Source organism: Eurosta solidaginis, chromosome 1 (assembly GCF_040869045.1).
Source record: "Eurosta solidaginis isolate ZX-2024a chromosome 1, ASM4086904v1, whole genome shotgun sequence".
Taxonomy (NCBI): Eukaryota; Metazoa; Arthropoda; class Insecta; order Diptera; family Tephritidae; genus Eurosta; species Eurosta solidaginis.
This window is the reverse complement of record NC_090319.1, coordinates 205,180,518-205,252,606: the sequence shown is the minus strand read 5'-3', so window position 1 is coordinate 205,252,606 and position 72,089 is coordinate 205,180,518. Positions and strand designations below refer to the sequence as shown.

The 72,089-nt window shown below is 39.9% G+C and overlaps 3 pseudogenes; all 3 read left to right on the top strand.

Annotated features, from left to right (window-relative positions):
* The first annotated feature begins 18,934 nt into the window (after window positions 1-18,934).
* LOC137236989 (uncharacterized) lies at window positions 18,935-20,035 on the top strand (annotated as a pseudogene).
* Window positions 20,036-40,588: 20,553 nt separating this feature from the next.
* Window positions 40,589-41,676, top strand: LOC137239524 (uncharacterized; annotated as a pseudogene).
* A 9,165-nt stretch (window positions 41,677-50,841) lies between these two features.
* LOC137239518 (uncharacterized) lies at window positions 50,842-51,644 on the top strand (annotated as a pseudogene).
* Window positions 51,645-72,089: the final 20,445 nt, after the last annotated feature.

The following is a 72,089-nucleotide window of genomic DNA, read 5'->3' as shown; positions in this document are numbered from 1 at the left end:
TATAGAAGTGGTTAAATGTAACACCTACATACGATTAGATGAATCAAACGCAACTGATTAAATAAAAAAAATAATAATAAACATCGTGACTCATCTAGTAGATGTGGGGTCTGTCCACCCTAATGTCGTCCGTTGATGTCTGGCCCCCCCTAAAGTGACTCTGTCAACCCCTTTCTCGGCTGCTAGCACAATCAGATGGCTTCTAAATGACCAACTGAGATACCTAATCAGCTCACCCCAAACCAATTAAAATCCCGCCCCGAACACTTGCGTCTACTACTTCTCGATTGGCAAAACGAGCTGCCCGGAATGGGACTCCTGGTGAGTGGTATTTGTCCTCTGACACTATTGCCCAGTACCTACAACGCCCAAGACAAGCTGCCCAATAACAGAACACCATTCATCATACCCCCCGACATTGGCACTATTGACCGGCTATACCCAAGTCTGATCAAGATCCCAATGCATCGCATTATAAAAAAAATCTAAATTGAACCAATTGTAGTTATTAATTCCCCCAAAATATACCTGAAATCCTGGGGCGAAACCCATTCAAATCCCTCGGGCAAACCTGTATACCCCCAGAGTGTGTCCGACAAAAAAAACTCTATTTAAAGCCCACAAGGCTGTGGGCCCCACGTTGGGCGCCGATTTCTGTTACGTGCGGTATTTTTGCCAGGCGGACGCATGCTCTCCCGATTGCCTCACCATCATGTTGCATGCCCCAGTCGTCGCGCAGGTATGCCTGCTTTTAGCTTGAGCTAGCTCGCCGGACTACGGGGTGGTTCTTGCGACTCTGAGCCATACCAACCGCACCATACAAGGAAAAAAAATACATACCTGATACTCTCCATGTTCACTCTAGGGATACCACGCTGCCCGGGACAACCCCTCTTGGCCAGAGATGGCGATTGGCCAGCCATTCACAACCCACCCTTCCATGGTCGGCAATGGCTAATGATATTGCTGCCGACCCCATTATGAATGCCCGTATCTGCCCCCTTAAAATTTACCCCCCGTACTGTCCACATGTCCGTCCGTCTCCCCCACATCTAAAAGAATATCGTCACCAAATCTGCAAAATTAACAATTCATGTTTATTATATTAATATGTTATATAAATACGTATGCAATCATATGTAGCCATGATTGCGAGACAAAAATTCACAACTCATTAACCTTAAAAATTATGTACCTAAATATCCCATCCCTTGCCCATTACCATGCATGCGTGCATATATATATATACTTGGGGTATGTATGGTGTGGGATCTATGGCAATACTAGCCGCTCTTTACACGAGTCTTGATACGCACCTTAACTGGTGCAACCGACACCTATTCCCCACGCCCTCCACCTTATACATATGTCATGCACTTGGGTGCCTTACCATCAGGCACCACCTCTATTTCGTCGGAATCTTACGTTCTACAATATAAATTTAATCTGAGGTCTAATTCAGTTCAGTCTGTTGTTATATTCTATGAGCTACTCGGCTTATATAAATCTTCGACCGGTTCAACCGGGTTTAGCTTAGGTGTACATAAATGCTTAACATATCAACTACTTTGACCTAAGAGTATATAAACGTTTGATTCCTAGCTCCTGTACTTATTCTCGATTGTTTATATTTGATTCAATTCAATTTTCATTTCTGGTTATATGGGTTATCCACAAACTTACAAACGTATATATGTGATACCAACATTTGGCGTTATCGGGATCTTATGCTGAGTGCAGTCACTGCTATATCCACACATTGTCAGGAATACATGCGAACGTCGGTTCGCCCTCCCCAAGAAAAAAAAACGCAACGCAAAAGAAACCGGAACGGGTTAGGTTCCTCTAGGAGAACATCCGACGAATAGATCAAATTCCCACCCAGTCCTACAAGACGTCTTGTATCAGGGAATACTCTCAGGGTAATTGGATAACCCCGCGGTGGCGAATTATTACTCTCTCTCGGACCCCTTCCTATAATGGTTATTCACTCAGACTTGAATTATGAATGGGTATTTCGAGGACAAACCTACGTTATTTGCGATGCTACCAAACACTCCCCGAAATTCACCACCAAATATATGGCTGTGTACAAACGTATATGTGTTTCTACCCGTTACTAAATATATGCTTAAACTAGGAAAACCTGTAACCCGTCCGACCAGAGTACTGCTTAATTAATTGGATGTAGTCCTGCATCTATACTGTGCTCAGACGAATGCTACTGAGGCTTCCTTAAGTGGTTGTGCCGCTTTTGGGTATGGCCCTAGATGCCCGGTGGTGTTACGCTCTTATATCGGTCCGGATAGGCGACACTTTGCCTCCCGCCTTTTCGCCCAACAATGTACTCGTAGGTGCCGTGGTTGATTCACCAACCGCGTGGCCCGATCGTCCTGGCGACACGGCGGCTGTTTCGCGCGGCTGGGACAGACTGCAGCTATGGGGACAAGATATTAATTCACTACCCCCGTATTAGTTACACTACCTTACCCCTTTCCAACGCCGCTGACGAATGTCGCACACTCTACAAAAATGTAAGTGTTGATGCAGGATGGCACAAAAAAAATTGCAGTGCCGACACGTATAGGCCGTGCTGAAAACGGTGGATTCTGCCCCCAAGCAATTGCCAAACTCAGTGGCCAGTCGGGCGATGTGATACTTATTTTGCGATCACTAGGTCGCTTCCAAACCGTAAGTGGTGACCCGATAAACTTTGGTGGGAAGAAATTTTCCTGTTTTTGTTCGTTCTTTTATTGGGCGTGTGTTGCCTCCGCTGCTGTCGATTAAAAGGGAAGTTGGCCGCGGAAATTGCGCCGATAAGCGTGCAACTGACGTTTGTCATTTGCTGAAATGACACGGACATGAGGTTGCCAGACTTATGTCCCGATCCGTCGCACAGGGTGACCGCAACAAATGAAAATAGTTCGGGTTAATTCCGGTCCGCCAGCTGGATACCACCGCCTCCATGGTGGCCGTTTGTGTATGCTTTTCAACAAAAGATATCTACCTTGAGCTGTGCTCAGACCTAACCGCTAACGCTTTTCTCGCAGCGTTTGCTCGCTTCCTCGGACGCCGCGGATATCCAGCGAAAATGATAAGCGACAATGGCAATACGTTTATAGGAGCTAAAAGGGCCACAGAAAAGGAATATGCCGATTTCTTAGAAATTGCCCCACAAGAAGTCATACAGAAATATTCCCCTCAAGGTATTAATTGCCAGTTTATTCGTCCCGGTGCTCCCCATATGGGTGGTCTGCGGGAGGCCGCAGTAAAAAGTTTCAAATTCCATTTTAAAAGGACTGCAGGAACTCATAACTGTACTTTTGAGGAATACACTACCCTCTTAGTCAGGATAGAAGCCGCCTTAAACTCTCGACCGATTTCGCCTCTATCTCAACACCCCTCTGACTTCACTGCTCTAACCCCCGGCTACTTCCTCAGAGGCTGTCCTCTCCTGGCCATCTCGGAAGTGGGTCATGCAGATTTGTCCCTTATGAACCGTTGGGAAAGGTAAAAAGCATCCATCATCAGTTTAGCAAAAGATGGAAATAAGATTACCTAAAAGATCTGCAGAAAAGGAAAATGTTGAAAAAAGGGGGGGGGGGGCGGTGCACCAGCTTTGCCCTTGCCGGTTCGGTGGTTGCGAGTAGAAACTGGGCCCGAAGGCACCACGCTACGCAGCTGCCGAACCGTGTCGGTCGGAGCCTTAGCTGAGAGGAAGGGGAGGGGTAGTCCTAAGGCGGCGGGCCCCCCCCCCCCCCCTGGTACACGGGCGGGAAAACCACAAAGGCGACAACCCGTTGTCCCCGCAAGCAAGGGGTGACCAGTGCCGAGGCCGCACCCCTTCCACTCAGCTAGTCAGAGGAGTGACTGGGTTGCTTAATAAAGCAACCACTTCCTCTGACTAACCTGCGAGGAATGAAATGACAACAGCCAATTCCTCCTCTTTTATACTGCTGTGAGTTGGCGTGCCGTGTGCAAATTATTGGTATCGCCAAATGCTATTCGCATGCGTTGGTATGTGGCTGCTGATGTTGGCGTGCCGTGTGAAAATTATTGTTATCGCCCAATGTTATTCGCATGCATTGGTATGTAACTGCTGATATTGGCTACCTGTTAATGTGCTATGTATGTATACTTTCAGGCGTAGGTGAAAAAGGGTTAGAGTGGGGGTCTCAGGTGTAGGAGAAAGGGTTTCAGTGGGGGTCGTACTATTGTAACGCTACGTTACAAACTAATCGAGATAGGTATATACTTCTATATATCAAAACGATCTGGGCGAAAAAAGAAATTCATTTAGCCATGCCCGTCCGTCCGTCTGTCTGTAAACACGATAACTTGAGTAAAGTTTGAGGATCTTAATGAAATTTGGTATGTAAGTTCCTGGGCACTCATCTCAGATCGCTATTTAAAATGAACGAATTCGGACTGTAACCACTATAAAATTTCGAAAAACCGAAAAAGTGCGATAATTCATGACCAAAGGCGGACAAAGCTATGAAACTTGGCAGGTGAGTTAACTCTATGGCGCAGAATAGAAAATTAATAAAATTTTGGACAATGGGCGTGGTACCGCCCATATTTAAAATAAGGTAATTCAAAAGATTTGCAAGCTGTAATTTGGTAGTTGAGTATGTAATATTCGGTTACACCGCAACTTAGCCTTCCTTACTTGTTTTATCTTACTTGGTTGCGCAAATTAAGTGTAATTTTGAAGTTATAAAGACTGAACGAAATTAAACAATAACGCAATGAAACGAGTGCTTAAAATAATATAGAACAAAAAAGTGAAATTATTAAGAATAGAACTGGGTAAGAAAAAAAATTCGTAGTGAATAAAATGGAAGATTTTTCAAAGTACAATGTAGCACAACTACGGGGTTGGCTACGTAGTCCTGAGTTATCATCGAGTAGTCATAAAAGCGCACTTAATATACGTTCTGATGATTTAACTGCAGAAGAACGCGCCAAATGTCCGTCGGAAGATTTGGGCGATAATACAGGCTATTCGTTTGGTGAGGAAGCAGAAGTACAGCCACGCGAAGAAGATGAGACAGTTCCAGAACCCCTACAACAACAACAGAAATTTCCAGAGTATGAACAACGTTTGGGAATTTGAAATGCTTAAAAGAGAAGCAGATTTGCTGTGAAAAGTACCTTTTACTACGGAATTATAAACTGGTCACTGGTGCACCGGCGGCGCAGCTGAAAATTTCTTTGGACATCATAAAATATCGTTTACAAGATTACGAGGGTGGACCCAATTTTAGTGTATGGCGTGTGCTATTGTTAACAAAACTAAAAGACAAAACACAAAACTGGCTACAAGGCAAACTAAATTTTGTCACAGCAGACATTAATACGTTGCTCGAGGAAATTAAAGAAGTCTTCAATACACAAGAAAACTGTATAATGCTACGCCCGCGGTTAGGAAACGGAAACCTGGTAATAAATTTGTTCATTATTTTAACGACAAACTAATGCTGGCAAATATGTTGCAACTTGAAGGGGAAGAGATTATTGAATATACAAAATAATGTATAAGCTTACACAGGCATATTTGCAATGCCACACAACCAAGGTACAGCTGATATAGGCATTCGCCAAAGTTGAAATTAAGGCGACAACAATAACAGCCACAGCAGCAGCCGAGCAGAAACGGGTGTAAGGTGCTACAATTGCAATGTGCCTGGTCATCTTGGGCCGGAATGTAGAAAGCTTAGGAGAGAGTTACGTGTGTGGCAGCGATTTGTGACAATAAAAAGGGTGTCCTTTTGGTGGAAGACTAAGTAGGTGGAGTATGTAAACACGTTTCATATTATTATTAAAAATTCTACAAATATGTCGTTATCTTTAGAATGTTTGATTGATACTGGTAGGTCAATCAGGTTTATTAGGCTGTCCTGTGTCAGTGGTAAAGTAGACGGAGATCAAATATCAAACTTAAATAATTCATATTTTGGCTCAAATAACGAAATAATTGTTACTTATGGAAAGTTTATATGTTACATTGAAATAAAATGTTAAATGTTTGCGTTTTAATTCTGTAATGGAAAGGAATTTTTTACAGGTTTTGTGAGGACCAAATAAATCCTCATTAATTTGGCCCACACAAAACGACCCCATAACATATTTGACACGACATTAACACAACAAGGGGCCACAAAAGGCTCTAGCAACACGATCAACCAACAAGTCTCAGCAACACAAAGAGCGGTCGCAACATTTAACAGCAACGCGGCCAACCAACAAATCTCAGCAACACAACGAGCGCAAGCAACCATTTGAGCTAGCAACACCAAACACAACAGCCATAAAAGGAGCGATACAGCAGCACAGCAGTCAGTCAGCACGGAGCTGTGGTCGTGACCAGAGCTACTAGCGAAGTATATCCCTATTGCAGTTGACCTTCTCTATGCAATAGGAATCCACTTCATAGGAGCGAGTCGTGGAATGGTGATTGCGGTTGATCTTCTCTACGCATCACCCCCAGAGACCAAAGGCCACGCCACAGTAACGCGGAACCGCGACAGGTGACACCCGCTCACCTCCGTCAGTAGAAGTACGCCGGCAGAGGCCGCAACAGAGCGGCAACGCACGTAAACCAGCGCGGCAGCAAAGCGCAGCAGAGGTCCGCCGACGTACAACGTAACCAGGGTAAGCCAGCGCGAACCGCGGCAGCATAGGTACGCCGACAGAGGCCACGTCAACGCGGCGACGCATAGCGCAGCCAGGTTAAGCCAGCGCCAAGTGCGGCGACAGACCATCGCCTCAGCAATACAAGTAGACGCCGACGAAAGGCGCGACAGAGCACCGCAGCAGAGAGAGACGCCGTCATAAGGCGCGTCAAGGCACCGACGCCACATACTAACGGGATCCGTCTAACGGAACACGGCGACAGAGCATCGCCTTAGCAATACAAGTATACGCCGACGTAAGGCGCGACAGAGCACCGCAGCAAGCACCGACTTCACATACTAACGGGACCCAGCTAACGGAATACGGCCGGACCGCTAAGGCCCGCCACCGCAATCAAGGATACCGCAAGATAATCCAAGTGAAATTGAAAATGAAGTATACAAATACGTTTTATTTTATATTATAGAATTTAAAACCAATAAAGAGAGTGAAGTTTTTTATATTAAATCGATTTGCAAGGTGCCCCTTTAATACAAATTTATTGTAAACAAACCCTGGGCACGGCGAATATACCCCAGCAAATATCAAAGAAGCAACGGGGCACGGAAAAGCTTCGTTACAATTGGCGCCCGAGCAGGAACCCTGCAAATCGTTAGCGCGTCAGAAGGAACATTCCTGACGAGAAACCTAACCACAAAATGGTCGACCAGATCGATACCACGTGGTTAGACACAATTTCAAAGGAGCAGCTGATATCCATCACATAGGAATTGGGTATTGAGCAGACAGGTACCACCCGAGAAATCCGAAAGCGTATAGCAGCACTGGCCTCAAAGGCAAATACCGACTCGGAAATCCACGAAAAATGTTTATCCCTACAAGCCACCTACAAGGAAACTACGCACATGAGCGACGTAAATGAGGTTAAGACACCGACTCCGTCGAACGGAGGAGGCACACCGAAGGTCGCCGTTACAACAGTAGAACAAACTCAATTCGCGTTTCCTCCCAGGAGTACAGTACCCACACAACAGTACTTACCATCAGGAATAGCGGTACCACCCAACGGTACATCTCTGGCACCTCCCAGGAGTACAGTACCCACACAACAGTACTTACCATCAGGAATAGCGGTACCACACAACGGTACATCTCAGGCACCTCCCAGGAGTACAGTACCCACACAACAGCACGTACCATCAGAAATTACGGCATCATCAACCGGCACATCTCAACCCACGCAACCGTACTTACCAGCGGGAATGACCAGCCATGAAATATACATGCCAGGTAACTCAAGCACCGACCGTGGTGTTCGCGCCCATCGTCGACCGGGTAAGAAAGTGGTCCGTAAAGTATGAAGGTGGACGGGACTGTTAGCGTTCATCGAACGGTCAGAGGAGCTAACCGAAGTATACGCGCTAAACGTGGACCTCCTGCCAAAAGCCATGCCCGAGCTACTACACTGGGGAGAGTGGACAAGCTTCAAAAGGAATTTTTTACGTTTCTTCCTACCAGTCAGGTACTTCGAGCGGCTCGACGACGACATACGCCAGCGAAGGCAGCACAACAAGGAGAGGTATAAGGACTACGTACTAGGAATCCAGAGCTTGATGAGACACGCAGGGTACACCAGCGAACAGCGGCTGGAACGAATCTTCCGTAACAGCCACCCCGATTACCAACTTTACATCCGTCGGAGGGACTTCACTAATCTCGCAGAGCTCCTGACACTTGCCGAAGAATACGAGAACATACGCGAGGACTATCGAAGATCATCAGGCGGACATCACCGCGAAGTTACGCGACACATCGCCAGTGACACAACCCGGGTGTCACCATCAAAACCTGCAACACAACCATCACCACCACCGGATCTAACGAACCGCACGCCTCCAGGCAATCAGAGATACGACCCCAACGGCGTATGCAGGAGATGCGGCGAACGAGGACATGACACAAATAGGTCCCGAAACCCACAGAAAATTTTTTGCTGGGAATATGGCCGCAACGATATACGAACCATCGACTGCTGCCGCCGACGTCAGGGAAACGACAGAGGGCTCCACGAAGAAGAAGGCGCCGTGAGCCCGAGGGACCCAGCGCCGAAACGGCAGTAACGATACCCAAGGAACCCAGCGCTGAAACGGCAGTAACAATGTACCAAGAGCATGGTCGCCTCTACGCCGTAGCCAAGCTCGGCGCGGAATCAGCCGAGGCGGTCATCGACACAGGGGCATCAAGAAGTTTCGTCTCGAGCAGCTTAGCAGAACGTGTGGTGAACTCGGGAAGCGGAGAAATGGTGAGAGTGGCCATCAAAATAACGATGGCAAACGGGACTAGCACTACCATCTTCGACGCCATAAGGACTGCGGTACGCCTCGGAGAAGCGTCACTCCACACAGTTTTACACGTCATGCCCGGAGCGATCGACGACATCATACTGGGCCTAGATACGCTAGGAAGCATGGGAGCCACCATATCATGTAGAGAAAGCCACCTCGTGCTAACCAGACCCCTTGCCCAGCACACACCGAATCCTGGAGCCGAGTCAGAAACTATTCAGAGAACAACACCAGCAAGAACGAATATCGCCAGGTACGACATCCCTGGGACTATTCCAAGTTCAAAATCATCAAGAAAGGATATCGCCAGGTACGACAGCCCTGGGACTATTCAAAATTCAACATCATCAAGAACGGATATCGCCAGGTACGACAGCCCTGGGACTATTCAAAATTCAACATCATCAAGAACGGATATCGCCAGGTACGACAGCCCTGGGACTATTCAAAATTCAACATCATCAAGAACGGATATCGCCAGGTACGACAGCCCTGGGACTATTCAAAGTACACCATCAGCCAGAACGGATATCGCCAGGTACGACAGCCCTGGGACTATTCAAAATTCAACATCATCAAGAACGGATATCGCCAGGTACGACAGCCCTGGGACTATTCAAAATTCAACATCATCAAGAAGGGATATCGCCAGGTACGACAGCCCTGGGACTATTCAAAGTACACCATCAGCCAGAACGGATATCGCCAGGTACGACAGCCCTGGGACTATTCAAAATTCAACATCATCAAGAACGGATATCGCCTGGTACGACAGCCCTGGGACTATTCAAAGTACACCATCAGCCAGAACGGATATCGCCAGGTACGACAGCCCTGGGACTATTCAAAATTCAACATCATCAAGAAGGGATATCGCCAGGTACGACAGCCCTGGGACTATTCAAAGTACACCATCAGCCAGAACGGATATCGCCAGGTACGACAGCCCTGGGAATATTCAAAATTCAACATCATCAAGCACGGATATCGCCAGGTACGACAGCCCTGGGACTATTCAAAGTACACCATCAGCCAGAACGGATATCGCCAGGTACGACAGCCCTGGGACTATTCAAAATTCAACATCATCAAGAACGGATATCGCCTGGTACGACAGCCCTGGGACTATTCAAAGTACACCATCAGCCAGTACGGATATCGCCAGGTACGACAGCCCTGGGACTATTCAAAATTCAACATCATCAAGAACGGATATCGCCAGGTACGACAGCCCTGGGACTATTCAAAATTCAACATCATCAAGAACGGATATCGCCAGGTACGACAGCCCTGGGACTATTCAAAGTACACCATCAGCCAGAACGGATATCGCCAGGTACGACAGCCCTGGGACTATTCAAAGTACACCATCAGCCAGAACGGATATCGCCAGGTACGATAGCCCTGGGATTATTCAAAATTCAACATCATCAAGAACGGATATCGCCTGGTACGACAGCCCTGGGACTATTCAAAGTACACCATCAGCCAGAACGGATATCGCCAGGTACGACAGCCCTGGGACTATTCAAAATTCAACATCATCAAGAACGGATATCGCCAGGTACGACAGCCCTGGGACTATTCAAAGTACACCATCAGCCAGAACGGATATCGCCAGGTACGACAGCCCTGGGACTATTCAAAATTCAACATCATCAAGAAGGGATACCGCCAGGTACGACAGCCCTGGGACTATTCAAAGTACACCATCAGCCAGAACGGATATCGCCAGGTACGACAGCCCTGGGACTATTCAAAATTCAACATCATCAAGAACGGATATCGCCAGGTACGACAGCCCTGGGACTATTCAAAATTCAACATCATCAAGAAGGGATATCGCCAGGTACGACAGCCCTGGGACTATTCAAAGTACACCATCAGCCAGAACGGATATCGCCAGGTACGACAGCCCTGGGAATATTCAAAATTCAACATCATCAAGCACGGATATCGCCAGGTACGACAGCCCTGGGACTATTCAAAGTACACCATCAGCCAGAATGGATATCGCCAGGTACTACAGCCCTGGGACTATTCAAAATTCAACATCATCAAGAACGGATATCGCCAGGTACGACAGCCCTGGGACTATTCAAAGTACACCATCAGCCAGAACGGATATCGCCAGGTACGACAGCCCAGGGACTATTCAAAATTCAATATCATCAAGAACGGATATCGCCAGGTACGACAGCCCTGGGACTATTCAAAATACACCATCAGCCAGAACGGATATCACCAGGTACGACAGCCCTGGGCCTATTCAAAATTCAACATCATCAAGAACGGGTATCGCCAGGTACGACACTCCGGGGACTAATCAGAGTATAACACGAGCGAGAAAGGGTAACGCCGGGTACGACACCCCTGGAGCCTAATCTGGAACCATTCAGAGTATAACAGCACCGAGCAGCAGTAACTTCAAGCACGACGGCACTATGCAAAACAACGACGACGGCATACAAGAAGAAGCGGAACGAGTGCGCGGTTTTCTAGCAAAGGAACTCCGAAAATTCGAGAGCATTAGTGGAGTGACGACAATAGCCGAGCACAGGATTATCCTGACGGACGACCGCCCTATCGAGCAACGTTACTTCCCACGCAACCCAGCTATGCAGACCATCATCAACAACGAAATTGACGAATTACTTCAGAAAGGATGCATCGAGCCATCCTGTAGCCCACACAGCGCACCAATCGTACTAGCCAAGAAGAAAAACGGGAAGTGGAGGTTATGCGTGGACTATCGGCAACTTAACGCCCGATCCGTACCCGACGCGTACCCCTTACCCAGAATACAACATATTGGACAAGCTACGACGGGCGAAGTATATCAGCAGTTTGGATTTGAAAAATGGCTACTGGCAAATACCACTGGAGCCCCAGAGCCATCCCTACACAGCTTTCACGGTACCGGGACGCGGGTTATTCCAGTGGCGGGTTATGCCGTTCGGCGTATACTCCGCACCTGCAACGTTTCAAAGAGCACTAGATCAGGTTATTGGACCGGAGATGGAACCCTACGCTTTCGCTTACCTCGATCACATTCGCAACCTGAAAGAAGTGATGCTACGACTACAGCGCGCCAACCTCAGAATAAATCCGGAGAAATGCGAGTTTTTCAAGAAAGAAATTCGATACCTAGGACACGTAGTAAGCGACAGGGGATTCACACCGACCCCGAGAAAGTTGCAGCCATCAAAGATCTGAAGCCGCCAACGAACGCGAAAGAGGTGCAATATCTCGGTATATCCTCTTGGTACCGACGATTCGTGCCCGACTTCGCGACGATCAGCCAGACACTCACAACCCTGCTGAAAAAGGGCAAACACTGGAAGTGGGGAGCCGAACAACAGGAAGCCTTCGAGGTCTTAAAGCAAAAACTAAGGGAAGCACCGTTACTTGCCTGTCCGGACTTCACCAAGACCTTCACCTTGCAAACGGACGCAAGTAATTTCGGGCTAGGCGCCGTATTGACACAGGATTTGGAAGGCGGGGAACGCGTGATCGCCTACGCCAGCAGGAAACTCAACAAGGCGGAAACCAACTACTCGCCTACCGAGAAGGAATGCCTCGCGATCGTCTGGGGATTACGCAAGATGAGGCCATACTTGGAAGGGTACCGATTCAGGGTAATCACGGACCATATGTCTCTAAAGTGGCTGAACTCCATCGAGAGCCCCTCCGGCCGTATAGCACGAAGGGCCTTGGAACTTCAGCAGCACACCTTCGACATAGAGTGCAGGAAAGGAAAGCTGAACCTGGTAGCGGATGCACTATCACGACAGCCACTGGAGAACCTACGACTGGCAACGACAACAGAGCGACCATGCAAGTGGTGGCACAAGCGCCACCAAGAGGTGATAATCGAGGCCCACGACGCGGATGGAACAACGCTAAACCAATTCCCGAAAATTGCAGAAAGCGTGCGAGACATTTTCCGACGCATTGCCGAAGGCAAAGGACGCTCCCGCGCAAAATTTCGCACACGAGAATACACCGTCAAGGCGGTAAAAGGCAGGGCCGCATACGAATACTGGGCATCGAGGGCTAAATTTCTGAAGTTGGGGGGGGGGGGGGGGGGGGAGTGTGAGGATCAAATAAATCCTCATTAATTTGGCCCACACAAAACGACCCCACAACATATTTGACACGACATTAACACAACAAGGGGCCACAAAAGGCTCTAGCAACACGATCAACCAACAAGTCTCAGCAACACAACGAGCGGTCGCAACATTTAACAGCAACGCGGCCAACCAACAAATCTCAGCAACACAACGAGCGCAGGCAACCATTTGAGCTAGCAACACCAAACACAACAGCCATAAAAGGAGCGATACAGCAGCACAGCCGTCAGTCAGCACGGAGCTGTGGTCGTGACCAGAGCTACTAGCGAAGTATATCCCTATTGCAGTTGACCTTCTCTATGCAATAGGAATCCACTTCATAGGAGCGAGTCGTGGAATGGTGATTGCGGTTGATCTTCTCTACGCATCACCCCCAGAGACCAGAGGCCCCGCCACAGTAACGCGCAACCGCGACAGGTGACACCCGCTCACCTCCGTCAGTAGAAGTACGCCGGCAGAGGCCGCAACTGAGCGGCGACGCACGTAAACCAGCGCAGAGAGCGGCAGCAAAGTCAGTCAGCACGGAGCTGTGGTCGTGACCATAGCTACTAGCGAAGTATATCCCTATTGCAGTTGACCTTCTGTATGCAATAGGAATCCACTTCATAGGAGCGAGTCGTGGAATGGTGATTGCGGTTGATCTTCTCTACGCATCACCCCCAGAGACCAAAGGCCCCGCCACAGTAACGCGCAACCGCGACAGGTGACACCCGCTTACCTCTGTCAGTAGAAGTACGCCGGCAGAGGCCGCAACAGAGCGGCAACGCACGTAAACCAGCGCAGAGCGCGGCAGCAGAGGTCCGCCGACGTTCAACGTAACCAGGGTAAGCCAACGCGAACCGCGGCAGCATAGGTACGCCGACAGAGGCCACGTCAACGCGGCGACGCATAGCGCAGCCAGGCTAAGCCGGCGCCAAGTGCGGCGACAGAGCATCGCCTCAGCAACACAAGTAGACGCCGACGTAAGGCGCGACAGAGCACCGCAGCAGAGAGAGACGCCGTCGTAAGGCGCGTCAAGGCACCGACGCCACATACTAACGGGATCCGTCTAACGGAACACGGCGACAGAGCATCGCCTCAGCAATACAAGTAGACGCCGACGTAAGGCGCGACAGAGCACCGCAGCAGGGAGAGACGCCGTCATAAGGCGCGTCAAGGCACCGACGCCACATACTAACGGGACCCAGCTAACGGAATACGGCCGGACCGCTAAGGCCCGCCACCGCAATCAAGGATACCGCAAGATAATCCAAGTGAAATTGAAAATGAAGTATACAAACACGTTTTATTTTATATTATAGAATTTAAAACCAATAAAGGGAGTGAAGTTTTTTATATTAAATCGATTTGCAAGGTGCCCCTTTAATACAAATGTATTGTAAACGAACCCTGGGCACGGCGAGTATACCACAACAAATATCAAAGAAGCAACGGGGCACGAAAAAGCTTCGTTACAGTTTGTAAATTTAAGCCTTTCAGTTGTTCCCGTAGATGTTTGTCATACGCTGAAAAAATTGAACTACAAAAATGGCTGCTTGTTACTTGGAAAGGGTCGTAATAAGGTAGCAGACACACTATAGCAAGCAACAATATTATATATTAAATAATTTGTACCTCATTTATTGGCAAGTTATTACCGTATGGTTCCGAGAAAAGTGAGCGTCTGCTAGCTTAAGACTCAACCCAGCAGACACATCGTGAAAACACGACGTACAGCTTCCGAATGACTTGAATAGTTTATATTACATTTATTGGCAATTTACTACCACAAAAAAAAATGTATATCTGCGTCCGGTTCCGCGAAAAGTGAGTGTCTACAAGCTTAAGACTCAAGCCAGCAGCCACTTCGTGAAAACACGACGTACATCTTCGGAAAGACTTGAATAGTTTATATTACATTTATTGGCAATTTATTACCACAAAAAAATGTATAGCTGCGTTCGGTTCCGAGAAAAGTGGGTGACTGCTAGCTTAAGACTCAAGCCAGCAGACACTTCGTGAAAACACGACGTACAGCCTTCGAACGACTTTAATAGTTTATATTACATTTATTGGCAATTTATTACCACAAAAAAAGTTTATAGCTGCGTCCGGTTCCGAGAAAAGTGAGTGCTGCTAGCTTAAGACTCAAGCCAGCAGACACTTCGTGAAAACACGACGTACGGCTTCCGAACGACTTGAATAGTTTATATTACTTTTATTGGCAATTTATTACCACAAGAAAAATTTATAGCTACGTCCGGTTCCGAGATAAGTGAGTGTCTGCTAGCTTAAGACCCAAGCCAGCAAGCACTTCGTGACAACACGACTTACAGCTTCCGAACGACTTGAATAGTTTTTAGTATGACCCCAAAGGAGTCCCAAAAAGATCCCGGAATAACCCCCAATTGGCCCCGAGGGAGTCCACAAAAATATCCTGGAATGACCCCCAATCGGCCCCAGAGGATTCCACAAAAAGATCCCGAAACGACCCATAAATGACCCCGGGAGGACTCCGAGGGAGTGTCAAAACCATTCCGGAATGATCCCAAAATTACCCCGAGGGAGTTCCATAAAAATCCCGGAATGACCCCCAAATCACCGCGAAGGAGTCCCCAAAAAGATCCGGGAATGACCACGAAATGACCCCGGGGGAGTCCCAAAAATACCCCGGAACGACTCCTAAATAACCCCGGAAGGACCCCGAGGGAGTCGCCAAAAACCATCCCGGAATGACGCCCAAATGACCCTAGGGAGTCCCCAAAGTGGATCACTTTCAATACGAGAATAACTGAGTACTCAGCTACAAAAATAGATTTACTGTTTAGTAATAACGCCCAAATACTAACTGAAAATTTGAGTGATCATAGAATTTCAGATCACGAGACAATACATTTCAAGATACCAACAACAAAATTTGTCAAAATGAGGAAATTCGACACCTTAACTAGTTGGGAGTTCTATAGTGCAGAGAATCTGATAAGTCTGCTGCGAGCAAGCGATTTAAACTATTTGCTCTTTGTATAATACTGGACTAGAATATACAGTTATACAACTGAACTGTATCCTAGCTGAAGCCATGCAGGCATTGACGTATGAGAAGAGAATAAAAATACAGCTAAGAAATGACCGCGAGCTGCTAACATTGCACAAAATAAAACTCGACTCCTATAATGTTGCTAAAAACACAGGATACTGGGATGATTATAATACAGCTAAAAGAGCATATAAAAAAAACTATCAAGTATAAAAAGAAGAAATATATGGAAGATAGGGTGCATGATAATCAGGGAGACATGAAACGAATGTGGAAGAATAATAATTAATGATGAATGCATTGAGAAGGAATTTAATATAGCCAATGCCCTGAACAATTTCTATATTAAGAGCATAGTCGAAATTAATTAAAGTATTGAAATAAATCCTTATACTGGCGAAATAAGCGTAAATAACCAAATTGAAGCGTTTGATTTCACAGACATAGTATTAGATGATATAATAAATATCACTAAGAAATTTAAAAACAAATATGGCGGGAAAAGGCTTTTGTCGGAAGGTGTAGTTAAAGATGCAATGAAATACACTGCTCACTTTTACAAAGATGTCATAAACGATTCATTAAATAACAGCATTGTTCCTAATTTCTGGAAAATATCTTCAATAGTACCTGTGGAAAAAGTTAAAAATACAGTAACAGGAACTACGTCCAATAAATACGTCACTTGTAGATGAAAAAATAATGGAAACAGTGGTTAAAAATCAACTAGTAGCATACTTAGAAAAACACGATGAAATTATACCTGAGCAATCTGGGTTTATGAAAATTCATTCTTGTGAAATAGCACTGAATATGGTAATTGCAGAATGGAAAGAGGATATCAGTGACAAAAAAGTTGTGTTATCGGTCTTCCTAGACTTAAAGCGAGCTTTCGAAACAATTGATAGAAATATTCTCTTGGATGGCATGTTTAAAATTGGTATAAGGGGAAAAGAGTTGGAATGGTTCCGAAGTTACTTGAGTAAGCAAAGAACGATAATTTAAAATTCAATTTCATCGGTTGTTGATGTAAACATTGGCCTACCGCAAGGCTCAGTACTGGCACCAATATTGTTTACAATATACATTAACGATATTAATTCATGTATAAAATATTACCAAATTCGTTTATTTGCGGATGATGCATTGATTATCATCGGTGAAAGAAATGCGGATTGTGTTATGTCAAAGATGCAAGAGGATTTGGAAACCTTATACATATGGCTGTGCCTAAGAAAGTTGAAAGTAAATGTGGATAAACCCAAGTTTATGGTATTTTCGAAAAACCTGAATACCACTGTTATCAATTATCCAAACAATGTTGTCTTGACAGTGAACAGTGAAATTCAAAGATTCGACAAAATGAAGTATTTAGGAGTCTTGTTTGATATGAACTTGAGCTTTGGAGAAGATATAAGTAATTTAGAAACTAAAATTGCAAAGAGTATAGGCTTCATGTACCGAACATGTAAACATATTAACCAACGTCATAAAATATTAGTATACAGATCGACCATTTAACCACATTTTATCTACTGTCCTACACAGAGGCAAAAAGTTCACATAAAATCAAAGAGATCGACGTCTATAAAAGCCTCTTGGCCGAGGAGAGCGAGCGTTTAGCTTAATTTTCTTCTCAAATTTATTGAAATGGAAATCGGCTGGAAAAAAAGAGATAACTTCTTGTTTATTAATTTTTTAAGTCATTTTCTCAGAACAATTCAATTTTTATAAGAAATCTGCTTGTTTTTATGAGAAAATTTTTAAGAAGTAAATCAATAAAGTCATCTTCTTATTTATACTTGAAACTTATTGAATTTATTAAGAAGGAAAACTTCTTATTTTTGGCGACAGTGACATCCTTTTTCTCCCGTTACTTTCATGTGAAGCAAAATACGTGCAAATGCATGGTTTTAAGCGGAATTGATGTTAAGCTAATGGGCCTGTAGACTATACATCTGGCATGCTCGGTCTTTGCCAGTTTAAACATTTACCTGTCTTCTAAGAAGACGTAGCTCATTGCTCCACCATGGCGGCTATGCTTTTTCTCTGAATATTTTTAGAGGTCAAGCTCTGTTATACGCAGTCATAAGCGTCTTTGTTAGGAAATCATTGGACTCCTCCAGTTTCTCCACATGGGCAACATCTTTGGGTTGTCCCAGTTTTGTTTCTACATTTTTCTGGAGCTTCGTCCAGTCGTTGACCTAGTGAGATAGCTCAAAAATCTGAAATTTCGAACCTATAAGTACTCTGCACTTCCCAATTCAATACATACCAAGTGTACCGAAAAATCGAATACTCCAGTTCATCGTAACTGTACTCTAAAATATAGAAATATGACACAGAATTTTGGCAATAAGTGTTAGTAAGTATCAAAGTAAATTCCGCTGGACAGAAAATGCTTAAAAAACTTGATTATAAAACCTGTTTTAAAAAAGATTACCCATAAGTGGCTACTGTACCAATTTGGGTACACTTCTTTAAAATGCCAAAAAACATTTTTTGTTTCCACTACTTTTATTTTTATCAATTAAAATACATACATTCAAATTAATTTTTCTAGTTTTGCCTTAACCATTCATTAACCCATTGGTTAAAATAAAAGTTTGAAGCTATTTTTGTTGTCATAACATCTTTTAGTCTTAAAATAAAAAGCGGAAGCCCTAATATACATAGCTACACATGCTGAACAAATTAATACCAACTGAATTTGTGTGTATGTTGAGACTAAGGTACAAGAAAGATAAAAATAACTGCAAAGCTCACAACTATGTAGTCATCTGACTAAAGTACAAGAAATAAATTATAGTTTACCCAAAGCCAGCGAGCAATATGATTCTGCCTTCACGTGCCATATTTTAATTGCTCTTATATTAATAGATTAATTAATAATAAAATATAGTGCGGTGATTAATTTCGTTTTAATTTTGATGGTGCAATACATGTGTATCTTTTCTTGTTCCTTTTTAGTGACTTTGTGAGATATGTATGGAGAAAGCGATATTTTTGTTTCATCTCAACCAAGCCAAGGCAATCATGAAATATTACAATTGTTTAAATCTTGGAGATTGTCAAATGAGATTGTAACAATTCTAATTGAGCGCGGAATTAATTCCCTTTTAGTTCTTGAGAAAAGTGAAATTGAAGATGTTGAAGCTTTTTTGATCGATTGGATACAAAATATTTCGAACAGCGCATCAAATTTAAGGCGGGTTTGAGAGAATGGCGAAAGCAAAAGGTAAGTGATTTGTTTTATTGTTAAATAATATACTGATTTCTTTTTTTAAGGCAATTCCATTTATTTGTGACCAAGAGACTTCAGCGACAAACAACAAAATTCTGGATTTGCTCGAAAAAATTTCTGAGGATTTGTCCTCCGCTAAATCAAGAGAATCCAGTGGGCCACCTTCTTCTTCTGAAAATTCCAGCTGTTTGAACCTTGTGGAGTTGTTAAAAAAAGAGTAAAAGGTCAACTTGTTTTAACTTTCCACGAAAAAAACGGTTACCTGGATAGTAGAAACCAGAAGAATTTGACTCATTGCATAGTGGATAATTAAACTGCCTTGGGGCGTAAAATGCAATATTCAGATATGAGGAAGTGGGCCAATGAAATTGTTGCGGTATTTCCAAAAGAAAACAAGGTAATTGCATGAGTTCGATGATAACTATCAAAAATTTACAAACATCCTTTGTTATTCTTATATTTTAAGAGTTTTACTTTTTGGAAAGGAAAAATGGGAAAAAGAATCCGAGTGGGAAATTGTTCTCCCGTTGGGCCAATGCCATAAAATTGGAAAAGCTAGTCACTTCTGATACGCAAGATGCTCATGAAATAATTTGGATGGTATACAATACTTACTAATACTTTTTTAAGAATTTGTTCTTTAAACAATATTTAACTTTTTATATTGCAGATAATGTTTTGGAAAAACAATGTTGGCTAGGGAAAAAGTAAAACAGTTGTGAAGTCAGTCGTTGCGAGCAAGCCAAGCATAGCGGTCGTATTTTGAAGTCGATGGCAGTCGTGCCTACGTTTACATATATTTCTATAGTTTTTACTATTATCAGCAACTTATCTTACTCTTCTTTTAAATAATTATTATTCAATAAATCCTGAAATGATCAATTATATTAAACTTTAAATCATATTCGAGTTTCATCTTGACAAGTCAAAAGTGAGATTCACTGACGCCTACACGAAATCCATAAAAAGGGAAAAAATTTGCATCATCTACAAATACAAACGCATGACGACCGCGCAGAGCTAAATCGAAACATGAAGAAGAAGCATTAAAAATCAAATCAATGGAAAACAATTTGGTTTACTCTTTGGTGAACCAAAACCACGGAAAAAAAATCCTCTGCAACGAGCATTCTGTATGTGAATACATAAAACGACAACTGCAAAGCAGAGAATTCTCAGCGAACAACGGCAGCGCGTCAGCGAAACGTACAATCGCAAAGACACTGCAAATAAAAAAAATAAATACAACATACGGCAAACGAAAATAACTCAGCCACGCACAGGCAACATTGACTGAAACGCAAGCAGAGTAGCAACGAGCAAGGGCGCCAACAGCTAAACGGACATCAAAACGAAACAAAAAGACAATTTTGCAAAGCATCGGATAGAAAAAAGTAAAACGATCAACTCCAGAAAAGTTTTGTTAACGGGGCAACAAAAATAAAGCGACGTCGGCGAGGCGACAAAGCAAGACGCAAATTAAAAACAAACGACGCTGGCAGAGAAAACATCGAGAACAAAGTAGAAGGGCATTTTTTTGGACGTGTACAGCAACAAGGGGAGTTCAATTTTAGCGTTCGAGGAATAAGCATTGCATTTTGTGGCGACTTACAAAAGGGAAGCTTATTTGGCATAATAATAATTGAATTATTAAATGCACCATGATTAAATTAAATTCTTTAAAGGTGAACCAGCTGAATCACCTTCTGCAGACCAACAATGCATCGATGACCGGCACGAAAGCCCATAAGGTTGTAAAACTGCAGGAAATTTTGGGCAGCGACGAAATTGATCCATCTGAACTGGAAGATATGGACAATGACTTGCAAGCACAAATAAAGGGATTGAAAGAGGTCATGTTGACGTTGGCTAACACAATAAGTACATTGAATTCTGCACATTCACGGGACAGTGGCAATACTCAAAGCCACTCCAATAACGAAAACGCATCGCAAATTTTGCAAATACCAACTGTAGGTGGAAACCATCAAACGACAGGGCGTGCAACAATGACGATACAAGATATGGTAGGCGTGATGCCCGATTTTGATCCAAGTAAGGATCTTACAGCAGTGCCACAGTTTATTACACGCGTCGAACAATTACGTCAGGCATACCGCTGGCAAGACAATTTGGTTCTTGTGGCAATTCAACACACATTTAAAGGTATAGTCAAGCGGTGGTTGGATTCCCAAGCTGTTTTCAGCACTTGGGAGCAATTTGTTAATGCATTTGAAAGGGATTTTCCTGCCAAATGCAATGCAGCAGAAACGCACAAAGCCTTAATGAAACGAAAACCTAAAACTGGAGAGGATTACGTTGAATATTTTTATACAATGTTAACGATGGGACACCAGGGTAGACTCGACGATCAGTCAATAATCTCGCACGTTATCAGCAGTCTGAATGATGCTGCGTGGACACGAAATTTAGAAACAATGAATTTCCACACATGTAGCGAGTTACTGGCGGCACTAAAGAATTTGGTTGCTATCACGGCGACCACGGTAACAACACCAATGTATAATCAGCAAGCTATTAAAACCGAAGGTAAAGAAAGCAATAAGCCAACGGGGCCGAAATGTTATAACTGCAATGACTATGGGCATATCTCAAAGAAATGTCCACGACCTCAAAGAAAGCAACGTTGCACAGTATGCTCAAAGGTGGGGCATGATGCAAAAACCTGCAGTAGTAAGCCGACGGTGGCAAAAATAACTGACCTAGTCGAAAATGTTGAAGCACCACCGGTACTTAAAACAGTGGTGCTGAACGGCAAAACCTTGAAGCATTTGTTGATACACGCTAGCTCACTCATTAGGTCAAAGGCGGCTGAAGGTATAAATAGTCTCGAAACATACAAACGCTTTATTGGCTTTGGAGGGTCTGAGGTTGAAGTTACGCGCAAAATAGAGGTAAATGCGAGTGTAGATGACAAGATTCTTCCTGTAACGTTATACGTGGTTAACGATAATATGATACCCAGATGACTATCGAAGTAACCACAACGAACCCTATCCTAGGAAAGCGGTACCAGGTACCATTCTCTCAGCGACCGATTTTATCTGAAATTTTAAAGAAATTGTTAGACAACAATATAATAAGACCAAGTAATTCTCCCCATGCCGCATCAGTACTATTGGTAAAAAAGTCAAATGGGGAGAATCGGATGTGCATTGACTATCGTGCGTTGAACGAGGTCACCATAAAGAAAAACTATATAATGCCTATAGTTGAAGAACAACTGTCGCGGTTGGCAGGCAATCGATATTTCTCAACATTGGATATGACGTCTGGCTACTACCAGATTCCAATAGAAGATAAATCTAAAGCATAAACGGCATTCCTAATGCATGAAGGATTATTTGAACACAATGAGATGCCATTCGGGGTCGTCAATGTCCCCATGTTTTTTCAGGAAACCATTGTGAACATCATTAAGCGGCTCCCGAATAGGAGTAAAATCATTAATTACGTTGATGAAGTAATCATCGCAACGAGAGACGAACCAGAAGGACGAGCGGTATTACAGGAGTTCCTAGAAGAGATTAAACATTCTAATCTGACACTAAAACCATCAAAATGCACGTTTCTGGCGAAGACGGTAAACTTCCTGGGCCATACGATTGACGGCGACGGTATACGACCAGTGCCAGAGAAGACGAAGTGTATCAGAGAGTTTCCAACGCCTAATTCTCCAACAATGGTTCGTCAATTTCTGGGCCTTACGGGGTTTTTCCGCAAGTTTGTCCCCAGTTACAGGGTGATTTCTATCCCTCTTTCGGCACTATTGAAAAAGCAAGCAACGTTTGTGTGGGGAGCTTCGCAAGAAACAGCTTTCCAGCGACTAAAAGATATTGTATCTACGAAACCGTTGTTAACGTTGTTTGATCCGGGCGGGATCACGAGGTTCATACGGATGCGAGTTCAATGGGTTTATCAGCAGTGATGCTACAAAATGAAACAGACGGATACAAGCCAGTATTTTACTTCAGCAGAAAAAGTAGCGAAGCCGAACAGAAGTACGCTAGCCATGAGTTGGAAGTGCTAGCAATTGTGGAGGCTTTGCAACGCTTCCGCAACTATCTGCTGGGGCGAACATTCAAGGTAGTAACCGATTGCGATGCAATTGTAAGAACGAAATCTACGACACCATTGACACCTCGTATAGCTAGATGGTGGTTGAAACTCCAAGAGTTCGATTTCACGTGTCAACATAGACCGGGGTCAAAGATGTCACATGTTGATGGGATGAGCCGAGCCCCAGTGCTGCCACCAAGTACAAAGAAACAGTAGCTGATCTTGTTTTACAGGTATGCGAAATTGGCGATGACTGGGTGGGTTCAATGCAGTGGCAAGACGAACGACTAAGAGAAATAATTACCGGGTTACGAAGTGATGAGAAGAAAAAGCTATACGAGTTCAAACATTACACGTTGCAGAAAGGACGGTTGTACCGAGACGTTGATGGCCATAAGCAACTGGTGGTACCAAAGGCGATAAGGTGGCGTATAACCAAGTCATACCACGACGACGCAGGGCACTTCGCTCTGGAAAAAACAATCCAACGGCTGCAACAGCATTTCTGGTTTCCACGGATAAGAAGATATGTGAAGTCCTATATCGACGCATGTCCAGAACGTTGCCTCAATAAAGCAAAAGGCGGCAAACCAGAGGGCCAACTTCATGTAACCGATGAGATAACACCGATTCCATTTCGGTCTCTGCACATCGATCATCTGGGACCCTTTCCCAAAAGCAAAAAAGGTAATTTGCATATCCTTGTGGTAGTATGCGCATTCAGCAAGTACTGCATCGTGAAGGCGGTGCGCAATACGAAGACGACTCCAGTAGTTAATACTTTAAAAGAAATATTCCTAAGATATGGGCAACCTAAAAGAGTGACCACGGATCGAGGTACGGCGTTCACGTCAGCTGAGTTCAACCGTTTCATGACGGAGAACGGTATTCAGAATTTAAAGGTGTGTTACGTGGCTGACTGTTTGGGTGGTGAGGAGCGGCAGCAAGCAGGTATGCTTGCGGGCCCAGGCTAGCTCGTCGTCTTGGGCGGGGTATTGCACCACCGACCTCACCCGCAGCCACATGAACAAAAAGAGGGTTCATACCTGCATGTGTATAGAAAGGAGAGAAAAAGCTGAAAAAGATAGAAATAAACGTGAGGGGCAGAGTTAAGAGGGGAAAAGATGGAGGCCTGTCCTGTCAGGTGGAGTCTACCCTCCCTCTGCAGTGCAACTTGCACTGCACCGTGGGCACTGTGCTGACTCCTGTTTACCTTACAGTGCCCCCAAACCTGACAGGACAGGCCTCCATCTTTTTCCCCTCTTAACTCTGCCCCTCACGTTTATTTCTATCTTTTTCAGCTTTTTTTCTCCTTTCTATACACATGCAGGTATGAACCCTCTTTTTGTTCATGTGGCTGCGGGTGAGGTCGGTGGTGCAATACCCCGCCCAAGACGACGAGCTAGCCTGGGCCCGCAAGCATACCTGCTTGCCGCCGCTCCTCACCACCCAAACAGTCAGCCACGTAACAATGGCGCCCAACGGTAATAGCCCGGTAATCTTTTTAGTTTTTTTGTTGTCTTTCCATTTAGTTAATTTCTTTCAGTTTTATTTTGATCTACATAAATCCGCCTTAATTCCTTTTAGTTCCAAAAATTTTCTTTCAGTTCTTAGCTTTTGTATTCTCAACGTTCATAGCCCGATCAATTTTTCATTTCCACGCTAATTGACTACCTCTTACTTTAAATTTCCCAATATTTTTTTTTATTTTAATCCGTACTTTTAATTTTTGAATTTCTTAATCTATTTTTTTTTCTACCTTTCCTTCCTTAAATTTCCCAAATTTTGTTCTTCAGACCTTCTTACCCTTCCAAGCCCCTCCCTCTTTCCGTCTTCCGACTTAGGACAGGGACAGTCATGATGGCAACGCCGAGTGGGTTCACCTGACCGACAAGTGTCATCATGACCAGAGGATAGGGATTAGCTGAGTGTCCATGTCAGGGTTCCTTTGTTGAACTTTAACAGCTCGACAAAGTGGTAACTGGTATGGCACTTAGCTAGCGATGGACTTAGGTTGGAGATCGTGGCGAGCTGTTCAAGCTACCTTACCGGGAGTCCAGCACTGCCGGTAAGTGAGGTTTACAGTCGTCGCCACGATATTTAGGAGTAGGAGGTGTGGCATCCACACATAGGTATAAGTTCTTGAACGTGAAGTGCCACATTTCCACGGACAGCACGATTGACCAGACTTCAAATACATAGAGACGGACTAACCACCTTCGCTGAACCTTCGCCAAGGCAGCACCACAGCCACCAATACTAATACATTAAATTTCATTTGGTAACTTTTGATTTCAAATTCAAAATTTGATATTCGTGAAGTTTCGAGATTATTCAAAATTTTTTTTTACTGAATATTTCTTAGGAGGATTATTTCCAAACATCTTGCTTGAATTGGGTTTTTTTTTTTTTTTTGAAAATTTACATTTACCTAGCTCACCCACACAAACAGAGTGTTCGAGATTGGTTTTAGTTTTAGTTTAATTTTGTTTTCAGTTCTATCCCTGAGGTTTTTTTTTTTGATTCTGGGTCAGACCCTTAAATCGTGAAACCTAGATCCCTAGGTTTGTCTTGCGACGCATACACACGCAAGCCAACATATAATTTGAATTCTCCCGTTTGCAAGTCCTAAGTTTCTATGTTTCGATTAGCATATACATAATACTTTACACCTAAACAAACCTTGTTTTAATTCTCACACACACACACGCACATAGCCCCTGAATTTAACTTCAGTTTTAATATATTTTTTTTTTTATATACTTAAGCATTTTTGTTTTTGATACTAGCGTATAAGTTTTTTTTTCTCATACGCACAAACCCACAAATCACTTGAATTACCATAGACATACATACATACACACAAACCTATCACTTAATAATTGAATTGAATTTTTATATACATACATATATTGTAATTTTTATATCCGTTATTTAATATCCTTTATTTATATATATTTTTTTTTTTTATTGGGTTTTGGGTGAATTTGGACCTATTATCTTATATTATTTATTGGATCTGAAAATACAAACAGATTGTTGTTACCGGAATATTTTCCTTGCATCTCATGGTTTTTTTCTTTTTCGCATAATTTTTTTTTTGTTTTTCCATTTGGGTTGCGGTCGGGATAGCGTTTCTTTGGAGGTATTATATATATTTAGTCGATTGTTCCTGCGTTTTTTTTTTTGGGTTTTTGGATTAAAAGTTTTGGCCGCTGCAGACAGTGAATGTCTGACCAAGACCGGGAAAAATATACGGAGGAAAGACCTTTTGGGGGATTGGGAAATTTAGATTCCAATAGGCGTGTTACAAGGAGTCGTGCCAGGGCTCTGGAAAATCAGATTGCTGGCTCACTTTTCACGCAAATTGACACAGGGATACCGAGGCCCATAGACTTTGTGCCTACGGATTATTTCAATAGGTGTGCTTCGCGGATTTTCGGTTCGTTTGACCCTGAACGCCCGATTAGGATCTCTGTCGCGAACGGGGTGTCAGTCAGTGAGGCCGAAAATTCATTGAACTTTTCCCAGAAGATCGATTTGGTGTGCCAAATGTCGGATAGCGGAGATGAGGGTGCCCGAGGGGGCGATGTTCCGGTGATGGGCGCACCAGCAGGGGGTCCCAGAGGTCTTAATGCCCCTCTTCCTGACGCCACCCGCCAAGACACCAATGTCGAACAGCTGAGCTGAATGATGGCTATGATGGCGCAACAGCAAGACTTGGTTGTGCAAATGGCAGGGGAGGTCGGGAGCATTAAGACCAATGTTGATATCCTTGGTGGTCGCGTAGCGGATATGGAGGCTTCCGCGCAACCTTCGGGACATCGGTCCGCCGTGGCATCAACGCCACAACCTCAAAACCAGAGGGGGGAAACTACTGCTCGTGACGGTACGCCGAATACCAATCGGACTGCCGAGCGGGACGGTGGTAACCCTCCAAGGTGGAAAAAATTAGATTTGGACAAGTGGCACATCAAATTCGATGGGACAAACAAGGGAATGAGCATCGAAAGCTTCGTATTCCGGGTGGAGAGAATGCGGGAACAACACAACATCTCCTACTACCAGTTATTCACGGACTTTCATTGTCTGCTTTCCGGCGGTGCCTTGAAGTGGTATTGAAAGGTGCTCGAAGACCATTCCGATGATCCCGATTTTGGGTATTTTGGTCTGAAAGCAGAACTGCTAAGTCACTTCAAGTCCGCCGAGTGCGACTATGAAATAATCCGTGACATAATTGAACGGAAACAGCAGCCCGCAGAAGCTTTCGACGACTTCTATAGCGAAGTCCACAACCTGACGTTCCGTTTGCGGAAGAGGATCCCTGAGAGGGAATTGGTTGGCATAATTAGGGGAAATCTTAAACCGTACCTAGCCAACCTGACCTTCGCCATTAAAATGGACTCGTTGGCGGAGCCCAAAGCTGAGTGTAAGAGAGCGGAAAAACTCATTAGGGAAAATAAGAACCGGTCCAGACCAGTTAGTGAGATAGGGTTCGAACAGCCCGATATACTGGGAGAGAGAAAGTTAGAAGCTTTTGATAGGAAGCCTCAGCGCCCACCCCAACACCAATCCCAATCCTTACCCCAACACCAAACCACAGCCAATCCCAATAGTGTTCGTCCTTCTGTTAGTCCTGCGTCTAAGTCGACTGTGAATTCCTTTTGTGCTTCTCCCTTCCACTTAATGTTGTGTTTTTCGTGCGGTATTCCGGTGGACCACTTTGTGAAAAACCCGGCAGAAGCACAAAAACCAAATAAATTTTCGTCCTCGTTCCACAATATGGTCTGTTTTGCGTGTGGAAGTGATTCGTCCTTTTGCGTGTTTAAGCCCAGGGAAACCCGAGGCTGGCGGTGTTGACCGGGGACTCCAGCCAGAAGTTAGGCAACCCGGCAGACCTGAAATAAAAATTTTGAAGAAAGAAGAAATAGAACAGAGAGAGGAGGTTAGGAAACCACAAGGGACGGTGGAAAAACGCGAGGTAAAGAGTTTACTTCAAAGAAAGATAGAGTATGAAGAAGCAAGAAGAAGGATATTTTGTGAAACCATAAGTACTAATAGGAAAAAGAGAAATTTTGAGAAGATTCATAAGATGAGGGAGAAAAGGAGATATTTTAAGAAGTTGCGCAGCAAAATTGTCGCGACAATTGTCACTGTAAAAAGTGACCGCGATAGGAGGTAGGGAAGTTTTAGCTCTCTTGGACTCAGGGGCGAGTGCCAGCTGTTTAGGAAAAGGCTCAGCGGCACTCCTGTGCGGTAAAGAGGCCTTGATTGTGCCAATCAGGTGTCAAAATATTCGGACCGCGAACGGGGAGGAAACCGCTGTGGTGGGGGTAATAAAGTTACCTGTGGTTTGGGATAATGCCACAAAAGATTTGGAATTTTTGATAGTACCAGGCTTGCAGCAACAGGTTTATCTCGGCATAGATTTTTGGCAGGAATTTGGTATGAGTGTGGTGAGCAAAGGTATGAAAGGGAATGTGTGTCCAAGTGTTGCCAGTGTGGCGGAGCTCGTGCCCGCCGAGGGTGACTTGTCTTTCGATGCTGTGCAGCACGTTTTAACGCCGGAGCAAAATAATAGGTTGGAGCGTGTAAAAGCCCAATTCCCGTCCTTCGAGGTATTAGGGTTAGGCCAAACAAATAAGGAGGAACACTTCATCGAGGTGGTTAACGAGAATCTGCCAGTAAAGCAGCGCCATTACCCGATTTCACCAGCTATTCAAAAACTCATATACGCAGAGTTAGATCGAATGTTGGACATGGGAGTCATCGAGGAGTCCAACAGCAGCTGGAATTCGCCGGTATCGCTGATAATAAAAGGGACGAAAAACCGCTTGTGCCTTGACGCTCGCAAAGTCAACGAACGAACAATTAAGGATGCCTACCCCTTACCCCACATTGATGGAATCCTCAGCCGACTACAAAATACACGATTTATTTCCGCAATAGATTTGAAGGATGCCTTCTGGCAGATTTCTCTGGAGAAGAAGTCAAGAGAAAAGACTGCTTTTACTGTCCCTGGCCGACCCCTTTACCAATTTACCGTCATGCCTTTCGGGTTGTGCAATGCAGCACAACGAATGTGTCGTCTCATGGACAAGGTCATTCCGGCCGCTTTACGTGAATGTGTTTTTGTTTATCTTGACGATTTGTTAGTTTGTTCTGTAGATTTCGAGTCCCATATTTGTTTGCTGGAAAAGGTCGCTCGGTGTCTTCGCGAGGCTAAGTTAACAATTAATGTCGAAAAGAGCAAGTTTTGTTTCAAAGAAGTTCGATATCTAGGGTACGTAGTCGGGGATGGATGTATCAGGACGGACGCCAACAAAGTGGTAGCTGTGAGGGACTTCCCAGTTCCGAAAACCCCGAAGCAACTGCGACGGTTCCTGGGTATATCGGGCTGGTACCGACGTTTTATACAGGACTATGCGACTATTGCAGCCCCGCTGCACGACTGCCTCAAGAAAGACAAAATCAAAAAGTCTGTAATGACGGGAGAAGCAATAAAATCATTTGAAATTTTAAAGCAGAGTTTGGTTTCTGCACCGGTGCTCACACATCCTGACTTTAAGCGTCGTTTCTATATTCAATGTGATGCATCAACGGACGGAGTGGGAGGGGTTTTGTTTCAACTGGACGATGACCAGAACGAAAGACCGATTGCTTATGTTTCGGCAAAACTTAATAAGGCGCAGAAAAACTATAGCATTACTGAACTTGAATGCTACGCCGCGATCGTGAGTGTGAAAAGATTCCGACCTTATGTGGAAGGAACCCCGTTCACCATCATAACTGATCATGCCAGCCTCAAATGGCTCATGAATCAGAAAGATCTTTCTGGGAGGCTGGCAAGGTGGAGTTTGAAACTCCAGGGTTATGATTTCGACATCCAACATCGAAAAGGTGCGCAAAACGTGGTTCCCGACACACTCGCACGAATACACATGGACGAAATGCTGACGAACGACAGAGCCATAGACGTGTGTCTCGAGTCACCGTGCTTCGAGTCGGAGGAGTATACGGAGTTAAAAAAGACGGTGACCGAGAACAAAGATAAGTTGCCAGACTTATGCATATCGGACGGTTACGTTTATAAACGGACGCAATTCGACAGGGGGGACGATCTTCTAGCGGACCAGACCTGGAAGCTCTGGGTTCCGTCGGAACTGCGACCGGGGCTGGTAGAGTCGTCTCATAGCTCACCGTCCCCTGGTCATGGTGGCATCCACAAAACACTGTCCCGACTACGTCAGAAATATTACTGGCCGGGAATGGTCACAGATGTATGCGCCCATATAAAAGATTGCGAAACTTGCAAAACAAATAAGACACAAAACGTTTTTAAACAACCCATGATGGGAAAGCAAAAGCTCACAGAGCGACCTTTCCAACGTTTATTCATTGATTTTATGGGTCCTTATCCTCGTTCTAGTGATGGTAACGTGTATGTCTTTGTTTGTCTAGATCACTTTACTAAGTTTGTGTTCTTAAAACCTATTAGAAGGGCCACTTCAGCTGAGGTTATAAAATTTTTAGAGAAAGAAGTATTTCACGTGTTTGGTGTGCCCGACTATGTCCATTCGGACAACGGCAAACAATTCGTCTCGGAAATATTCAAAGAGTTTTTGGAGAAATACGGCACGACACACGTGAGAACTGCATTCTATTCACCTCAGGGTAACGCTGCGGAAAGAGTCAACCGATCTGTGCTGCAGATAATTAGGTCCTTCATAAAGGGCAACCAAAAGAACTGGGACAAATGCGTCAGCGATGCCGCATTTGCACTACGCAGCGTTACTCACTCAGCCATCAACATGTCGCCATACTATGCCACTTTCGGTATGCCTATGATACAGCATGCTGCATCATATGAGCTATATCGAAAGTTGGCGGCGTTGAAGGATGGTGACGTGGAGATAGATACGGCTGGTGATAAAATGCAGCTCATAAGAAAGAGAATTATGAAGGAGCTGAAGCTGGCCCACGATAGAAGTCAAAAGGTCTACGACACCAGGAGAAAGGATATAAATTTTCAGATTGGACAAGTGGTATATCGCCGCAACTTCAAACAAAGCTCCCAAGTTGATAAATACAACGCTAAGTTAGCACCAAAACAAGTCAAATGCATTGTTTTAAACGTTATAGGGAATTCTATGTATGAACTTGGCGATAGTAGTGGGAAAAAGATCGGCGTATACCATGCTAAAGACATTTTTGCAAAATAGCTTAATATTTTTTTTTGTAGTGTTAGTACTCTCGTTCTATGTTATTTATTTATTTATCGACGTATTGTATTTGTTAATTTATCGACGTATGTGATTATATTATTAAGTTATTTTTTTTTTGTTTTTGACTTTTTTATTTATTTGATTATTTTTGCATTTATTTATTTTTTTTATTTATTTATTTATTTTACCTACTTGACTATTTGATCTGTGATATTTTTTTTTGTATAAATTTTTTTTTGCCATCTGTGACATTTTATTTTATTTTATTTTATTTTATTTTTTTTTTATTTATTTTTTTTTATTTATTTTATCTGTGATATTTTATTTACTATTAGATATGTAGAGTAGTATCTGCGATATACGTTTAACTAGTAGCATTAGCCCAGTGATTTAGTTCGTAGTTAAACAGAACCAAAATTTAAAGGCGTGAAGAGAAATAGGCCCGGCATTGAGTCGTGGGTCGAGGCCACACGTTAGACGCGGGAAATAATACTTAGCAGGCTGCGTTTGAATTCTTTACGCTCACGCTCCATAGTGCAGGCACCATCGGCGGTTGCGAGCCTGTAACGACAGCCTGTCTCCATACTGGCCTAACTGATTGGCGGAGTGTATATGCGTCTATGTGTTTATGTGTTTTGTGTCCAGGTCCGTGCCTTAGCCGCAATGTTACCATTAACATCATATTAACATAATAACATTGACAACATTGTACCGATAGTGAACACAATGTTGCAGCGGAAATAAGATGTTGCGCTTGGCATCATGCTGTTATAACAAATAAAATGTCACCATACTGCTAACAACTTAGCAGCATTGATGAATGCCATGCACCTATGCGTTTGTTCTGTTCTGTATTATGTATGTTGATGTGTATTGGTACAAGGCTATGAACGTGTGAATGCATCTGTGTGAGTGGTCAAGGCACGAACCAAATGTATCTGTGTAGGTGTTCGTTTTGGTGGAGCGGTAAGCGTGTGAATGTATGAGTAAAATATACGTATGGATGAAAAATACGGGAAAGCTGAGAAGAAAGTTGGGCATGTATAGGTAGGAATTTTCCATTTCTGAGTAACGTTCCCTGCCACGGCGGTAGCTATAAAAGGGCACAATGTTAGCCAACGGATAAAGTTTTATTCTATCTGTGCCTAGTGAAAGTGCCAAAGTGCAAGTAAAGTACGTGACTTAAACCGGAAAAAAAAAGTGCCAAATTGCAAGTAAGGTGCACGACTTAAACCGAAGAAAAAGAAGTGCCAAAGTGCAAGTAAATTGCGCGGATTTAAATAAAAAAAAAAGGTATTTGCGTTGGTTTTGTTTGTTGTGCGTACCGCAAGTTAACGCGCGTACTCTGACAAGTGCCAGACGAGGACTAGAAAACCTGCCCGGAAAACCAAGGATCGAGGTAAGTCAAAGGCATCTGCTACTTGGCGTGCATACAGTCAATTTGCTCCCATCTAGCGAATTGCTCATGCAAGCCAGATAAAAACTGCATTAATGCAGATGCATATATACGCAGATGCATGTATATGCATCTACAGCCATGCACACACAAAAGCCCCCTGTGCATATTCCCTAAGCGTTTTGATCTAAAATGTGTACTTTTAACTAATTCCCACCATTGGTATTCCAGGCAACCTCGACAGCGCAAGGAGCCACTGGGCACAGCGTTCCGACGGCACACAGCATCCACAACAACACAACACACTTTTCTTTTCAACGGCACACCAGTTGCTTTCACCAGACGAATCGTTATTTCCTTATTTGGTCATCAGCGGCGCAACGCCAACAACAAGTACGTCACCTTTTCTACTGGCAGTAACAACCCCCAACTGCGGCCACATATTTTGGTATCGGTAATATATTGTCACCACAACAACAACTACAACAACACCACCCTTTTGGTCACCTAGACGGCGCAAACACACACAACAACCACATATATTCTTTTCATTTTCCATTCGTTCAACACCAACCACCACCTGTATACACTTTTGTTATATTGGCGGCGCAACACCAACCACAACCGGTATTTATTTTCTATATTGGCGATATACGGCCGCAAAAACCACAACAGCATTTTTTCATATTGGCGGCGTAACGCCCAACAACAACTACATCACATTGGCGACATACCGCTCAACGCCAACTATATCACCCCCATTACATTGGCGACGCAACGCCAACAACAACAACATCACACTGGTGACATTCCGGCCAAAAATAATTGCCACGCATCCAAAAACACTACGTTCTATTTAATTCGTTGCATGCGCGCACCAACAACAACAACAAATACTTCGTACAAATTCTTCAAAAACACAATAAAAATTGTCAACATCGATATCAATTTGCACCAGCCACCACACATCATTCTTTTATTTTGGCATCGGCGACGCAACACCAAAAACAGCCACATATTGTATCAGCAGATATCGACACAAAAACAACAATACCAGCCACACATCCACCGGCCAGGTCCACAGAAGTCATTGTTACCAGCTCGTCAAGCCACTAGAGGCCAGCAACCAAATCACCAAGAATAGGGCAAGGCTATTAAAATATGCACATATTATACACAAGTGAGGAGTTTGCGAAAACAACACTGCCAACAGGAAGAGCAGCCTAAAAGCGGGATTGGCAGAGATCACCAACAACAACAACACACCACAACGGCAGAAGCAGAAATAATCGTTAAACCTTAATGTCAGTAATTTTTCTATCGTTTCGAAACAAATCGGCCTTTTTTTGTATTTTTTTTGGCATTATATCTTTTTTTTTATAAGTAGGTTTACGCACATAGGTATTCCCTTTTTTTTGATGTAGAATTTCTGGTAGGAGAAAGGGTTGGGCAAAAACAAAGGCTTGTGGTTATTAGCCCAAAAATTTTGCTAAATAATTTGTGCTACGGTGTAATATTACTAATATTTTACTAATATTTCATTTTGTTTTATTTTTATTTTTTTCATTTCACTCTTTTTGAAGTTTCTTTGATTAATTTTTCATTTGCATATTTTTCTCTATTTTTGACATTCATTTGGATTTTTTAGTTTTGATTTTTGCATTCCTTTTGTGGATAGTTACTATATTCAAAGTACACCGATCTTTATCGTTGTGCTCTGCCTATAGTTCCACTTCCGTACATGCTTTCTGTTCCTTTTCGGTTAGACCGCGACTAACTCGAAATTATGGAACTTTGAATATTCCTTTTCTTTTTATTGCATCGGCACATATTACACTTACATATATTTGCCAGAACGCTCCCGGCAAACTTACCCTTATCCTTCCCGCATTTAACACTACGGGCTTGCATACAAGCACGCACATTAAATCCTTTTTTTTTATCTTGATAATTTTTTTTTTGACTTTTACACACGTTTGGTTTTTTTTTGACATTGTCATCACGCTACAAATTTATTACTACCTCATATACACTCATTATCCAAGATCGTAAGCGATCGATCTGGATCCGTGTTCGAACGTGGTCATATGTACATATGTATGTTTGAGTTTTTTTTGTTTCAGCTACTCAACTGCAGCGGCGCTGTTGGATGAGAAGAGTAACTTGGTGAGTGTTTTGAGCGAAACATTAAAATTTATCAAAATACACCTGTTTAGTTGTATGTACATGTGTTAGCACAGATTCCTGCTCTTGCAAAAATAGAACAGGAATTAGCAAATCAGAAAAATAAAAACAGATCGCAACGAACATATGTGCATGCATGAAAAACGTCACAAACGTACATCTGCAATTACATACATACCATTTGTTCTTATATACACATAAATCCCTTTCCTTTGATGGCCTACTTTTGCTGTATACATAATTGACCTTATGTTTACTTGAGCGGTAGCGGTAGATCAGGGATTAGGGTACTTGAATGTTTTTTTTTATTCGCCCTCTTATTTTATTTTATTTGAATTTGTATCTTTAGGATTTAGAATTAGCTCCTAGTAATAATATGGCATTAGGGTGGCCCTAAAAGTTTAATTTTTTTTTATTTGAGTTCAGACACTTTGTCTATTAGCCATAAGTATCTTGTACTGTATGGAATTTGAAATTTATCTACTTCTTCCTGCATTCCCATGAATTTGTAATGTTAGCTAGTAATAAGGTTCAGTATTATGTTTGAGCATTTTTTTTACTTTGAGTAAATAGAAGCTTTAGAAATAGATACTAGTTAAGCCTTTTGGAATTCTTGGCAAACTATTTTGCAGTAAATTTTGATTTTAAAGTTTTGTTGAAATTATTGAACTGGTAGTAGGGTATTAGTTGGTAATTTGGAAACCAAAAATTTTGTAAATAAATCATAAGAATTATGTTTGGATGAAATTTTAATATTTTCAATAATGCAGGGCTAAGTCGAATTTTGGTGTTGGTGCTGCGCTTGCGCGCGGTAAGGTAAGGTAAGGTGAAGGTGAGTGTTTAGGGAAAATGACTGAGTGACAGGGGACAGACCCATGTCAGGTTTGGGGGCACTGTAAGGTAAACAGGAGTCAGCACAGTGCCCACGGTGCAGTGCAAGTTGCACTGCAGAGGGAGGGTAGACTCCACCTGACAGGACAGGCCTCCATCTTTTTCCCCTCTTAACTCTGCCCCTCACGTTTATTTCTATCTTTTTCAGCTTTTTCTCTCCTTTCTATACACATGCAGATATGAACCCTCTTTTTGTTCATGTGGCTGCGGGTGAGGTCGGTGGTGCAATACCCCGCCCAAGACGACGAGCTAGCCTGGGCCCGCAAGCATACCTGCTTGCCGCCGCTCCTCATCACCCAAACAGTCAGCCACGTAACAGGTGGCAGTAAGAACTCCTCGTGCAAATGGCAGTACGTATCAATAAAACGGTTCTGGCTTCACTGAAATGTACAACGAAGAGCGACAGGGAATGGGACGTCGCATCGCCAACGTTACAATGGAACATAATTGCACAAGCAAACGCAACAACGGGGTTTAGTCCAAACCAATTGGTATTCAACTTTAGTGCGCGCGATGTATCCACTAACCGATTAATTCAAGCTATTGAAGATGAGAGTGACACCCCAGGGAATGGTGAGTTCCGACGTCAAGAAGCATGTGAATCGATGAAGAAAGCCAGGAGCGCCTGGAAAGAGCGATATGACAAACGACACCAAACGCCACGACAATATGAGGTGGGTGATCTAGTAGTAACCGAGTATGTACCCTCCGCAACAGGTACGTCTCACAAGTTGGACCTATTGTTCAGGGGCCCGTATATGGTAACAAAGGTGCTCCCTCATGACCGATATCTTGTTGAGGATCTTCCTGATACGTCGAAAAGCCAACGGCGGTATTCTGGAATACTAGCCAGTGATGGGTTGAAGCCATGGTGTACACTAGGTCCGGAAGACAATGAAGTCAACAGCGACGCTGAATCGTCACCTGATGACGAGCTGTCAGGAGAGGCCGAGCTGTGAAGTCAGTAGTTGCGATCAAGCCAAGCATAGCGGTCGTATTTTGAAGTCGATGGCAGTCGTGCCTACGTTTACATATATTTCTATAGTTTTTACTATTATCAGCAACTTATCTTACTCTTCTTTTAAATAATTATTATTCAATAAATCCTGAAATGATCAATTATATTAAACTTTAAATCATATTCGAGTTTCATCTTGACACAGTATTGGGCAGATACATGCGTTTTTAGAAATAAGTGTAAGGGCTCTCTATCGGATTTGCTGGCAACTTGGCCGAGCTACAACTATTTTAACGGTTACGAATTCGTAAGATAAAGGGGATAGCTCAAAAATTTTTTGTTTGATTGAAACTGGTAGGTCAATCAGCTTTATAAAGCGGTCCTGTGTCAGTGGTAAAGTAGACGGAGATCAAATATCAAACTAAAATAATTCATATTTGGCTTAAATAACGAAAAAATTGTTACTTATGGAAAGTTTATATATTACATTGAAATAAAATGTTAAATGTTTGCGTTTTAATTCTATATTGGGAAGAAATTTTTTACAGGTTTGTAAATTTAAGCCTTGCAGTTGTTCGCGTAGATGTTTGTCATACGCTGAAAAAATTGAACTACAAAAATGGCTGCTTGTTACTTGGAAAGGGTCGTAATAAAGTAGCAGACACACTATAGCAAGCAACAATATTATATATTAAATAATTTGTACCTCATTTATTGGTAATTTATTACCGTCTGGTTCCGAGAAAAGTGAGTGTCTGCTAGCTTAAGACTCAAGCCAGCAGACACTTCGTGAAAACACGACGTACAACTTCCGAACGACTTGAATAGTTTATAATGCATTTATACGCAATTCACTACCGCAAGAAAAAAATTACAGCTGCATCCGGTTCCAAGAAAAGTTAGTGTCTGCTAGCTTAAAACTCAAGCCAGCAGACACTTCCTGAAAACACGACGTACAGCTTCCGAACGACTTGAATAGTTTATATTACATTTATTGGCAACTTATTACCACAAAAAAAATGTACATCTGCGTCCGTTTCCGAGAAAAGTGAGCGTCTGCTAGCTTAAGTCTCAAGTTGGCAGACACTTCGTGAAAACACGACGTACAGCTTCCGAATGACTTGAATAGTTTATAGTGCATTTATTGGCAATTTATTACCACAAAAAAATGTATAGCTGCGTCCGGTTCCGAGAAAAGTGAGTGCCTGCAAGCTTAAGACTCAAGCCAGCATCCACTTCGTGAAAACACGATGTACATCTTCCGAACGACTTGAATAGTTTATATTACATTTATTGGCAATTTATTACCACAAAAAAATTTATAGCTGCGTTCGGTTCCGAGAAAAGTGAGTGACTGCTATCTTAAGACTCAAGCCAGCAGACACTTCGTGAAAACACGACGTACAGCCTTCGAACGACTTTAATAGTTTATATTACATTTATTGGCAATTTATTACCACAAAAAAAGTTTATAGCTGCGTCCGGTTCCGAGAAAAGTGAGTGCTGCTAGCTTAAGACTCAAGCCAGCAGACACTTCGTGAAAACACGACGTACGGCTTCCGAACGACTTGAATAGTTTATATTACTTTTATTGGCAATTTATTACCACATGAAAAATTTATAGCTACGTCCGGTTCCGAGATAAGTGAGTTTCTGCTAGTTTAAGACCCACGCCAGCAAGCACTTCGTGAAAACACGACTTACAGCTTCCGAACGACTTGAATAGTTTTTATTATGACCCCAAAGGAGTCCCAAAAAGATCCCGGAATAACCCCCAATTGGCCCCGAGGGAGTCCACAAAAATATCCCGGAATGACCCCCAATCGGCCCCAGGGGAGTCCACAAAAAGATCCCGAAACGACTCCTAAATGACCCCGGAAGGACTCCGAGGGAGTATCAAAACTCCCGGAATGACCCCTAAATCACCGCCAGGGAGTCCCCAAAAAGATCCGGGAATGACCACGAAATGACAGCGGGGGAGTCCCAAAAATATCCCGGAACGACTCCTAAATAACCCCGGAAGGACCACGAGGGAGTCGCCAAAAACCATCCCGGAATGACCCCCAAATGACCCGAGGGAGCCCCCAAAGTGGATCACTTTCAATACGAGAATAACTGAGTACTCAGCTACAAAAATAGATTTACTGTTTAGTAATAACGCCCAAATACTAACTGAATATTTGAGTGATCATAGAATATCAGATCACGAGACAATACATTTCAAGATACCAACAACAAAATTTGTCAAAATGAGGAAATTCGACACCGTAACTAGCTGGGAGAATCTGATATAAGTATAGTGCAGAGAATCTGATATAAGTCTGCTGCGAGCAAGCGATTTAAACTCTTTGCTCTTTGTATAATACTGGACTAGAATATACAGTTATACAACTGAACTGTATCCTAGCTGAAGCCATGCAGGCATTGACGTATGAGAAGAGAATAAAAATACAGATAAGAAATGACCGCGAGCTGCTAATATTGCACAAAATAAAACCCGACTCCTATAATGTTGCTAAAAACACAGGATACTGGGATGATTATAATACAGCTAAAAGAACATATAAAAAAAACTATCAAGTATAAAAAGAAGAAATATATGGAAGATAGGGTGCGCGATAATCAGGGAGACATGAAACGGATGTGGAAGATATAAGTAATTTAGAAGCTAAAATTGCAAAGAGTATAGGCTTCATGTATCGAACATGTAAACATATTAACCAACGTCATAAAATATTAGTATACAGATCGACCATTGAACCACATTTTATCTACTATCCTACACAGAGGCACAAAGTTCACAAAAAATCAAAGAGATCGACGTCTATAAAAGCTTCTTGGCCGAGGAGATCGAGACGGGACAAAACTGAAGAAATTTTTGCTAGAAAATCTTCTAGAGTTTAGCTTAATTTTCTTCTCAAATTTATTGAAATGGAAATCGGCTGGAAACAAGGAGATAACTTCTTGTTTATTAATTTTTTAAGTCATTTTCTCAGAACAATTCAATTTTTATAAGAAATCTGCTTGTTTTTATGAGAAAATTTTTAAAAAGTAAATCAATAAAGTCATCTTCTTATTTTTACTTGAAACTTATTGAATTTATTAAGAAGGAAAACTTCTTATTTTTGGCGACAGTGCCATCCTTTTTCTCCCGTTACTTTCATGTGAAGCTAAATACGTGCAAATGCATGTTCAAGAAATAACACGTGCCATACCATATTTTAATTGCTCTTATACTGATAGATGCCAGTTGAGTTTGTAATTTGGATGAGAAATGTTCACAAATATTCTGAGTTTTCTGGTTGGTGTTCTAAAATGTAAATTATATAATAATAATAAAATATAGTGCGGTGAACAGTGGATAAATTATATTAATTAATAATAAAATATAGTGCGGTGATTACTTTCGTTTTAATTTTAATGGTGCAATACATGTGTATCTTTTCTTGTTTCTTTTTAGTGACTTTGTGAGATATGTATGGAGAAAGCGATATTTTTGTTTCATCTCAACCAAGCCAAGGCAATCATGAAATATTAGAATTGTTTAAATCTTGGAGATTGTCAAATGAGATTGTAACAATTCTAATTGAGCGCGGAATTAATTCCCTTTTCGTTCTCGAGAAAAGTGAAATTGAAGATGTTGAAGCTTTTTTGATCGATTGGATACAAAATATTTCGAAGAACGCATCAAATTTAAGGCGGTTTTGAGAGAATGGCGAAAACAAAAGGTAAGTGGTTTGTTTTATTGTTAAATAATATACTGATTTCTTTTTTTAAGGCAATTCCATTTATTCGTGAGCAAGAGACTTCAGCGACAAACAACAAAATTCTGGATTTGCTCGAAAAAATTTCTGAGGATTTGTCCCCCGCTAAATCAAGAGAATCCAGTGGGCCACCTTCTTCTTCTGAAAATTCCAGCTGTTTGAACCTTGTGGAGTTGTTAAAAAAACAGTAAAAGGTCAACTTGTTTTAACTTTCCACGAAAAAAACGGTTACCTGGATAGTAGAAACCAGAAGAATTTGACTCATTGCATAGTGGATAATTAAACTGCCTTGGGGTGTAAAATGCAATACTCAGATATGAGGAAGTGGGCCAATGAAATTGTTGCGGTGTTTCCAAAAGAAAACAAGGTAATTACATGAGTTCGATGATAACTATCAAAAATTTACAAACATCCTTTGTTATTCTTATATTTTAGGAGTTTTACTTTTTGGAAAGGAAAAATGGGAAAAAGAATCCGAGTGGGAAATTGTTCTCCCGTTGGGCCAATGCCATAAAATTGGAAAAGCAAGTCACTTCTGATACGCAAGATGCTCATGAAGATAATTTGGATGGTATGCAATACTTTCTGATACTTTTTTAAGAATTTGCTCTTTGAACAATATTTAATTGCAGATAATGTTTTGAAAAAACAATGTTGGCTAGGGAAAAAGTAAAAAAGTATTGGGCAGATACATGCGTTTTCATAAATAAGTGTAAGGGCTCTCTATCGGATTTGCTGGCAACTTGGCCGCGCTACAATTATTTTAACGGTTACGAATTGGTAAGAAAAAGGGGATAGCTCAAAAATTGTATTTTGTTTGATTGATACTGGTAGGTCAATCAGCTTTTTAAAGCGGTCCTGTGTAAGTGGTAAAGTAGACGGAGATCAAATATCAAACTTAAATAATTCATATTTGGCTTAAATAACGAAAAAAAATTTTACTTATGGAAAGTTTATATGTTACATTGAAACAAAATGTTAAATGTTTGCGTTTTAATTCTGTATTGGGAAGAAATTTTTTACAGGTTTGTAAATTTAAGCCTTGCAGTTGTTCCCGTAGATGTTTGTCATACGCTGCAAAAATTGAACTACAAAAATGGCTGCTTGTTACTTGGAAAGGGTCGTAATAAGGTAGCAGACACACTATAGCAAGCAACAATATTATATATTAAATAATTTGTACCTCATTTATTGGCAATTTATTACCGTCTGGTTCCGAGAAAAGTGAGTGTCTGCTAGCTTAAGACTCAAGCCAGCAGACACTTCGTGAAAACACGACGTACAACTTCCGAACGACTTGAATATTTTATAATGCATTTATCCGCAATTCACTACCGCAAGAAAAAAATTATAGCTGCGTCCGGTTCCAAGAAAAGTTAGTGTCTGCTAGCTTAAAACTCAAGCCAGCAGACACTTCCTGAAATCACGACGTACAGCTTCCGAACGACTTGAATAGTTTATATTACATTTATTGGCAATTTATTACCACACAAAAAATATATATCTGCGTCCGGTTCCGAGAAAAGTGAGCGTCTGCTAGCTTAAGTCTCAAGTTGGCAGACACTTCGTGAAAACACGACGTACAGCTTCCGAACGACTTGAATAGTTTATAGTGCATTTATTGACAATTTATTACCACAAAAAAATTTATAGCTGCGTCCGGTTCCGAGAAAAGTGAGTGTCTGCAAGCTTAAGACTCAAGCCAGCAGCCACTTCGTGAAAACACGACGTACATCTTCCGAACGACTTGCATAGTTTATATTACATTTATTGGCAATTTATTACCACAAAAAAATTTATAGCTGCGTTCGGTTCCGAGAAAAGTGAGTGACTGCTAGCTTAAGACTCAAGCCAGCAGACACTTCGTGAAAACACGACGTACAGCCTTCGAACGACTTTAATAGTTTATATTACATTTATTGGCAATTTATTATCACAAAAAAATTGTATAGCTGCGTCCGGTTCCGAGAAATTGAGTGCTGCTAGCTTAAGACTCAAGCCAGCAGACACTTCGTGAAAACACGACGTACGGCTTCCGAACGACTTGAATAGTTTATATTACTTTTATTGGCAATTTATTACCACAAGAAAAATTTATAGCTACGTCCGGTTCCGAGATAAGTGAGTGTCTGCTAGCTTAAGACCCAAGCCAGCAAGCACTTCGTGAAAACACGACTTACAGCTTCCGAACGACTTGAATAGTTTTTATTATGACCCCGAAGGAGTCCCAAAAAGATCTCGGAATAACCCCCAATTGGCCCCGAGGGAGTCCACAAAAATATCCTGGAATGACCCCCAATCGGCCCCCAGGGGAGTCCACAAAAAGATCCCGAAACGACCCCTAAATGACCCCGGGAGGACTCCGAGGGAGTGTCAAAACCATCCCGGAATGATCCCCAAATTACCCCGAGGGAGTCCCATAAAAATCCCGGAATGACCCCCAAATCACCGCGAGGGAGTCCCCAAAAAGATCCGGGAATGACCACGAAATGACCCCGGGGGATTCCCAAAAATATCCCGGAACGACTCCTAAATAACCCCCGAAGGACCCCGAGGGAGTCGCCAAAAACCATTCCGGAATGACCCCCAAATGACCCGAGGGAGTTCCCAAGTGGATCACTTTCAATACGAGAATAACTGAGTACTCAGCTACAAAAATAGATTTACTGTTTAGTAATAACGCCCAAATACTAACTGAAAATTTGAGTGATCATAGAATATCAGATCACGAGACAATACATTTCAAGATACCAACAACAAAATTTGTCAAAATGAGGAAATTCGACACCGTAACTAGCTGGGAGTTCTATAGTGCAGATAATCTGATAAGTCTGCTGCGAGCAAGCGATTTAAACTATTTGCTCTTTGTATAATACTGGACTAGAATATACAGTTATACAACTGAACTGTATCCTAGCTGAAGCCATGCAGGCATTGACGTATGAGAAGAGAATAAAAATACAGCTAAGAAATGACCGCGAGCTGCTAATATTGCACAAAATAAAACTCGACTCCTATAATGTTGCTAAAAACACAAGATACTGGGATGATTATAATACAGCTAAAAGAACATATAAAAACAAGTAAGGAAGGCTAAGTTCGGGTGTAACCGAACATTACATACTCAGTTCAGAGCTATGGAGACAAAATAAGGAAAATCACCATGTAGGAAAATGAACCTAGGGTAACCCTGGAATGTGGTTGTATGACATGTGTATCAAATGGAAGGTATTAAAGAGTACTTTAAGAGAGAGTAGGCCATAGTTCTATGGGTGGACCCCATTTAGGGATATCGCCATAAAGGTGGACCAGGGCTGACTCTAGAATTTGTTTGTACGATATGGGTATCAAATGAAAGGTGTTACTGAGCATTTTAAGAGGGATCGGGCCTTAGGTCTATCGGTGGACGCCTTTTCGAGATATCGCCACTAAGGTGGGCCAGGGGTAACTCTAGAATGTGTTTGTACGATATGGGTATCAAATGAAAGGTGGTAATGAGTATTTTAAAAGGGAATGGGCTTTAGTTCTATAGGTGAACGCCTTTTCGAGAAATCGCCATAAAGGTGGACCAGGGGTGACTCTAGAATATGTTTGTACGATATGGGTATCAAATGAAAGGTGTTAATGAGTATTTTCAAAGGGAGTGATCCTTAGTTCCATAGGTGGACGCCGTTTCGAGATATCGCCATAAAGGTGGACCAGGGGTGACTCTAGAATGTGTTTGTACGATACGGGAATCAAATGAAAGGTGTTACTGAGCATTTTAAGAGGGAGTGGGCATTAGATCTATAGGTGGACGCCTTTTCGAAATATCGCCATTAGGGTGGGCCAGGGGTGACTCTAGAATGTTTGTACGATATGGGTATCAAACGAAAGGTGTTACTGAGCATTTTAAAAGGGAGTGGGCATTAGGTCTATAGGTGGACGCCTTTTCGAAATATCGCCATTAGGGTGGGCCAGGGGTGACTCTAGAATGTGTTTGTACGATACGGGTATCAAATGAAAGGTGGTAATGAGTATTTTAAAAGGGAGTAATCCTTAGTTCTATAGGTGGAAGCCTTTTCGAAATATCGTCATAAAGGTGGACCAAGGGTGACTCTAGAATGTTTGTACGATATGGGTATCAAACGAAAGGTGTTACTGAGCATTTTAAGAGGGAGTGGGCATTAGGTCTATAGGTGGACGCCTTTTCGAGATATCGCCATTAGGGTGGGCCAGGGGTTACTCTAGAATGTTTGTACGATATGGGTATCAAACGAAAGGTGTTCCTGAGCATTTTAAGAGGTAGTGGGCTTTAGGTCTATAGGTGGACGCCTTTTCGAGATATCGCCATTAGGGTGGGCCAGGGTGACTCTAGAATGTGTTTGTACGATATGGATATCAAATGAAAAGTGGTAATGAGTATTTTAAAAGGGAGTAATCCTTAGTTCTATAGGCGGACGCCTTTTCGAGATATCGCCATAAAGGTGGACCAAGGGTGACTCTAGAATGTTTGTACGATATGGGTATCAAACGAAAGGTGTTACTGAGAATTTTAAGAGGGAGTGGGCATTAGGTCTATAGGTGGACACCTTTTCGAGATATCGCCATTAGGGTGGGCCAGGGGTGACTCTAGAATGTTTGTACGATATGGGTATCAAACGAAAGATGTTACTGAGCATTTTAGGAGGGAGTGGGCATTAGGTCTATAGGTGGACGCCTTTTCGAGATATCGCCATTAGGGTGGGCCAGGGGTGACTCTAGAATGTTTGTACGATATGGGTAAATAACGAAAGGTGTTACTGAGCATTTTAAGAGGGAGTAGGCATTAGGTCTATAGGTGGACGCCTTTTCGAGATATCGCCATTAGGGTGGGCCAGGGGTGACTATAGAATGTTTGTACGATATGGGTATCAAAGAAAGATGTTACTGAGCATTTTAAGAGGGAGTGGGCATTAGATCTATCGGTGGACGCCTTTTCGAGATATCGCCATTAGGGTGGGCCAGGGTGACTCTAGAATGTGTTTGTACGATATGGGTATCAAACGAAAGATGTTACTGAGCATTTTAAAAGGTAGTGGGCCTTAGTTTTATAAGTGGACGCCTTTTCGAGATATCGCCATAAAGGTGGACCAGGGATGACTCTAGAATGCGTTTATACATTATGGGTATCAAACGAAAGGTGGTAATGAGTATTTTAAAAGTGAGTAATCCTTAGTTCTATAGGTGGACGCCTTTTCGAGATATCGCCATAAAGGTGGACCAAAGGTGACTCTAGAATGTTTGTACGATATGGGTATCAAACGAAAGGTGTTACTGAGCATTTTAAGAGGGAGTGGGCATTAGGTCTATAGGTTGACACCTTTTCGAGATATCGCCATTAGGGTGGGCCAGGGGTGACTCTAGAATGTTTGTACGATATGGGTATCAAACGAAAGGTGTTACTGAGCATTTTAAGAGGGAGTGGGCATTAGGTCTATAGGTGGACGCCTTTTTGAGATATCGCCATTAGGGTGGGCCAGGGGTGACTCTAGAATGTTTGTACGATATGGGTAAATAACGAAAGGTGTTACTGAGCATTTTAAGAGGGAGTAGGCATTAGGTCTATAGGTGGACGCCTTTTCGAGATATCGCCATTAGGGTGGGCCAGGGGTGACTATAGAACGTTTGTACGATATGGGTATCAAACGAAAGATGTTACTGAGCATTTTAAGAGGGAGTGGGCATTAGGTCTATAGGTGGACGCCTTTTCGAGATATCGCTATTAGGGTGGGCCAGGGTGACTCTAGAATGTGTTTGTACGATATGGGTATCAAACGAAAGATGTTACTGAGCATTTTAAGAGGTAGTGGGCCTTAGTTTTATAAGTGGACGCCTTTGCGAGATATCGCCATAAAGGTGGACCAGGGATGACTCTAGAATGCGTTTATACATTATGGGTATCAAACGAAAGGTGGTAATGAGTATTTTAAAAGTGAGTAATCCTTAGTTCTATAGGTGGACGCCTTTTCGAGATATCGCCATAAAGGTTGACCAAGGGTGACTCTAGAATGTTTGTACGATATGGGTATCAAACGAAAGGTGTTACTGAGCATTTTAAGAGGGAGTGGGCATTAGGTCTATAGGTGGACACCTTTTCGAGATATCGCCATTAGGGTGGGCCAGAGGTGACTCTAGAATGTTTGTACGATATGGGTATCAAACGAAAGATGTTACTGAGCATTTTAGGAGGGAGTGGGCATTAGGTCTATAGGTGGACGCCTTTTCGAGATATCGCCATTAGGGTGGGCCAGGGGTGACTCTAGAATGTTTGTACGATATGGGTATCAAACGAAAGGTGTTACTGAGCATTTTAAGAGGGAGTGGGCATTAGGTCTATAGGTGGACGCCTTTTTGAGATATCACCATTATGGTGGGCCAGGGGTGACTCTAGAATGTTTGTACGATATGGGTAAATAACGAAAGGTGTTACTGAGCATTTTAAGAGGGAGTGGGCATTAGGTCTATAGGTGGACGCCTTTTCGAGATATCGGCATTAGGGTGGGCCAGGGGTGACTCTAGAATGTGTTTGTACGATATGGATATCAAATTAAAGGTATTAATGAGGGTTTTAAAAGCGAGTGGCCCTTAGATGTATATGTGAAGGCGTTTTCGCGATATCGACCAAAATTTGGAGCAGGTGATCCAGAAAATCATCTGTCGGGTACTGCTAATTTATTTATATATGCAATACCACAAACAGTATTCCTGCCAAGATTCCAAACGCTGTTGATTTCGCCTTGTAGAACTTTTTCATTTTCTTCTACTTAATATGGTAGGTGTCACACCCATTTTACAAAGTTTTTTCCAAAGTTATATTTTGCGTCAATAAAACAATCCAATTACCATGTTTCATCACTTTTTTCGTATTTGGTATAGAATTATGGCATTTTTTCATTTTTCGTAATTTTCGATATCGATAAAGTGGGCGTGGTTATGGTCGGATTTCCGCCATTTTTTATACCAAGATAAAGTGAGGTCAGATAAGTATGTGGACTAAGTTTAGTAAAGATATATCGGTTTTTGCTCAAGTTATTGTGTTAACGGCCGAGCGGAAGGCCAGACGGTGGACTGTATATAAAAACTGGGCGTGGCTTCCACCGATTTCGCCCATTTTCACAGAAAACAGTTACCGTCATAGAATCTATGCCCCTACCAAATTTAAGAAGGATTGGTATATTTTTGTTCGACTTATGGCATTAAAAGTATTCTAGACAAACTAAATGAAAATGGGCGGAGTCACGCCCATTTTGAAATTTTATTTTATTTTTGTATTTTGTTGCATCATATCATTACTGGAGTTGAATTTTGACTTAATTTACTTATGTACAGTAAAGATATTAAATTTTTTGTTAAAATTAGAATTAAAAAAATTTTTTTTTTAAAAAGTGGGCGTGTTCTTCATCCAATTTTGCTAATTTTTATTTAGCACATATATAGTAATAGTAGTAACGTTCCTGCCAAATTTCATCATGATATCTTCAACGACTGCCAAATTACAGCTTGCAAAACTTTTAAATTACCTTCTTGTAAAAGTTGGCGGTGCCACGCCCATTGTCCAAAATCTTACTAATTTTCTATTCTGCGTCATAACGTCAACCCATCTACCAAGTTTCATCTCTTTATTTGCCTTTGGCAATGAATTATCGCATTTTTTCGGTTTTTCGAAATTTTCGATATCGAAAAAATGGGCGTGGTTATAGTCCGATATCGTTCATTTTAAATAGCGATCTGAGATGAGTGCCCAGGAATCTACATGCCAAATTTCACCAAGATACCTCAAAATTTACTCAAGTTATCGTGTTAACGGACAGACGGACGGACGGACGGACGGACATGGCTCAATCAAATTTTTTTTCGATACTGATGATTTTGATATATGGAAGTCTATATCTATCTCGATTCCTTCATACCTGTACAACCAACCGTTATCCAATCAAAGTTAATATACTCTGTGAGCTCTGCTCAACTGAGTATAAAAACTATCAATTATAAAAAGAGGAAATATGTGGAAGATAGGGTGCGCGATAATCAGGGAGACATGAAACGGATGTGGAAGTGTTTGAAGGATCTCGCAGAGATGACTGATAACAAAAAATACATAGCCAAAATAATAATTAATGATGAATGCGTTGAGAAGGAATGTAATATAGCCAATGCCTTGAACAATTTCTTTGTTAAGGGCATAGTCGAAACTAATGAAAGCATTGAAATAAATCCTTATACTGGCAAAATAAGCGTTAATAACCAAATTGAAGCGTTTGAATTCACAGGGAAAAGGCTTTTGTCGGAAGGTGTAGTTAAAGATGCCATGAAATACACTGCTCACTTTTACAAAGAAGTCATAAACGATTCATTAAATAACAGCATTGTTCCTAATTTCTGGAAAATATCTTCAATAGTACCTGTGGAAAAAGTTAAAAATACAGTAACAGGAACTACGTCCAATCAATACGTCACTTGTAGATGAAAAAATAATGGAAACAGTGGTTAAAAATCAACTAGTAGCGTACTTAGTAAAACACGATGAAATTATACCTGAGCAATCTGGGTTTATGAAAATTCATTCTTGTGAAATAGCACTGAATATGGTAATTGCAGAATGGAAAGAGGATATCAGTGACAAAAAAGTTGTGTTATCGGTCTTCCTAGACTTAAAGCGAGCTTTCGAAACAATTGATAGAAATATTCTCTTGGATGTCATGTTTAAAATTGGTATAAGGGGAAAAGAGTTGGAATGGTTCCGAAGTTACTTGAGTAAGCAAAGAACGATAATTGAGAATTCAATTTCATCGGTTGTTGATGTAAACATTGGCCTACCGCAAGGCTCAGTACTGGCACCAATATTGTTTACAATATACATTAACGATATTAATTCATGTTTAAAACATTGCAAAATTCGTTTATTTGCGGATGATGCATTGATTACCATCGGTGAAAGAAATGCGGATTGTGTTATGTCAAAGATGCAAGAGGATTTGGAAACCTTATACATATGGCTGTGCCTAAGAAAGTTGAAAGTAAATGTGGATTAACCCAAGTTTATAGTATTTTCGAAAAACCTGAATACCACTGTTATCAATTATCCAAGCAATGTTGTCTTGACAGTGAACAGTGAAATTCAAAGAATCATCAAATGAAGTATTTAGGAGTCTTGTTTGATATGAACTTGAACTTTGGAGAAGATATAAGTAATTTAGAAGCTTGCAAAGAATATAGGCTTCATGTACCGAACATGTAAACATATTAACCAACGTCATAAAATATTAGTATACAGATCGATCATTGAACCACATTTTATCTACTGTCCTACACAGAGCCAAAAAGTTCACATAAAATCAAAGAGATCGACGTCTATAAAAGATTCTTGGCCGAGGAGAGCGAGACGGGACAAAACTGAAGAAATTTTTGCTAGAAAATCTTCTAGAGTTTAGCTTAATTTTCTTCTCAAATTTATTGAAATGGAAATCGGCTGGAAACAAGGAGATAACTTCTTGTTTTTAATTTTTTAAGTAATTTTCTCAGAACAATTCAATTTTTATAAGAAATCTGCTTGTTTTTATTAAAAAAATTTTAAAAAGTAAATCAATAAAGTCATCTTCTTTTTTTTACTTGAACCTTATTGAATTTATTAAGAAGGAAAACTTCTTATTTTTGACGACAGTGACATCGTTTTTCTCTCCATATTTTAATTGCTCTTATATTAATAGATGCCAGTTGAGTTTGTGATTTGGATGAGAAATGTTCACAAATATTCTGAGTTTTCTGGTTGGTGTTCTAACAGGTAAGTAAATTATATAATAATAATAAAATATAGTGCGATGAACAGTGGATAAATTATATTAATTAATAATAAAATATAGTGCAGTGATTACTTTCGTTTTAATTTTGATGGTGCAATACATGTGCATCTTTTCTTGTTTCTTTTTATTGACTTTGTGAGATATGTATGGAGAAAGCGATATTTTTGTTTCATCTCAACCAAGCCAATGCAAAATATTAGAATTGTTTAAATCTTGGAGATTGTCAAATAAGAATGTAACAATTCTAATTGAGCGCGGAATTAATTCCCTTTTCGTTCTCGAGAAAATTGAAATTGAAGATGTTGAAGCTTTTTTGATCGATTGGATACAAAATATTTCGAAGAGCGCATCAAATTTAAGGCGGGTTTGAGAGAATGGCAAAAGCAAAAGGTAAGTGGTTTGTTTTATTGTTAAATAATATACTGATTTCTTTTTTTAAAGCAATTCCATTTATTTGTGACCAAGAGACTTCAGCGACAAAAAAAAAATTCTGGATTTACTCTAAAAAAAAAGGTCAACTTGTTTTAACTTTCCACGAAAAAAAACGGTTACCTGGATAGTAGAAACCAGAAGATTTGACTCATTGCATAGTGGATAATTATACTGCCTTGGGGCGTAAAATGCAATATTCAGATATGAGGAAGTGGGCCAATGAAATTGTTGCGGTATTTCCAAAAGAAAACAAGGTAATTAGATGAGTTCGATGATAACTATCAAAAATTTACAAACATCCTTTGTTATTCTTATATTTTAGGAGTTTTACTTTTTGGAAAGGATAAATGGGAAAAAGAATCTGAGTGGGAAATTGTTCTCCCGTTGGGCCAATGCCATAAAATTGGAAAAGCAAGTCACTTCTGATACGCAAGATGCTCATGAAGATAATTTGGATGGTATGCAATACTTACTAATACTTTTTTAAGAATTTGTTCTTTGAACAATATTTAACTTTTTATATTGCAGATAATGTTTTGGAAAAACAATGTTGGCTAGGGAAAAAGTAAAACAGTATTGGGCAGATACATGCGTTATTAGAAATAAGTGTAAGAGCTCTCTATCTGATTTGCTGGCAACTTGGCCGCTACAATTATTTTAACGGTTACGAATTGGTAAAAAAGGGGATAGCTCAAAGTTTTTATTTTCATTACATTTTTTTTTAATTTATGAAATATTTGGGGAAAAATTAAAGCGCGATATCAGTTGGCCGTTTCGATGTCGCGTTGTTTAAACTTTTCCCATAATATTTAATAAATTAAAATTTTTTTAAATTGAGTTAAAAATGTTTTCATACATTAAGCTTAAAAACAACAACTAAAAATAATTTATATATAGCAGGTTTATATTGATTTCAATATAATGCATCCAGGTATTGGAAACCAGCTCTTTTTAAAACTGGACAAATTTTATAAAATAATCCTTCCTATCTTAAATGCTGAAGTAAAGACCAGGCCAGCCGAGAGTTACTACTTTCGAAGCTCTATTATAAAGATTTATCAAACCGTAAGAAAGCATCAAAATTATAAAATATTTATAAATTTACATTAATTTTTTTTTTCAAATTCTAAATATTGTATTGTGTTGTTACTGCTCCATGCTGTTCTTCAACCACAGCGTCAGAGTAAAACCCAGAAGCCAACGATTGCTGATGCACGATCGGAGTTTATAACACTTGCAAATGATGTTTTGCCAAAAATTTCGGCTAAAAATAAGCAGTACGCGATTAGAATTGAAATCAACGATCCTTTAGGCTCAAATCCTGTCAACAAAAAATATGGGGAATCTATTACACTTTTCCGGCAATCCCTAATTATCAAGTTAGAAGCCTCAAGAATGTATTTGTAGGCGGATTTATGAAAATTACAGATATACCTGAGTATGGTATTAATATTGCCCTCACTCTACTAATAGATATTTTCAAAAAATTATATGTTGATGGTTTGAATATTGATATAAGAGGTGAACGTTTCAAAATTTATGTGCAGCTTGTTCAAATTTTAGGTGACAACTTAGGCCTCAACATAGCTTTTAGATACAGTAGCTCATTTTCATTAAACACCTAGAAGTACAATGTTAAATATGTTAAATTGGCTTAGTATAAAACATTCCATAAGTTACTTTACATTAAAATTTATTCATCATGCGAAATTAGGAATACTTCCGAAGTATCTGGGCAACAAAATACATTTTAATCACGAGATTCACAACTATAATACTAGAAGTAGTAAAAATACAAGACTGTCTAGGGTAAGAACTGAGTTCGCTAAAAAGACTTTAGAATATACAGGTTGTAAAATGTATAATAAATTACCAAATGAGATAAAAGGCTGTGAAAATAGCAATAAGTTTAAAGAAAAAGAATTTTTATACTGTAAATCATTAAATTTGTAATGAACCCGAAGGAATCCCAAAACCATACCAGAATGACCCCGAGGGAGTCTCCAAAAAGATTCCGGAACGACCCCCAAATTACCCCTGGAGAACCCCGAGGGAGTCCCCAAAACCTTCCCGGAATTATACCCGATGAAGTCCCCAAAAAGATCCTGGAACTACCCGGAAATGACTCTGGGAGGACCCCGAAGGATTCCGCTAAAACAACCCGGAATTACCCCAAATGACCCCGAGGGAGTCCCCAAATCCATCCCGGAACGGCCCCCAAATGAAAACGGGAGGACCCCGAGGCAGTCCCCAAAACCTTCCAGGAATGACCCGAAATGACCCCGGGAGGACCCCGATGGAGTCACGAAAAACATCGCGGAACGACCCCCAAAATACGCCGGGGGATCTCTAGGGAGTCCCCAAAAACATCCCGTTATGACCCCCAAATGGCCCGAGGAAGTCTCCAAAAAGATACCGGAGCTACCCCAAAATGACCCCGGGAGGACCCCGAGGGAGTCCCTTAAACCATCCCGGAATGACCCCCAAAAGACCCCGAGGGAGTTCTCAAAACCATTCTGAAATGACCGCCAAATGACCGGGGAGTACCCCGAGGGAGTCCCCAAATCCGTCCCGAAATGACCTATGAAATATGAAATATTACCCTAGGAAGCATCAGAACTACACGCGAACTGGTTGCGCATATGGGTATATTTTGAGGGCTTCTCGATGGTTTATTTTTTATTTTTGAATAACTGAATAAAAATTTTAATTTTATTTTATTAATTAATTTTATTTTATTATTGTTATTCCATATTTTTTAAATAATGAATAATAACTCAACTCTATACTCAAAATTTACAAAAATAAGAATGAGCGGTTATCATCTATTAGAATATTTCGAATAACGAGAAAATGTTATTCATTATTCAAGAAGTGCTAAAATAAAAAATAACTTTTTATTCGTTAATCAGAAAATTTAAAATGATGAATAATTTTTTATGATTTTAAGAATCGGGGATTGCCCATATTGCTTTTTCAAATGTATGAAAACATTTATTTGAAGCAATTTTTTAATTTTATAATTTATTTAATAATTTGGGAAAAATTTAAACAACGTGACATCAGGACGGACAAGGCGACAGCTGTTTCGATTATACCTTGTAAATCTCTTCAAAGCCTTTTCTCCCGGGAGTGGAAGTCGACTCGCACTCCTACGATAGTTGAAATGGTTGTAAACGCATTCAGCTACGTCATGCCTGTTGTAAAGTTCTTCCCAATTGCCTTCTTTTTGCATATTTTAATCTTTTACACATTGCATACTTCGTATGCAATTATGTGTTAAAGCTATGCTTGGTACGGCGGTTTTCAAAGAAACTTTGGTTTTTGTAGCTGTTTTCGTTCTATTTATAGAACTACAACGAATTAACCAATTTTGTATGTTTGTATGATTTTAATAATCGGGGATTGCCCATATTGCTTTTTCAAATGTATGAAAACATTTATTTGAAGCAATTTTTTAATTTTATAATTTATTTAATAATTTGGGAAAAATTTAAACAACGTGACATCAGGACGGACAAGGCGACAGCTGTTTCGATTATACCTTGTAAATCTCTTCAAAGCCTTTTCTCCCGGGAGTGGGAGTCGAACTCGCACTCCTACGATAGTTGAAATGGTTGTAAACGCATTCAGCTACGTCATGCCTGTTGTAAAGTTCTTCCCAATTGCCTTCTTTTTGCATATTTTAATCTTTTACACATTGCATGCAATTATGTATGTGTTAAAGCTATGCTTGGTACGGCGGTTTTCAAAGAAACTTTGGTTTTTGTTGCTGTTTTCGTTCTATTTATAGAACTACAACGAATTAACCAATTTTGTAACCAAAGTTTCTTTGAAAACCGCCGTACCAAGCATAGCTTTAACACATAATTGCATACGAAGTATGCAATGTGTAAAAGATTAAAATATGCAAAAAGAAGGCAATTGGGAAGAACTTTACAACAGGCATGACGTAGCTGAATGCGTTTACAACCATTTCAACTATCGTAGGAGTGCGAGTTCGACTCCCACTCCCGGGAGAAAAGGCTTTGAAGAGATTTACAAGGTATAATCGAAACAGCTGTCGCCTTGTCCGTCCTGATGTCACGTTGTTTAAATTTTTCCCAAATTATTAAATAAATTATAAGAATAATTTTTTATTTTTTATTTTGATTTGTTTCATTTCAAAATGACTCAACCCTGATTTAGATACATATTGAAAATTACAAAAATTCAAAATAATAAATTTACAAAGTTTATCTATTACTAATACCCTACACACATCACGCGGTGGCAAATACAGAAGCGACTAATGGAAAAGATAATGAGGTTAAGGTCCGGTTTTTCAGTACAAGTTCAACTCAGTTTGTCAGTTAAGCTACGCTTAAACTTATTCTGCAGTTTTTCAGTCTACTTTAACTGAAGTTTAAGCTGAGCTTAAGCGGCCGATCTGGCATGGTTAAACTCTAGTTAATCTATCGGTGATTTGCGTTCGTTCTAAATGGTGTCGAATAAACTCACAAGCATTTGGGCTTGAGTACCATTAGAGAGAGCTCATGTTGATAACTAGCATACCTCGAAAATCTCAAGAGTTGTTACGAAACAGTGGCTCAACTTGAGATTTATTGTGTACTCAGCAAATGAGGGAGATTTTCATAAAGCTAAAAATGCTATTACTTTAGTTGAAAAATGATATTTCCCAACTTGTGGTTCTTTTACTGGCCTCAAGCGTAAGATTTCAATACTACAGTATTTTCACGAAATTAAAATATATATGATTTATTTTTGATAAATTACGCTTCATTACTGCTATCAATCAGGTGTTTATTTCTCATAATAAGTAGCTGTTGGCTTTGGTGATACCACCTTGGAGATTTTTTTTCAACTTCACCTCAACTCGACATGCAATGTAGGATATCACCTGGCCCTATGCGCCGCCATATTGAACAACGTGTCAAAACCATTGTTTACTATATAGTTTGGCAGCTTAAATTGAGGTTATGTTGCAAATAGAGTGGAAGGCAGTGGAGTAGGCAGTCGAATGCATATAATGAAGGAATGATGTTGGGAGTTTTTTCAAAATATGCCCAAAATCCTGAATCACAAAAGGGAATGTAGTTAAGTACGAAAATTTAAAAAAATGTAGTTAGGTTTTGCTCCTTTTTTAGCAGATTTTCATTTTAAAAATGTAATATATAAACCAATCATTTTATTACTCATTTTACTTACGGGATTTCGCATATACTTTACAAAACTTGATTTTTATTTTTACGATTTATTCCTCAATGAGAGTAAATGAAACACGTCATTAATCATGTTTTTATACCTATTATGAAAATGAAATGGTACATTAATTTCGTCACGAAACTCAGAATTGTAAGTCCTTAAAGGAAAATAGATAGACCCACCATTAAGTATACCCAAATAATAAGGATGAAGAGCTGAGTTGATTTAGTAATGCCCGTCTGTCCGTCTGTCTGTTTGTATGCAAACTAGTCCCTCAATTTTTGAGATATCCTGAAAAAATTTGGTAAGCGGGTTTACTTGGGTGTCCGATTAGACATTAGTCGGAACCGGCAGGATCGGACTACTATAGCATATATCCTCCATACAACCGATTTTTCAGAAAAAGAGGATTTTTGTCATACCTTACTCAATTTAACAGATTGAAGCTTCAAACTTCACCATATAATTTCGTATATTGCAGATATTGTTGTCTGAAAAAATTGATGAGATTGGTCGTATATATTATATATCCCCCACAACCGATTGTTCAGATAAGAAACTTTTCGTAATTACTGCCCTATTTTAAAAGCTAGAGGCTTCAAATTTCAATGAATGCTTACGTATATAGCATGTATTGTTGTCTGAAAAAATCATAAAGATCGGTGGTACATATAGTATATATATGGTGGTATATGTAGTATATATATATAGTGTATATATATGTTTTCGCACTTTTAGCCCCATTTTAACAGCTAGAAGCTTCAAATTTCACCGAATGCTTACGTATATAGCATATATTGTCATAGAGATCGGTAGTATATATATTATATATTTCACATAAACTGTCATTTTTGCCCCTTTTTTACGGCTGAAGCTTTTTCAAAATTCATCAAATAGTTACGTTTACGTCATATATTTTTGAAATACAAGATTCGTAGTCATAGTTTTTACGTGCAGACGACAAAAAACACGAAGCTTTGCATCCTCACACAAAGTACCTACCTATTTTTTATTTTTTATTATTTATCTTAAAAATCGTTTAGATATGTTCAAATTTCACCAAATGCTTACGTGTATAGCGTATATTGTTGTCTGAAAAAATCATAGAGACCGGTGGTATATATAGTATATATCTCATACAACCGATTGTTCAGATAAGAAACTTTTCGCAATTTCTTCCCCATTTTAACAGATAAAAGCTTCAAATTTCACCAAATGCTTACGTGTATAGCGTATATTGTTGTCTGAAAAAATCATTGAGATTGGTGGTATATATACTATATATCTCATACAACCGATTTTTCAGATAAGATATATAGCATATATTGTTGTCTGAAAAAATCATAGAGATCGGTGGTATATATATTATATACCCCATATAAACTGTTATTTTTGCCCTTTTTTTACGGCTAGAAGCTTCAAAATTCATCAAATTTCGTCAAATAGTTACGTTTATGTCATATATTGTTGAAATACGTGATTCGTAGTCATAGTTTTTACACGCAGACAACAAGAAACCTGAAACTTTGCATCCTCACACAAAGTACCTACCTGTTTTTTATTTTATATTTATCTTAAAAATCGTTTAGGTATGTAGATCTGTTCACTATATATTTCTTATCTTATTTATTTATTGTTCAGCCCCATTCATGAAAGGTATGAAGTCTTCGGCAGAGCCGAAGACAGTCCCGTTCTTACTTGTTTACTTCTTACATTATGGTAAAAAATAATTCTGTGTTAAAAATAGCAGAACTAAAATCTCAGTGTCATAGTACTTTTATTAATAAAAATGATTTTATGCATGCAAGTATTTTATACCTATGCATTATATATTAACTTTCTCGCTATATAAGGTAACAATTCCAGTGGCCATTTTCAACATCTTCGGTTAACGTTAACAAGCTATTTATTTGAAAGAAATCGTTCAGTGATTTGCAAACAAAGTGTCACTTTGAAATAAAGCACGTTAAAAGTTTCCATGCCACAAATAGCTCGAAAATTTATTGAGGATTGCACTGCGACCATTGGTTTGTTGTGCCCCCATCAAATGGCATCGCATTCCAGTAGGATATGTTCTGCGGTCTCTGCAGATCGGTCACAAAATCGACAAGAATACAAAATTATGTTTTTATTTAGTTGAACGGCGATAGAAACTAGGATATTTTTCAAAAAATGCAGGAAATTCAAGAATTTATGGACAACTAGAAAAACTTAAGTTTCTTAATTATTTGTGTGCTGCTTTGACGTTGGCGTTGCGTTGCTTATGGATTGGGAACATAGTATTTAACCGTAGTTAGAATATTCTTTGGATGTAATGTGGTATTCTGCCTTCTCCAAACCAAATTACCCCCATCTGATCGGTAAACACAGAACTCACTCTCATCGGAAAATATCACCTTGTCCCAAAACTCAACTTTCTTGCATATATGCTCTTGAGCAAAAAAAAGTCGCTTAACTCGTTGGCAGTGGATTCATGGTATGGGGTTGTATGTCGTCTGTTGGGGTCGGAGAACTGGTATTTATAGAACATACGATGGATAAGTATGCCTACTTGAGTATACTAAAATAAAATTTGACACAGAGCGCGCGAAAGCTAGGCATATAATCCGTTTATCACTTTCAGCACGACAACGTCCCCACGCATACCGTCGAAATTGCTCGATTGTGGAACTTTTTATAACACTCCCCACTCCTCAAAACAACCCACAATCATTGGACTTAAATCCCGTAGAAATCTATGGGATCATCTTGACAGAAAGATCAGAGAACGCCATATAACTTCAACAAACTTTCTAAAGGAAATTATAAAGGATAATTGGGAAAAATCGGTCCAGATGTTACAAAAAAATTGTTAAATTCAATGTCTACTCGGCTTCAAGAAGCCGCACAGTCCAAAGGAAGACAAACCAAATATCAGAAACTAGTACATTTTATTATTTTTATTAATTAATTAAAGGTGCCGAACACTTTTGTCCACACAATTTAGTACCAATTTTACTTAATTCGTATTTATTTAAAATATTGAAGCGTTGATTTAAAGATTTTCGGTACTGTAATAAAGCTAATACATTGTAATAACTAATAAGATTTGTATTAAAAATATTTCAATAAATTTATGGGCGTGGCATATTATTAAAGAACACATACGTTAAATGACGAATACTTTTGTCTATATGTGTATGTACATACAATAATATTTATATGTATATATAAAATCATGAATTCCTAATTTCATATATTCATTAAAGGAAGTATAGCTGTAATTCTAACGAGTTCTTGGACAACTCAAGGCACGGTTTAAAGCAGCCGTTCACTGCCCTGTACAAACGTTTTTCAAAACTATTTGAAACCTTCCAAGTTAAAACACACTGACAAATAGTTTTTTCGTGTTTTTGTAAACATTTCCAATTTCCTTTCAGAATTCAATTATTTATAAGCTTTTGCGTCCAACGCTTACAAAACGTTTTCTGAAAGACGTTAAAAAATATTTAATACTGAAAATGTTCTTTTTACAAAGCAAGTTTTCTTTAAGCTACTTTGGAAAACATTTACAGAAATGCCTGTTGAGAATATTTATGTACATGTCTAGTATTATGGCAGCCGCTTGCATACTACTATTTCATTATTTAAAAAAAATTGAGTTCGGAAAAATGCAACCTTATCACGTGCATTTTCAAACACGGTTGTCACACCATGTTTTCATTTGGGACCAAAATTTATCGAAAAAAGTACCAGACCTCAAAAAAAGGCCAAATTTTATTTCTATTTTATTGGTATACAAACAATATACATACATATAACTGGTTTTCTAAGTCTGCAAGTAGACAAAGAATCTATGCAATGCTCTATGCTGCCATAAACGAAGGACTCTAGCCATTGTAATTGTTATGGCATGCTCAACTCGGTGGTTGTCCATCGAAGTAGCCGTAAAAAGAGTGGCTAGAGTTGAAAACCCACTTTGGTATTGCTGCTGTTGCGGATTCGTGTCATAAAGCAAAGCTATTGTAAAATGTTTTCACGGACGATAATTTGGCTTATTTACGTTTCCTAAGCCCCATATTAAAAGAGGGCCAAACCGTGAATAAGCTCTTTGAGAGCAAATCGGCAGATCCCCTCAAGTATCTGCTTTAATCCCACTGTTCACTTGTAACTTTTCACTGAGACACTTTTGATCTGGTGTCTTCTCCTTTAATGCCGTTATTGGTTCCTATGCCCAATTTTCATTACTCCTTTGCGGACTTTTTAAAAACCAAAGTTAATGATACACATTCGCAAAAAATTATACGAGAAAACTGCCGTAGTTTCATTATAAAATTAATAGAGCAACTACGGCAACATCTGCCTAGTTATATAGAAACTTTAAAAGATATAAATTTTTTCCCCATTGAAAAGGCACTGAGTGGTGTCAAACCACTTATTTTCGATAGCTTCACATAAGAAAAATATAGATATTTAAATGATGAAATAAATAACATTGAAATGCAGTGGAAAAAATGCATTACATGAATGGGACAACTTAGGTTGGGCAGAGGTTCGCGAGTATAAAAACGAGTATTTTTTGGTTTTGCCACTCAGTAATACAGAAGTGGAGCGGATTTTCATTATTATTATTATTTATTTATTATTACGGCGTTTTAAGCCTAAAACTTAGATTATTACAAATTATAAGTACATTTTAATAATAATAGGATTTCTAGCGTTTGGGGTGTCGAAATGCATGAGATTCCGCTCAGCACGGGAACTGGTGGTCCCAACGGGCGAGTTTTGGAGTCATCTCATTGGGAGGTTGGAAGGACGTGTTCTCAATCCTGCCCTACTCCAAACCGTATGATTACACAGTTTTGATTCCGGTCAACCCAAAAGCTAGCAGCTCAGCAGAATGAGCCACTCTTATCGGACGGTTGGAAAGGACGTGTTTCCACTCCTCCCTGTACCAGCTTTTGTGTAAACATAATTAATTATAATATATCATTGTTGTAGGAATATACGTGATTTACATGAACACTCCAACTGTTTGTCTGGGACGATATTTTCAGGAATTCTTTCCCAATTTGATTGCGAGCGATATATGTATTTGACCTGATGCATAAGGTTCCTCTGTATCTATTTGGATTGCCATGTACGCTCAAGGATCAGTAACATGAAATACAGATACAAAATATTTTATCTTATTGGAAGGGTTTTGCAATATTCTAATAAACTTTTTTTGAAGGTGTTTAAGTTTTCACAATTTTTAACATGATTAGGTAGTTCATTAACACATTTCAGGCCTTTGTAAAATATATTTTGCTTGTCCATTTCAGTTTTGAGAAGAGGTAATCTAAAATTATTATTTTCCCTGATTATGTAAGAATGGGTTTCATTCACATAAACAAGTTTTTCACTTAGGTAGGCTGGTAATTTACCATGCTTGATATAAAATACAAATTTCATACTATGGTAAAATATCAATTGTTTCACACTCAACCAGATTAGTGCATCAAGCATACTCTTTATGGAAGTGTCGTACCTCACTTTCAATATAAATCTAATAGCTTTGTTTTGCATAATTTGCAACCTGTCTACTTGTGTTTCATTGGCAATAAAGAATATTGTAAGGCAATATAAAAAGTGCGGTTCTATGATGTATCTATATACTTTCAACTTATATTTCTTACTAATAAGTTTACACGATCTCTTCCAAAATCCAATTTTTTTGCCCATTTTGGCAACAATATAATCAATATGATCCGTAAACCTCAGTTTATTGACAATCAGGATCCCTAAGTACTTAAATATTTTGACATCCTCAATGCTCGTATTCATTATTTTTAGATCTAAATTAATTGATTCTTTATTGGTCGTCCTAGATAAAACCATGAACTTAGTTTTGTTAACGTTAAGCTTGAGTTTATTAATGCAATGAGTCCAAATCTTCTTCGATTTTGCTCCTTGCTATTGAAATGTCCGTTTCATTTACTTCATCTGCAAACAACCTAATTTTACTATATTTCAGGGCTGTTGATATATCGTTTATGTAAATGTTGAACTGGATTGGTGCTAATACCGCTCTTGTGGTAAACTTATGTCCACTTGTGCCTCGCGCACAATATATAAATATAATATATAGCACCACGAATAATGTTAAAACGAAGCAGTGTAACAGGTTACATTCAAAAATGTTACATTCAATTTTATATGTAAGGTACCGACTAAGGAAAGAAAATAAGTGCTGCCATGATTTTATTATAACAAACGATCTCATTGAACTAATGAATAAATCAAATATTTACTTCAATTCATCAGATGATGATATCGAAATATTTTAAGACTTTATGTATATTTTTATCGCACACATACTACCTTTTATATGTTTATCCTGTTGCAAGCAGTGAAATAGTTGTAGCAGTAGTAGAGGAGTGGTCGAATTATTGACTTTACAAAATTTTTATAAAACACAGATTTCATCTGCAAATTATATTTGGACCAAAAATTAATTTAAATGTTTTACTTGATATATAAAATGTTTAAAATGCTAAGATTTTTATGAAAAAATTATAAATGCTTTAAAATTTGCCTTAAATTTTTAGCTTTAAAATTTGTATATAGCTTTTAATACCTTTCATGAAAACGAAATGGTATATTAATTTCGTCACGAAACCCAAAATTGTAAGCCCTTAAAGGAAAATAGATAGACCCGCCATTAAGTATACCGAAATAATAAGGATGAAGGGCTGAGTTGATTTAGCCATGTCCGTTTGTCCGTCTGTCCTCAATTTTTGAGATATCTTGATAAAATTTGGTGAGCGTGTGGGTACTTGGGTGGGTGTACTTGGGTGTCCGATTAGACATTTGTCGGAACCGACAGGAGCGGACCACTATAGCATATATCCTCCATACAACCGATTTTTCAGAAAAAGAGGATTTTTATCATATCTTACTCAATTTAACAGATTTAAGCTTCAAACTTCACCATATAATTTCGTATATTGCACATATTGTTGCCTGAAAAAATTGATGAGATCGGTCGTATATATAGTATATATCCCCCACAACCGATTGTTCAGATAAGAAACTTTTCGTAATTACTGCCTTATTTTAAGAGCTAGAGGCTTCAAATTTCAACGAATGCTTACGTATATAGCATATATCGTTGTTTGAAAAAATCATAAAGATCGGTGGTATATATACTATATATATGGTGGTATATATAGTATATATATATATTTTCGCAATTTTATCCCCATTTTAACAGCTAGAAAATTCAAATTTCACCAAATGCTTACGTATTGTTGTCTGAAAAAATCATAGAGATCGGTGGTATATATTATCTACTTCATATAAATTGTCATTTTTGCCCCTTTTTTACGGCTAGAGGCTTCAAAATTCATCAAATTTCATCAAATAGTTACGTTTACGTTATATATTTTTGAAATACGTGATTTGTAGTCATAATTTTTACATGCAGACCACAAACAACGTGAAGCTTTGCATCCTCACACAAAGTACCTACCTATTTTTTATTTTTTATTTATCTTAAAAATCGTTCAGATAAGTTCAAATTTCACCAAATGCTTACGTGTATAGCATATATTGTTTTCTGAAAAAATCATAGAGACCGGTGGTATATATAGTATATATCTCATACAACCGATTGTTCAGATAAGAAACTTTGGGCAATTTCTGCCCCATTTTAACAGCTACAAGCTTCAAATTTCTCCAAATGCTTACGTATATAGCATATATTTTTGTCTGAAAAAAATTATAGAGATCGGTGGTATATATTATATACTTCATATAAACTGTCCTTTTTGCCCCTTTTTACAGTTAGAAGCTTCACAATTCATCAAGTTTCATCAAATAGTTACGTTTACGTCATATATTTTTGAAATACGTGATTCGTAGTCATAGTTTTTACATGCAGACCACAAAAAACGTGAAGGTTTGCATCCTCACACAAAGTACCTACCTGTTTTTATACCTTTCATGAAAATGAAATGGTATATTAATTTCGTCACGAAACCCAAAATTTAAGTCGTTAAAGGAAAATAGATAGACCCACCATTAAGTATACCGAAATAATCAGAATGAAGAGCTGAGTTGTTTTAGCCATGTCTGTCTGTCTGTTTGTATGCAAACTAGTCGCTCAATTTTTGAGATATCTTGATAAAATTTGGTGAGCGAGTGTATTTAGGTGGTGTCCAATTAGACATTTGTCGGAACCGCCCGGATCGGACCACTATAGCATATATCCTCCATACAACCGATTTTTCAGAAAAAGAGGATTTTTGTCATATCTTACTCAATTTAACAGATTGAAGCTTCAAGCTTCACCATATAATTTCGTATATTGCACACATTGTTGCCTGAAAAAATTGATGAGATCGGTTGTATATATAGTATATATCCCCCACAGCCGATTGTTCAGATAAGAAACTTTTCGTAATTACTGCCCTGTTTTAAGAGCTAGAGGCTTCAAATTTCAATGAATGCTTACGTATGTAGCATATATTGTTGTCTGAAAAAATCATAAAGATCGGTGGTATATATAGTATATATATATAGTTTATATAGATATTTTCGCAATTTTATCCCCATTTTAACAGCTATAAGCTTCAAATTTCACCGATTGCTTAGGTATATAGTATATATTGTTGTGTCAAAATATCATAGAGATCGGTGATAGTATATATATATAATATATATATATTTTTTTTTGCGATTTCGGCCCCATTTTAATAGCTAGAAGCTTCAAATTTCACCAAATGCTTACGTGTATAGCATATATTGATGTCTGAAAAAATCATTGAGATCGCTGTTATACATAGTATATATCTCATACAACCGATTGTTCAGATAAGAAACTTTGCGCAATTTCTGCCCCGTTTTAAAAGCTAGAAGCTTCAACTTTCACCAAATGCTTACGTATATAGCATATATTGTTGTCTGAAAAAATCATAGAGATCGGTGGTATATATTATATACTTCATATAAACGGTCATTTTTGCCCCTTTTTTACGGTTAGAAGATACAAAATTCATCAAATTTCATTAAATAGTTATATATATAGTTATTTTTGAAATACGTGATCGTAGTCATAGTTTTTACATGCAGACCACAAAAAACGTGAAGGTTTGCATCCTCACACATAGTACCTACTTATTTTTTATTTTATATTTATCTTAAAAATCGTTTTGATATGTTCAAATTTCACCAAATGCTTACGTGTATAGCACATATTGTTGTCTGAAAAAATCATAGAGACCGGTGGTATATATAGTATATATCTCATACAACCGATTGTTCAGATAAGAAACTTTGCGCAATTTCTGTCCCGTTTTAGAAGCTAGAAGCTTCAACTTTCACCAAATGCTTATGTACGTATATAGCATATATTGTTGTCTGAAAAAATCATAGAGATCGGTGGTATATATATTATATACCCCATATAAACTGTAATTTTTGCCCCTTTTTACGGCTAGAAGCTTCAAAATTCATCAAGTTTCATCAAATAGTTACGTTTACGTCATATACTGTTGAAATACGTGATTCGTAGTCATAGTTTTTACACGCAGACCACAAAAAACCTGAAACTTTGCATCCTCACACAAGGTACCTACCTGTTTTTTTATTTTATATTTATCTTAAAAATCGTTTAGGTATGTAGATCTGTTCACTATATATTTCTTATCTTATACATTCGATTATTCGGAGATTACGAATGGGATAAGATTATTGTTCAGCCCCATTCATGAAAGGTATGGAGTCTTCGGCACAGCCGAAGACAGTCCCGTTCTTACTTGTTTTTTTGTCCATTTAGCTTCTTCTTTTTTAGTACCCACATATAGCTTATGGCATACGTTGGATCCGTCGCCATTACAAGAAATCTTGTAAACCGCATCAGATTGATATTACCATTAAAAACACGCTACCAACGTAATTCATATCAGCCAAAAGCATCTTGCACACAATCAACAACAACACAGAGAACCAAAAATTGCCAACAAAGATTTCGGGCGCAGTGAACATATACATGGATAACAATAAATCTTTTGAACATTTTTATTACCATCAAACACCAACTTCTGCTACCCAAACTGAAAAACCCTATCAAAAAGCAGGACCTATTATATAAAATAACTCCGTCCTCTTGGCAAATACTAGAAACTTTCTAGGACCCATACCACTTGCTGCTTCCTGATCTGACAGCTGTATCACTCCATTAGTGAACCTATACATGGAGAACAATAAAGCTTTTGAAGATCCTTATCACCATCAAACACCAACTTCTGCGACAAAAAGGTAGTCAGATTAGGTTGAATTTACCGGACCATGAGGAGCTCACATAGACTGAATTAGTGCGTAGTGTTACCAGAAGTTTATTTAACGTCCAAACTGAAAAACCCTATCAAAAACCAGGACCTCTGATATAAAATAACTCTGTCCTCTTGGCAAACACTAGAAACTTTCTAGGGCCTATGCCACTTGCTGCTTCTAGATCTAACAGCTCTGTCACCCCTAATAACTGGAGTCTTAGCCTGGCAAACGCAGCGCATGAGCACAAAACATGCTCGATCGTTTCCTCCTCCCACCCGTACTTCCTACATCTGCTATCACTGACCCAAGCCTAATTTAGAGGCATGTTACGCCAGCAGCCAGTGTCCAGTCAGAGTCAAAATACCCGTCATAAGTCTACAGTCCTCTCTTTTTAATGATAGAAGCAACTTTGTTAGTCTAAGGTTGTAAGACCTACACATAATCTTCGACACTTTTCAGCCCCGCGCTTTGACCCACGCCTTTGTCGCTTGGTCGATCATGTGCACCTCTCGCCTTCGCTTAATCTCTCCCAATCTTATTGGGTCGTCTACATATACGTCAAGGGATGCACACTTTTTAGCTAGTTAATCCGCTTTTTCATTCCCATCTATTCCCATACGCCCTGGTATTCAATATAGATGCATGCTTTTCCCCGTCCCGATTCTATCCAGGGATTGCTTACACTCTAACACAATTTTAAATGCTGTGCAATGCGAGATTACTGCATTAATTGCTGATTGGCTGCCAATTTAAAGTTGACACGGCTGCAGTTTAAGCTATTATCTCCCAGTGTTTCTACTGCTTTGGTTATGGCTAAGATTTCTGCTTGGAAAACGCTACAGTGATCTGCAAGCTTGTAGGATTCGCACAAATGAGAATAAAATGAAAATGTGAACTGAATTTTGTGTTAAAAAGTATTAATATTGCTTTAAGAATACTTGTACATTAATATGGGTACACTTTTTTTGTTCAAACAAATATTTAGCAAACAGTAGTGGTAGTAGTTTTTTTTTTGTTAAGAAGTTTTAGATTACCAATTTACAATACTTATATCTATTATACAATTTTCTGGTCAGATTGCTTTTTCTAATACAGGATGTTGGTATTTTTTAATTTAATTTTGTTATTTAAAAAATTATAGTAGAAGCGAAAATACCACTTTGACAACTGGGGTTGAGTCAAAAGTATATCTATGATATTTGTAAACTGATTTTCACTTGAAAAATATTTCTGTATCTACAGAAAAACCGGGAGAAAAAAGAAATTGATTGAACACTTTACGAGAACTCATTTAATATAAGGTTCCAATGCTTAAAACATTCTAACAGATACTTGTACAATTTTATTTAACAAACACGTGGAATTTTGTTTGGTAACAAGACGTTACCACCCATTTTACTGGTAATCTTATTATCCGCACTCAGAATCAGGGTTGCTATATTATGTTTACATTTTGGACAAAAATTCATCGAACAAAGGGATTAAATCTTAAAAATATGGACCAAATTTTTGTTTCCCTTGGGGTCCCCTGGCTAGCTCAGTATACGAGGGGCAGTGGTCCTCAACCTTAACACGAAGGAGCCGTACGGACACATATTTATTCCTCTCATCATCCATCCTATCAGCCTCACCTACATGTTGTTGTTGTTGTAGCGATAAGGTTGCTCCCCGAAGGCTTTGGGGAGTGTTATCGATGTGATAGTCCTTTGCCGGATACAAATCCGGTACGCTCCGGTACCATAGCACCATTAAGGTGCTAGCCCGAGCTCTGTTAGTGAAACAGGATTCGCCGCGAATAGGTGAGGTTGACAATTGGGTTTGGAGAAGATATATATTGCGCTGGAAACCTGAAAGGTTGCGCTACACAGCCCCTTGAATCTGGTATTTTAGTCTTACGACAGGCATACCTACCGCGGGTATATTCTGATCCCCTATCCCGCTGGGGTGCCTCACCTACATCTCACCCTCCTATTCCTAAGGGAATAACTTAAGACAAAACGTTTATATCAGTTCTTCGATGAGCATTTGTAAAGTTACCGCTTTCCAAAAATGTGTTTGCTTCACTTCCAATAAAAATATTCCTTGGGTCAAGATACTTAGTGTTCTAAATTCTGTACACTACAGTTTTTTAAACATCAAATGTTTTCATATAATTATTCTACCTAAAAATAACTGAAAATGTGCTTGATATTAATGGTATGATATCGACAGACAAATTTTCTTATTGAACTCTCTAATACATGCCGGGAAATACATTTAAATTAATGTAATGTGACAGCCTGCAGCATCTACTTATTTCCAGATCGACACAGTAAACATTCCATTAATTTGGAACCTTCCGTATAAACGTATATAGTTGTTCCGCCATTTTTGCACCCTGGCTCCAGCCCTCCAGTTCAATTATGGCCGCAAGATCTATTTCGAAACTCAGGAACGGGACCATATATTCCGTTTGCCGACATAGGATGGTCTAATACTGCTATGGCCAAAAGGCCGGTGCTCAAGCTGCCCCGATGCCTTATGCCTTGTTTCAGTTGATACTGCGATGTTTTTGGCCATTAAGTCTGCAGACGGGATGTGTAGAATGGCATGCAATGCTGCTGTGGGCGTATCAGTACTCTGCATATCTCCTAAATTTTTTTGGTATACGTACTACATCTTCCTTAAAAATCTCTTCTACCTGACCTCTGAGAAGACTCAACTTCTTACTACATCGTGATGGCTTTGCTTTCCCCTTGAATCTTCTCAGATGACAAGCTCTGTTGAACGCAGTTGTCAGTGCCTTTGATAAGGAACTTTGCAATCCTCCAACTCCTCTACGACGGTAATTTCTTTTATTCTTCCTCACTCACATTTCTTAAATTTTTACCATTTCGTTGCTCTAGGGATTCTATATGTTTTCTCCTCTTCTCTACCCTATTTAAGGGGATGTTGAAGCTGATATACGCATGGTCAACGAAGGATGGCCTGTCCACGAGTCTTCATTCATACCCGATATATCCTTGTAAGAGGTCAATGTGATATCAAACACATTGCTTGACGTTGGCCCAACATGTGTAGGTACGCTACTCCTGTTAGCCACCTGTAGACTCCTATCTGATATAGTATTTCCAATTGCTGTTTTTATGTGCAGGTCCCTTTTTCGCTCTTATTTGGAATCCAAATCTATAAATAAAGTTTTGGTTGTAAAAATTGAGATTCGTGCTACTAGCGAGCTTGGGGCATTATTGGTCCTATTGCTTTTGTTTAGCTATATTTTATTAAAATAATTTGTTTAAAATAAAAGATGGTGAGCACACAAAGAAATCTATTTGTGCTATGGCATTATTGTGAATATTTGATTAGAAATAACACTGCATTACCGGCAGTTGCTAACATTCGCCAGATGGCAGCGCAAATGCATGTACGTTTTTATTGGTAGATGATTGCTTGATAGAACAGCTGATTTCTGTTGATATTTGATATGAGTCTTGTTGTATGTTGTTGCGCATGATCCGCACGGGTCCGGCTAGTGTAATATATTACAAATTCTAAGCCATTCTACAATCGTTCCTCCTACCATCTGTAGCATAGCGGGAAATATCCCATCAAATATCCGGAGATTTGAACTTGGCAAAAGTTTTTATTAACCACTAAATTTTGGTATTTGTCACCAAGCCTGGTACCTCGCGCTCCGTATAAGAAGTGAAGTGTTACGTCTTAACTTCTCCGCATCATCCCCTGATGGTAAGTGTGTATTAAGTAGTGAATCACGCGACTCTTCACTATCAGTCCTGGACCGCATCTCCCTTGGATAGGACTTTCTCCCGTCAAACCATTTCGCTGGAGAATTCTATATCCGCACAGAAGTATTTACATGAAAACCTCTGCGACCTGTCAATTTCATGCTTACAGATCCTCAACCCATCTCGATATTCGTCCCAACACTGCTCGATTTCCGCAAATTTTGCCAATTTAAAAATTTCTTTATCTGCCACAGTTTACCTGATACAGATTTCTGAAATTTGTACCAGTCCGTTGCCCTAGGGTTTCTAAAGGGTTTCCCGTTCTCTACCCTCTTTAGGATGATGCTGAAGCTGATATATGCATGGTCTGAGCGTTATGACTTGTCAAGTACCGTCTATTCACACCACGATATATCCTAATAAGAGCTCAATGTAATATCAAGCACATTGCTTGACGTTGACGCAACATATGTAGGCAGGCAACTCCTGTTAGCCACCTGTAGACTACTCTGTAGTTTATAGCAAAAAAGTCCCCTCTATCATTAAAATCGGCCCCTCCCCATACGCTGTGATGCGCATTCGCATCCGCGCCTATTACATGCCGTCCTCCGCAGCCTTCTTGATCCACCAGCCTCTTGACCCCTTGAAATCCTGTTTTCGGGCTTCCACGTTATGGGCCATGTAATAGGATGCCAGGATAAGGGAATTTTATTTTCCCCTCTATTGTTCTTCCTGATTCCTTATTTTTATACCTTTCATGGAAATGAAATGGTACATTAATTTCGTCACGAAACCCAAAATTGTAAAGGAAAATAGATAGACCCACCATTAAGTATACCGAAATAATCAGGATGAAGAGCTGCGTTGATTTAGCCATGTCCGTCTGTCTGTTTGTATGCAAACTAGTCCCTCAATTTTTGAGATATCTTGATAAAATTTGGTGAGCGGGTGTATTTAGGTGTCCGATTAGACATCTGTCGGAACCGGCCGGATCGGACCACTATAGCATATATCCTCCATACAACCGATTTTTCAGAAAAAAGGATTTTTGTCATATCTTACTCTATTTAGCAGATTGAAGCTTCAAACTTCACCATATTATTTCGTATATTGCACATATTGTTGCCTGAAAAAATTGATGAGATCGGTGGTATATATAATATATATCCCCCACAACCGATTGTTCAGATAAGAAACTTTTCGTAATTACTGCCCTATTTAAAGAGCTAGAGGCTTCAAATTTCACCGAATGCTTACGTATATAGCATATATTGTTGTCTGAAAAAATCATAGAGATCGGTTGTATATATAGTATATATCTCATACAACCGATTGTTCAGATAAGAAACTTTTCGCAATTTCTACCCCGTTTTAGCAGCTAGAAGCTTCAAATTTCACCAAATGCTTACGGATATAGTATATATTGTTGTGTAAAAAAATCATAGAGATCGGTGATATATATAATATATATATGATGGTATATATAGTATATAGATCGGTGGTATATATAGTATATATATAATATATAGTATATATATATCTTTTAGCCCCATTTTAACAGCTAGAAGCTTCAAATTTCACCGAATGCTTACGTATATAGCATATATTGTTGTCTGAAAAAATCATAGAGATCGGTTGTATATATAGTATATATCTCATACAACCGATTGTTCAGATAAGAAACTTTTCGCAATTTCTACCCCGTTTTAGCAGCTAGAAGCTTCAAATTTCA